We start from the raw sequence: 71,512 nt of genomic DNA on the forward strand, positions 1-71,512 counted from the left end.
TGTATCTCCAGGGTATCACCTTGAGCCTCTTCAGGCTGAACAATCCCAGTTCCTTCAGCTGCACCTCAAAGGACTTATGCTCCAGATCCTTCACAGCTTCACTGCCCTACTCTGGACATGCTCCAAGGCTTTAGTGTCTTTCTTGCAGTGAGGGGCTCAAAATTGAACACAGCACTGGAAGTGCAGCCTCACCAGTACTAAGTACAGGGGAATTATCACCTCCCTGGTCCTGCTATTTCTGATACAAGCCAAGATGCCATTGGCCTTCTTGGCACCTCAGCACCGTGCTGACTCATGTTCAGCTAGTTGTCAACTAGCACCCCCAAACACCAAAATAGGACCATTTTGTTCAGTGTCCTCCATAAAGGAGAATTGTGATGAAGTACTCACACCTACATCTTGTCACGTTCAATGCCATATCCCTCTTCTGAGAGGCTATCTGAAACCATAGAGACAGAACTAGCCAGTGGTTATCATCAAATCATTTAATTGAAGGTACACTTTGTATGTAACTTCAAGTGTTGGACATCCAACTTTTTAACTAATGCTGATTTAGAAGCACATATGTAAGAACTATAAAGCAAAGTTGCTCAACTCCTATGTATGCTGAACTACTGCATCTTAGAGCTGAACAAGAGAGCTTGATGTAGGTTAGCAAGTGGAATTATAATAATTTGAAAATATCACCCAAAAAATCCCGTTTAGTTATTTTTCGTAACAGTTCTCTGCACTGAAGTTATGTTGTCTCAATAATTGAAATAATATATTTACTCATCCATACAAGAACATCTGTATTTAAAATGAATAAGTTTTAGGAATTCACTCAATTCGACATGCCCTTATATCTTGTTTTTTTTAAAAAAACAATTGCTTATATCGCCTTGGATTTTTATCTAGCGCTTACAAAGTGAGACAAGACAATTGCTCAGAGGAATTAAATGTTAGATACTATCATCTGCCAGGTAGAATGGCATTATGAATGCTAGCACATGAAACAAAGCTTGTCCAGCTGACAGCTTGCAAGGCAGATCTGGCCTTCAGGACAATTTTCCACTATCATAAAATTATATATCTCATTTGACAACCAGCCCCAGTGTAAGTGGGATTACCGTAATTTGCTCCCAGCTGCCAGGAACCTGCATTAGATTTACAACTTGTTTATTTTTTCTAATTATGGAGGCTGTGGCATACCCCTGCTCCCATAAATCTTTATATAATACCCATGTTCAACCCAAGGACATAAAAGTAAGTAAAGAGCTGGATATAAAACTCCATGAGTTACAGAAAAAAAAAATGCACGCACAGTACTTTGAGTAAGCAACTGAAACAGTTAGGTTGTCCCATGCCAACTGTAGCTGAAAGGCAGCAAATGGGTGGAGGCACTTTACAGCATAACGCTGACACACCAATCCAGCAGCCTGGGAGAGTTTGCAGACTCATTTTCAGTTCTTGCTGAAGCTGTGTCTCCTGTTCATCATTTAGAATTTCATTTGAACGTAACGTTACTGGACAGACATACCTGAAGGCTCACTCATATACACAGCTTTTCATTCCATTTTACCATTTCAGAACACAAGTACGTGAGAGAATAAGATGAAACATACAGTGTTTTCATCCTACTGAAAGATCTTCAGCTTTTCACTCTTGCATTTTACTGTTGCCATTAGTGGGGTGAACCTCTGTTCAACAGCATTCACTCAAAAATACATGCTAAGTGAACTCCTGTCCTCCAACTTTCCTTGAAATAGTTTGTATCTACTAAGCACAGGGTGTGACATGAGCATCAGTCTTGTTACAGCATGTCCTTGGCATACCAACCACCAATTTAATACTTTGTTTAATTTAAATATAGTTTTAAAAACATTTGCATGATTGCACATGCAAGTGTGCAGAATAAGTGGATTTCTTTTGGCACAGCAAGTTTTGTTGCCCAACTTTGTGTGCCCAACTGATACCAGTAGCCCTGGGAGAGCTTTTGGAGGGACAATAGCAGAGACTGCTTGCTTACATAACTCTTACAAGATAAAAACCTTAAAGTGGAGCAAATATTTTGCCTTTCCAAGTGCAGAACCTTGAAATGACTATTAGTCTCCTACAGACATTAGCAAGGAGTCAAAATCAAACTGTTCTTTTTCCAAAACTGTGCGACTCAGCAGCAGTGTCCTGTTTAATGATGCAGATTTCTGTGATTCAGTGCCTCTTTGAGGTTTTGTTTCCTGGTCTTTGTTAATCTATTTTGTAATACACATACTTCAATACGCATTAAAAATACCACTTCCAACATCAGTGTGCTTGATCGTATTTTATTTTATCAAAATAAGTTACAAGGTCCCAAATTACTTTCCCTTTTAATGGACAGATTCCATGGGCACACTTTTACTTTGCCTTGCCATTTCACAGCTTTATATGAGTGAATACTGTACCCGTACATTTTTTTTTCCTGTATTTCTTTTAAATAAGACAATAAAAATGCAGTTACTGCAGAACAGAAATACCTGCTGTACTCCTGGCAGTACAGACCAAAGCAGGTACAGGTGGCTTTATTGTTACAAAATGAATGTACATGAAGATCCTCAGGGTCACTGTACTTTCAAGACTATTGTCTTCCTGAAGTCTTCTTGACACTTGCCAATAATAACAGCCAACTGCTCTTCTGTAAGCTGCGCAACAAAATAAAGCTTGCTGAACACAATAAAAAGAATTGCTTATGAAAGATTATTTTGAAGGTGAGTAGAACGCTGCCTCAGACAACCTGCTGTCTGTCTTGATAGGCTTGCAGCTTCTGAGACACTTCATCTAGTGGTCAGATGTTAAGGGTAATATAATAAATAGCTACCAGGTTTGGTTTATTTATAATCTTTCTCATTACTATATTTCACACAGATACACTGCTTTTTAAGTGAGCTTAATAGGTGCTTGAACTACAGATTTCAAGATGTTTTAGAGAGCTGTTAAGATCTAGTAACTTAGCAAATTTTCTGTATAGCCCCATTTTCTTATAAGGAGTTGGAGCAAGTGACGTTCAGATCTGAGGAGCAGCAGATGATAACCTCCAGTTTTTCCAGTTTGTTCAGAGAGGATGCAAAGGATACAGATGCCCAGCGAAGAAAGCAAGCATCGGTTATTTGCAATGAAGTGTATTCCCAACTTGAAACCACCACCATCTTGTTTCATATCGGTGCTTTTGAAATAAATACTCTATTACTACAGAGATTACAGTATAGGCTTACTTATCTCGGCACTCAGTTTTAACTGCTTACATTCCTGGAATGATATATCTAGGTTACTTCAAAAATAATGCCTCCTATTTATTTCCATGGATACAACTGGTACAAACAGCACAGTAACACCATTTGATAGGGCAGACTCTCAGCTAAAAATTTTTTTATAAATTTCTATTTTTCAGTGTAGTCACCACCACTAGCTATGCATTTTTGCCAGCTCTGAACAAAAGTCTGCATGCCAAGCTCACAAAAATCCACACCAGCATAAGTAACCCACTGTCACTTTCACCACTGCTGAAATGCACCACTGTGCTCACATCCACTGTTTGGACTCCTGAAACATTCAGCAAGTGTTGATAAATGTTACTGGGTGCCATTTTTTGAATATGGAGGAACTCAATGACACATCTTTGCCACGTATGCACTTCCATGTCAGTGCCATTTTGTCAGACTGCCCCTCTGCTGCCATCTGTTACACGGCAACAAAATACAATATTGTGAAGGTTGAATCTTTACAGTCATCCCACCAATGTCTGCCTCTGATGTCATGGGCCGACATCATAAGATAGGAAGCATTACTTTTGGAGCAGCCCTCATATTTTAATCTAAGGAAAATCAGATTATTCTCTTCACCTTTCCAAGGCAGATGAACTGAGTTCTAGGGACCCTAAAAGAAGAAGGATTTACACTTAAACCTATAAAAATAACACTGAATTTATTTAAGAGCTGGGAAAGTCTTGTGTCCTTGATAGTAGACTTCATTTATCTGTACAAATGTCAATATAGAAAACTTAATAGCATCCTGCTTTGATTAATCCAAAGTATCCCCCTCTTCTTTGATTCTGAATCCCTAGTTATCAGGATGACAACCACAGGTCTAGCCCTCCCCTGCATTAATTCCTATTTGAACAAGAGCACCATTCACAGAAAAACAAGCATGCAGTCTCAGAAGTTTCCAGTGCTGCAAACATACCACAACCTTTGGTAAACTGTCACTGCCATCAACCACTCTCACTTTTAAAAATTGTGCCTTCTGCTGAATCACAGCTTGTCCAACTTCTCGTCAGTAGTTCTTGTCATTCCATCTGAGGACATTTATTCCAGCATTCAGTTTTGCTACCACACCACAGAATTCACCACTTTCATTTTTCCTCCCACGTGTCTGTGAAATGTCTCATCTGGGAGCCAGACACCTTTCTCCTCTCTGCTGCAATGCAGTGAATGGAGCCATCAAACCTTGCAGCCTGGGTGCTCGCCCTGCCTCACAGCCCTCCCACTCTGTCCACTAGATCCTCCATACCTCCCAGCAGTTGAGTACTAACAAGCTAGTAGTTTTTGTCTTGTTTTTTTTTATATATAAAAGAGTTCGTATGCCAGCTTGGAAGCCACAGCTGATCAGACTGCAGCCATGCTGCCCCTGAAGGGCCTTCAGAAATGTTGGGACATACACAAGCTACTAATAGAAAAGCTCTAACGTGAGCATTTGCTGTCAGTCTCACCTTGAAGAATTACAAATAGAGCAACTTTTGATGTCCAACATAATGAATATAGTCCAGGTGATGGGGGGGTGTGCATTTTATCTGTACCTTGTTAGGAAAACCCTTCAAGGAAATGTGAAAACATAATAGTATTTGCTACACCCATGATTTTACTCCCTAACATTTGTACAGTCAAGAAAATGCTTTTGTTTGTGAGGTGTGTAACCCCCAGCTTCCACCAAAAGAGCTATCTTTAAAAGAGCAATAAAGAGCTGAACACATAAGAAAAAGGATATGTTTTGTGGACAGAGCTTCAAGGCGTGAGGTGACTGAATCCTGCAGTGCAGCTATGGCTTCACACTTACAGGCCTCTTCATTTGTTACAAGACTGCTTGTTGTGGCTCCTAAGAGAGAAAACAGCATTTAAAATACTGATGAAAATATTTATAAGCCAGGAAAAGGCACAAAGAGTTGAAGCCAGACTGTGAGTCTGCAGCCCAGGGCAAGGGGGAGGGAAAGGCAATGTAGATGGAGGTCATCTTGTAGCTAGAGGCACACATGTCCCATCTCCAGGAGCAAGGCAAGCAAGAGAGAGCTCAACTCTGACTGAGAAGGAGGCGTGCCTACCCAGATCCTCTTAAGCTCTGCAAAGCAGACCATTATTGAGTAAAACATAAATAGAGGCCCTACCCTGGGGGCAAGGACCAACCAGCCTCCTCCCATCAACTATAGTCATTAGACTAGTTCTCCCTCTCATCCAGAATATCCCCTGCCCCAAAAGTTAGGACACACTGGGAAGTGGGATGAGGATGCTCAAGTGCTACAGCCTAAAAACCTGCAATTCAGTTCCATCTTGTAAGAAGCACTTTGACCATCCATGCAGGAGGGCTACTAGAATCACATTCTATTAGCTCAGCTATATTGTAGGCTATGACTAGCTTTTTGGGTTTTGCTTCAGAACCTGGGTTGCTACCTGTCAAACCTGGAACACAATGCCATTTGGGGTGTCTGTGAACATACAGGTATAGGAATTTCATAGAATATATAGAATATTATAGAATGCATAAATGGCCAAAGTTAATCCTCCAGGGAGTTTTGCAGCCAAGCAGAAAGGCAGCTAGTGATTTTGAGTACATAAAGAATTATCAGTGTCAGACATCAATTGGCTTGGATCGGTTTATAAGATATGGATGGAATTTAGATAGCTAAGTATCTAGCGTGATACAGAATTAAAATAATTCATTTTGCCACTTTGTAAATAATACAAAATATGAGTTCAATAATGTTAAATAGTAAGCAGTAGAGGTTCAGCTAAGCCATCATCATGTTTCACTCCACAAATACACTTTTAACACTGGCAGTACGCATGCATAGGGAGCATCACCCTTCATTTCTCAAGAGATGTGAACATCAGTCCACTCAATGTCACATAAATATATATGAAGGGAAGAACAATATCCCAATCAGTCCAAATGAATTTAAAATCCAGTAGGAAAGCTCAGCACCATTGATGGAGGAACCAGTTAATATGGAGGAGAGGTAATCGGCCTCTTAGGAAAGACAAAGCAAACACTGCCATATTTTGCAGTGATTCGATTTAATCTGTTTCAAGGTCTTGCCCTCAAACTTACTGAGGACCAGGGCCTCAGCTGTCCTTAAGAATTCTTTTTTTAACATAATGTACCACAAAACATGGGTGTTCACAAACAAAAGGCTCAGATATATGATAATTTGTCCTGAAGGACAGATTCCCAGGGTGTTTTGCTGACTAACTCCCAGAAGAGCTGGAAATTGACTTCCCTAAAATTAAGCTTCCTGATTTTACTTCTTTGTATGTCTGATATTCCTTAAGTGTGCATTCCATCATGCATGATCACTACAGCCCAGGCAGCCTCCAATCCTGATGTCACCAATCACGATGAGAGCCTGCAATTGTGATTCCTCCAGTATCTGCAGGAAGAAGCCTTAATCAACAGGCTCTGCTCGATCAGACAGCCTGTAGTAGACCCCAACCACAAGGCTCCCTTTGTTGCCTTGGTCTCTGACGCTCACCCCCAGGCTTTCAGCTTGCTCATGGCCATTCTTCACATTCCATTCCTTCCTTGATGTAGAGGGCATGCCTCCTCCCTTCCTCTCCTGCCAGTCCTTTCTGAACAGCTTGTAGCCATCAACAGCCACATTCCAGTTGTGGGAATCATCCCACCAGGTTTCAGTAATGGCAACTACATTGTGTTTTTCCAATGGTACAGGGACTTCAAACTCCTCCTGTTTATTTCCCAAGCTGCATGCATTGGTGTAGAGGCAGTTCAGTTGGGCAGCTGGCCTTGTTGCCTTTTTGGTGGATAATTCCTTAATTCCTTTCAAGTTTTTACCTTTAGTCTCCCTGTTGCCTTCATTGCCATAAGATGCAGCAGGTTGAGGGCTCCTGCTAGAACCTTGTCCCTTAGCTAGTCAATCCTGCACATTGTTGAGGGCAGACTCGCTATCACCCAATTCCTGCTTCAAACAAACCTCTCAGCAATGTATTTATCAGATGGCTTTTCCTGGAGCTCTCAAAATCCCTCCCTGTCACCAAAGGGATAGAGGAAAACACCACCTGTACTCCTACACCATCCGCTAACCACCCCAGTTCCCTGAAATCTCTCAGGCTTCTCTCAGTGACTTCATCAATGCCAGCCTGAACTCTCAGTAAGGGATAGATATTATTTTATAACATTTATAACATTTTAACATGTAGAACAAAGTTCTGCTTTGTTCTTTTCAATTCTCTCCCCCATTCCAGCAGAAAGGGGGGAAAGTGAGTGAACAGCAGTTTGGGTGCTCAGCCACCTGCCACATTAAACCACAACAGCTTGCAAAGGCACTGACAGTAGATTATTCAAATGATTCTTTTTTTTTTCTCCAGATGTATAAGTGCAAAGCTAATCAATGCTAAACAAATGATTTAGCAATAAAACAATAGAAATATTGTACCTGGATGCAATTTCTCTTCTTTCTTAAATTATTTTGGTTTCTGTTTTTACCATGCCACTGATATTTCCATTTTGCAAGGAAACTGATGGCTGCTTGAATTACAGAAAATGACTGAAATACTGATTTTCAAAAGTTTGTTCTTTCAGTGTTTAATTGAAAAAAAAATTTGTAAACTGATTCATTTCCAACAGTGCAGAAAATCATTTGTCTTAGAGCCAGTGTTGAAACTGGTTTCTCCTTGATTCCACTGAACACGTATTTGTTCAGCTCCCATTTTTTTGGAAGCTCCTGCCAGCCTTATAGCCAGTGTACAAAGAAGAGTTGTTCAAAATTTGGCTGGAGGAAGGCCAGTTCAAAATATCACACCAACATGGTTGGTTTCCCATTGACTGCCAGTGAAGTTTGTGTGTTTGCATTTGAATTCTCCAGTGGCAAATACAGATCCTCTTTGGATTATGTGTTTTAACCAAATTACTTTTCCAAATGACAACAGTCCAAGAGTATCCTGAATTTCTCTGCAGAGCTTCTGTGAAGTTCAGAGTCTTCCAGCATTTGATATTCAAAATCCTGTGCAATTCTACTGCTCATGGGATGCCCAACAAATCATACAAAGCATGCTAGGGTGGTGTTCTTACACTGTACTTACGTTTTAAGTCCAGACCTACAAAAAACAACTGTTTTTGCAGGTAGTGTTTGGCTATATCTACCTCTTTTAGACTTTGCTCTTACATAGGTCTTCCTATGTAAGGTCTTCCTATTCCACTTCATGCAATGTCTAATTATTCGTGCTCTGAGCAGCTGTAGATCAGACAAGGTACCACTTCAGGTCCCTTCCAGTCCAACTTATGATTCCACATCAAATTCTGCAGAGGCCCTGCAAACAGGGTTTGCTGACTACAAAGTGATAAAGAAGGATGCAGTGTCAGGCTATGAGCGCTGCCAGGCATGAAGCACTTTATATATCCAAATGCTGAAAGAGGAGAGGGCAGAGTGACATAGAGCTGTCTTATAGCACTTCAGTGATTAGGTGGGGAGAGCATGGAGGGACAGAAGACAGCAATCTGGCCTTACTTGAGCAAGTCTTCTTGTCTGGATTCAGGACGTAGCCTTGATAGCAGTCACATGTATAGAACAGATCATCTCTCACACAGACCTGCTCACAGTCATGCCTTCCAGGTGCACACATGTCAACAGCTAAGAAAGACATTGGAGAAGAACATTAAAAGATATCCCAGCTTCAGACTGTGTATTTGGCATTAGGAATTTCCTTTTGCCACCATATCCACATTTGGACTCAAACCAGCACGTTTTTATTGCACATCAGCAGGATATTAGCCACAGTAGGGCACACAGAGTGTGTTTTTATCTGTCTGTCAGCATCACAAAGTTAATATGACTTTAGGAACTCCAGCAACACCTTTCTTTAATTGTAACAAATTGCGAAAGGAACTGAACTAGCAGTGATCCAGTTACAAAATAATGATCCACAGGAATTTTGGAGAACAAATATCTGGATTTTAAGAGAGCATCTGGCATTATTTCAGCTCTAATGAGATAAGATGCTGTTTTATGGAGTGAAAAGACCATAATCAAAAGAGTATACAAGGCTGCTCAAAAAAAGAAAGACGTGGCAACCACTGCCAGTTACAAAGTGGGTACTTTATGTGTGAGGAAGATGTCTTCTGCCAAATTTAACACATCAACTCCAAAAGAGCAAGTTGATGAGTTCCTATATTTGGATATCTCAGCAGTAAGGAGGCTCTGTAAGGCAAAAGTAACTGAAGACAGAAAGAAAGAAGGAGAGACAGCAAGAAAACAAGCAAGGGAGCAAGGAAAGAGCCCTTCCTGGATCTATGCTATTTTTATTATATCAAAAAGACTCGGAGAGTTGAGAAATCACAAGCAGCTTGCTGCAAAATGAGACTGAAGAGGGAAAAGAATGAAAAAAGCAAGTACGTTGGACAAATACCCTGAAATTTGAGTCTGCACGGGGATAATCGCTGCTATGAAAGGAGATTCAGGACTGGACTCACAAAATGGATGCCTCTCTACATTCATTTTTCCTTGCGGATGTTTACTGCCTCTTTATAATACCAGTTGAAAGTTAATCTTTAGAATTGTATTTACAAAATCTGTTCCCGAACTACGCAGGAAGAAGTAGTAAGAAGTTTGCTTCTTTGAGATGTGAGAGCTATGAATTAATCAGAGAGATTTCCCTAGGAATTTCCTGGGATTGCAAACACAGATTTGTCACAGCAACTATGGTAAGGAAAGAGACTATGACAGAAGTAGAAAAAAGAATTTTACATCAATAAATTATCATTGAGACACTTAAGGAAATGAAGAGTGAAGTTTAAACCCTAATGGAGTGAAAATGACACAGAATACATGTTCATCTGTATGTACTATGTATTTCTACATGTCCTTATGCACTACCAAGATCTATGCTCCTATTCTCCGCAAGAGACCAGCACTGAGAAAGACCATTTCTCTCCAGCCCCTGTAGCTTTAAGGCTGGAGTATTTTTTTAAGGTCCAAACACATCCATCAGGAAGAACTACAGGCTCTAGTCTGTCCTGCGCGCAGTCCTTGCTCTTCTTTATCTCATTCCTACAGCTTCATTATGCTGGTTTGCTGAAGAGTTACCTGACAGGTAGTGTGTATCACATATTCCCACCAAATATACCATCTTTCTCTGCTGTCAGGTGGATATAGCAACTCATGCTCCAAAAGTGTGAAAATATTGAGAAGTCCCCAGGGAAATACCAAATGACATCTTAATTACAGCAATTACAAGCCTCCCACAACTGTAGAAGACTCAAAAGTCTCAAATTATTACTGTAAATATGAAGAAAAAAACTGAAGTTGCACTGTGCTCTTAGGAGTTGTACAGCAACTCCTGAATTACTATCAGAAAAATAATGTAAATTAACCTGATTTAGAAGAGTACATGTTGTTAGCTGAACACAGTTTTTCCTTGAACAAGTCTTACCCGAGCAAGTCTTCTTATCTGGATTCAGAGTGAATCCCTCAAAGCAGTCACAGCTGTAGGATCCACCGTTTCTCCGACAGACTTGGGCACAATCATGCCTTCCAGGTGCACACATATCCATGGCTGCCGTGGACCATGTTTTAGAGAAGAAAGCAATTAATGCTTCCCAGACAGACAAGCATCGTAAATACTTGAACATTTATAAATATAACTTCATCAGGATTCAAACAGCTCCCTATCTACCACATTATTTTATTATGCTGCAGATAACTGAATTCAGTTCCTAATTATTTAATGTAGGAGGCAGATATCTGGGCTCCAAGATTGCTGCACCATATTTCACACAATCTGATTTTCACTTGCAATTTTGACTGCCCTGAACAGCCCTATGATGGATGAAACTAAAGCACCATACTGAGATGAGCAATAACCTGCCATGTTGCTGTTAAGAGAGAAAGAGTGATTATTCACTCTGAGGGAGGGAGGCACTTAAAACTTCTGGATCCAAAGGAACAAATCTTCAACTCTTCAACACTTTGAAAGGGTAGATAACAGCAGGACAAGGGAAAATGGTTTTAAGTTGAATAACAGAAGATTTAGGTTGGATATCAGGGGGAAGTTCTTTACTATGAGAGTGGTGAGGTGCTGGAACAGCTGCCCAGAGAGGCTGTGGATGCCCCATCCCTGGAGGTGTTCAAGGTCAGATTGGATGGGGCCCTGGGCAGCCTGGTCTAGCATTAAATGTGGAGGTTGGTGGCCCTGCATGTGGCAGGGGGGTTGGAGCTTCATGATTCTTGAAGTCCCTTCCAACCCTGGCCATTCTGTGATTCTACGATTCTGTGACAATTACAGAAAAATATTTGGGGAAAAAAGTGCTCCTAATAGGCTAACTTTTCAGGGTGAAAATTCAAGAAATAGGAAAGGAAGAAGCTGGTTTTAGTATAAGACTGGGGTTGCTATACTGTGGAGCACTACATAGCCTATGAACAGCAAGCTTTAAAAAAAATTAAAAAAATTTAAAAAACCTGAATTTTGACAGGGAGATGGAGGGGTTATGGAAAAATGGACAGGTCCTACACAGAATCATAAAGGTTGGAAGAGACTGCTAAGATCACCATGTCCAACCAACCACCCACCCCCACCATGCTCACTAACCATGGTCCTCATTGCCACATCTCCACACTTCTTGAACACCTCCAGAGATGGTGACCTGCACACCCCCGGGCAGCCTGTGACTGTGCATAACCTCCTTCTTTTGGAGAAGAAATTTTTCCTAATATCCAAGCAGGGGCACTCACTTTGGAGTGGAGACACAATGCTGGTAGACACATCTGATATAGGTTCCTCGTCTCCCAAGAGCAATGTTTAGGAAGTACCATGAAGACCATACAGTGGTAGGTAAGTGAATTACTTTTTTTAATTGAGATTTTTAAAGAAAAGTGCGATTCTATTGACTAAGAGAATCTTAGAACTAAGAGGAAGGGCTTCAAGAGTTGACATCTACAAGCAATTTTTCAGCCAGAAACAGTAAAGAAAATATGCTCATATCTTCTCGAATTTCATATACAAACGTAGCCTTTAATTCCTACCTGAGCAAGTCTTCTTATCTGGATTCAGAGTGTAGCCTTCAAAGCATTCACAGACATAGGACCCGTTGTTACTCACACAGATCTGATCGCACTCATGCCTCCCAGGTGCACACACATCCACAGCTGCAAAAAGAACATTTTTTAATAGATTTCTATTTGGAATCATCTCAGAAATGGCAAGAAGAGTACTTTTACCAAAGGAGTAATACCTGAGCAAGTTCTCTTATCCGGATTCAGAGTGTAGCCTTCATAGCAATCACAGAGGTAGGATCCGCCGTTACTCACACAGAGCTGCTCACAATCGTGGGTCCCAAGTGCACACGTATTTGCAGCTACAGAGGGCATTTTCAGAAAAACCATTTCAGTCATCTCAGGGGAAAGAAACACTCATTGACACTTTATGCCTATGAAAGTGTTTCAGGTTTTGTACTCTTTGCTGAATTTGTAGTAAGAGATCTCAGCGCTGCATCACAATCACAACAGTTAGACACATCTTTCAAAACATTTTATAGCCTTTTACAAAGAGGTTGTGGATTAGCTCCCCACAAAGACAGGCTGATCTGCAAGAGGAGTGCCATCGGGAGAGAGAGGTTTTGAGCATTTTGGAACATGGGTTTTGGAACCAAGGGGGAAGGCTACAGGTGAATTCTCACTTCGAGAGTTGACATCTAAAGTAATTTTTTTATTAGAAGTAATGATGATAACTCACAGAAAATGCACCCATGTCTCTATGAGCTTCATCTATTAAAGTAGCCTTTACACTGGGCATAGAAACTCAGCAATAAGAAAGACCTTCTGGTTACTTGCTAAACTCTGCTTAGTGGCACACAACCTGATTTATGAATTCCTGCTGCTTTCAAAAAAAAACCTCTCATGTAAAATGAAATGTTACAGCACAGTAAAATAAATTAAATTACAATAGAAAGAGCATCAAGAGTAGGAAGAACAGGAAAGTAATTCAGAGGTGCTAGGAGAACAGGCCATCAGGGATAAAAAGTGCCCATGCAATGCTACCCTGTATAGGAAGGCTACTCACTTTAAATGACTTTAAGTGATCTTTAAATGGCTGTATGTAGATTAGATGAAGAGGGGAAGAAGAGAAAGAGCAGGAGCAGGAAAAAAAAAAAAAAAAGAGGTGATGGAAAAAAGGGAAAGAAAATAACAAATGAGAATGCTTGAATCGTCTCATCTAATGTGAGTTAAAATTTAATGTGGAAGATTTAGGCGTCCCCTAATAAGGCTGATTTAAAGTGTGCCTCGACTTTCCCTCGGCAAACACCATCTCAAACTAAGCCAGTGTCTTTTCAGTTATGACCTTGGGAATAAGAGAATCCATCTCAGTGACTTATGAACAAAATCTGTGGATGATATTTTCAAACACAACTGAGAAGCTCAGATTCAAACGGTCAGATTTTTGTGGCAGGAAAGGCAAGTTTCCACTGACCTTGACACCAACTCAAAGAGAAGATTTTCCATCTTCAGGATGGTCTCATGCTGAATGATGCTCTCAGTGCATCAAGGACCTGATCCTGGCCAACTATTTCACCCCTGAACATTAGTTTTCTTGTTTTCAGTTCACCCCACAAACAATCTTGTTTGGCTTGGCCAACGCAAAGGACCTCCTAATTGTCACTGGTGAGTCCAAATTTCAGGCTGTCCAAAAACACAGTGTGTAGTTGGAAAAGACCCAATTTACCCACACTGTCTTATAAGACTGTCTTCAATTCACTTGGCTTATAAGAGCCTTTTGAAAAGTTATTCCCTTTACCCCAGTCTCGTTCATAAATCCTAAAGAGCCCGGCTAACTTCATGCAAGAAACTCAGAGTTACACTGAGAGTATAAACGAGTCAGTTCTCTTTGGTAAATCCTCCAGCTTAGCAGAAGTGTAACTGCTGTGCCTCAGCACAATAAATGGCAATTTTAAGAACAAGAAATTTTTCTTTGGTGCTATGAAAAGCCTCACTTTGGCTAGGACATAGGTGGAAATAGGTGGAAAACTAATGTTATTTTCACAGCACCCATACCTGCCCAGCCAGGGGGGAGCTTGTATCTTCTAGCTGTTAGGGAGAGGATGTGGTCACAGCAGCAACACAGCACAATGTCAAGCCAAACCTCAAGCATTTCCTATATTAATTACTGGGCAAAGTGTTCTGCCTACAGATGGTCCCATGCATTTATTTTATATTTAGAGAAAGAAGTCTATTCACTCTAAATGTATTCAAAATATACGATGGGCATTTTTAATAGGGCTCTTAAGTAATGAAGATGAACACATTCTTGTCAGCCGAGTTCCTAAAGCAATGGCTGCTATGTTAATTCTCTCACATTGCTATTTACACCTGATCTTATCCATTTCTTGTTGGAAACTTATTTTACAAGGCATTTCCTTTTAATTTTACTTGAAAAATCTACTACATGCATGCCTTTTTATTTGACAATTGGGGGGGGGGGGGGGCGCAAGGCTGTTTTTAGGCACTCCAGATACACCACAGACTTTTGTCAATGGCAGTAGCAGCCCACCCTTACAGCATTACTAGTATCTATCCCAAGCCATATATACATCCAGCCCCAAGTGCTTCTGAAGCATTTCTGTGTCAAAATCAAGAGGGAGAGGAACATGGAGACACGAAATCAGTCCTGTTCCTCACATGGTAAGGTTGCTATTCAAAACCAGAGATCATTTCTTGGCCTCAACTGAATAGAAGGGTTGGTTTGTTTGCCCAACCAATGGCAAAGGAAATATGTAAATGCGATCCATAACACTGCTCAAAAACTTCTTTCTTAGGGAGTGGAACCACAGCAGAAGCCAAAAGGAGCCAAATTACACCACCCTCTTGGCCTGACCACCTTACCACAGAAGGTCTCTCGGAACTTGGCTGTCAGCTTCTCGATCACACCATAGGTCTCCACATAAAAGACGTGTTCATCCAGCGGCTCGCTGGCCATTATCCTCAGGGACTGCATGTCAGCACGGCCCACCCCCACCGCGTAGATCTCAATGCCAGCCGAGCGGGCGTTTGCTGCCACATTTTCAACCTGGTCTTGTGGCCGTCCATCTGTCACAACAATGACCACCTTGGGGATATTGAAGTTGGCTGGCCGGGTACCCATTTCCTCAGTGAAGACTTCATCCACGGCAGCTTGGATGGCGAGGCCAGTCATGGTGCCAGCAGACAGGGGCTGAATGCGAGACACGGCCGCCTTCATGGAGGCTTTATCAAAGTAGGTCCGGAGGGGAAACTCTACCTTGACGGTGCTGGCATAATTCATGACTGCCACACGAGTTGTTCTTTCACCAACGTCCAGAGTATCGATCATTTCTGACAAAAAGATTTTCACTTTCTCAAACTCTTCAGGTCGGACGCTGCGGGAGCTGTCGATGATGAAGACGAGGTCGAGGGGACGGTTCTTGCAGGCAGTGTCTGCCAGGAGGGAAGGACAGCACTTCAATCTACCTGAGCCGGGTAGACCAGAGCTCCCAGCACAGCGACAGCTGCAGTGGCAATGTACTCATACCAAATGAATAAGGGCACCTTCATTACCAAGGCAGAGGCCTAAAGTTACAGTGAACAACACATTTGAAATTCTTAAATATTCATTTAATACAATTGAAAGCTTCTAAGCATTAAAAAAACACAGCTGAGCCCACAAAATGTCAATCTGTTATTGATACAAGCAGTTGCAGCCTATACAGAAGATTAGCAATGACATATAAATGCATTTATTTTTATAAAGCGTGAATTTTTAGAGCAATAGAAATAAAGTGGTTTAAAACATAGGACAGTCTACGTAGCAGACAGATTCTTATAGTATACTTGTTAGCAGTAGTAAAAATACAGCAGAGTAATGATTAGAAATTATTTCTTGTTTGTAATTCCCGAGGCAAAGTACACAACAAGAAGAAATTAAGAGGCAGATGATGCTGTTATAAATACTGTTGTTGCTACTTTAAAGATTCCATAGCAGAGAAAAGAGCAAAGTATTTTTACATGTAAAAATATATACACACATTTGTAGCTTCAACAGTTCCTCACTGACATAGAAATCTGGACTGAGCAGAGACACCGCAACTCAGAGCAAAGAAAGACAAGCAGCTCTGCTAGGAAAACTCAGAAAGAATCATCAGCAGCAGGAGGCAACCTCAGCTGTATGCTCTGAAACCCATCTTGAAACCCTGGCCTTGATGCAACCAGGGTTTGCCATCAGGGAATGGGTTTGTACTACTGGCTCAAGAAAAAGAGACAACCCAGAATCAAAGTATTCCTACAGAAGAGGCATAGAGGCATCTCTGTCCAACAGCTCGTTAGCCAGCAGAATGTTAAGTGTTCAAGCAGCCTGAGTACACTTAGAGTGTAATCTCACACACTTGTCCAGCTACTACCAAGCTGACTTCTATTATTTCATTATGGTTTAAAAATTGATCAATAAATCGCTGTCTTCAGAAGTCTTTTCAAAATAGAGGTGAAAATGTTTTTTTTTTCCAGTGCATGAAAAAACCTTTTCCTGTGCAAGTGAGACAGAAGGAAAAAATCAACTTGCACAGCCAGGAAACATCACTACAGTTGGATTTGCTTTGGGACAGAGAAGCAGTCAGCTGAACTGCAGATCCCATCCAGGCACATTATATATACTTCTACATGCATCCCACAGCTTGCTGTCTGCATTAGCATTCAAAAGCATGGCATTGTGACCCTCCTGAAGCTCAGAAAACGTAAGGTAATGTTAGTACATGCATGTGCCTCTGAAAATATCAAAGAAAGAGGCACACAGTGTTCATCCTACAAAGAAAAAGGCCAAATGTGAGATTTGCAGGTAAAATACTCATCTATTTCAGATGAGGGAACAAAACTTTTCAGCAGCCGACTCCTTCTGAGTCTGAAACAAGAGACGTTCTGAAAACTCAGTGGGTACAGATCAGGTTTTAGGGGGAAGGCAAGAGGAAAAGAAAAGGAAAGAGGGAAGGGGAAAAGAACAGGAAGAAGGGAAGGCGAAAAAGAAGAAGGGAAGGGGAAAGAAAAGGAAGAAGGGAAGGGGAAAAGGAATCGCATCATTGGAATGAATGGGACCCTTGGAGGTCATCTGGTCCAAGTAGTTGACACTCGTGTCTGCACGCACGGGGTCCTTGGACAGCTGCAGCTAAGATGTCCTCGGGACCCAACTTTCCAGCAGCCACTTACAGCAGCAAGCCCCAAGGGAAGCCAAGGCAGCGGAGGCCCGCAGAGGCCGCGCAGCGGCGAGCAAAGCACGCGGCGAGCGAAGCGCGCGGCGAGCGGCAGGCATCACCCCCAGGAGCGGCAGCCGGGCACAACGCAGCTGGAAGCGGGCAGCTCCGGGCGGCGGCGCGGCACAGCAGCACGGTACCTGCCGCTCCGTGCCTCCCCGGGCCGCTGCCCAGCGGCTGCCGGCGCAGGCGGTGCGGGACGCCGCGCGTCGCGGGCAGCAGCGGGAGGAGCAGCGCCAGGCAGCAGCCCAGCGTTCCGAGCGCCCGCCGCATGGTGCCGCCTGCCCGCCGCCGCGCCGCCGCGCCGCCTTTAAAGGCCGTGGCCGCTGCCCCCGCCCGCCCCGCAGCCTCGCAGGGAAGGGCTGCGGGGTGACACGGCTCTGCGCTCGGAGCGGAGGGGACGGGAGGATGAAGTCATCGTTCTCGCTGAAATGATTGGTATGGCTCCGTTTACTTTGCGCTTCGAGCTTCAAGCGAGCGTCTCCAAGGCAGCGTTTGCGAAGAATACGGGGAAAGGCTCACGGGCGACCTGCGAGGCGCACAAACCCGCCTTTGTTTTCAGTTCTAACCCCGGTTGCGCTGCCCGGTAGCCAATTTCGGGGCAAGCGGCGCAAGCCTTGGCCGAACACATGGCGTATGGCGCAGGACTGCTGCCATTCAGTGCCAACGGGCTGCTCGCTCCTGTGCACAGCCACGGGACACGTGCAGGGCTGCCAGAGCTCGTCTCCTTTGACCTATGGAAGGGGAACAGTTACCTGTGATGAGGAACAGAACCACAGCCTCTCATCCACCTCACCAGCAATAGCCTTCGGCATTAATTAGTCACTTCAGCACTTGCCACTTGCCTTTTTGACTTTGGAAGAGGCCACGATGACATCTACAGAGCCTACAGACAGCAGCACAGGAGCCACATCACCACCATTCAGAGAGCTGCAGACCCCAACCCCTACAATTCCATGCGATTTAGTTAAAGACCACTTCAGTTTTAACACATCCTTTTCAATCACCTGAAAGGAGGCTGCAGCAAGGAGAGTATAAGGCCTCTTCTGCCTGGTTACCAACAGTAGGACACTATCTCAAGTAACTCCATGGGAGGTTCAGATTGGATATTAGGAAGAATTTCTCCGTGGGTGGGGTGGTTACACATTGGAACAGGTTGCTGAATGGAGTCTGCACACCCAGAGGTATTTAAGAGATGTGGACATGGCACTAAGGGAAATGGTTTAGTAGTAGGACTGCACGTCAGGCTGATGGTTGGACTCGATGGCCTTAAAGGTCTCTTTTAACTTAGGTGATCAATTCTTTCAGCTCTCCTCCAGAAACTTGTATTTTGGTGGTTTTCACTCTTAAAGAATCCCCCTTTCTGGAGCTCAACCCACACAGCTCTCAAGAACTCAAAAACTGAGTGCACTTATGGGACACCAGTGTGCACAGGGTAACGTGAGAGGCAGGGTGCAGAAGGGCAGCACAGGACATCCATACACTATTGCAGCACAAGGTGCTCTCACGGATGGCATTTTAGGTAGAAGTTAAGCAGCCTACTGCTGAGTGGGAGCAACCGAAGGCATCTTAAACAGCAAAGCAATAGGAAGGAGGTACGTATTGCAGCTGACTGGAATAACCAACAGCCTGCCTGCCCCTTTTCCCTAGCTTAATTAGAGATCCCTTTTGTCTGCCATGGTAGGAAGCTATTTCCTTTTCAGATGTATTAAATCAGTAAAATGTATTTTATCTGTTACTGCAAAGGAGGAAGAATAGAAAGATCTCCATTTCTTCTGTTTAAAAGGAGAACATTACTGAATGTATGGCATACACCCAACAGCTTTGGACATCTTCCAGTGCAAGCACTGCTCTAATCCCACTGGGTGTCTGTCCTGCTCTTAACATCTGACCTTATCAAGCATCAAATCTGCCCAAAGGTCTGGAAGGTTTGAGTACAATTCCCTTTACTCAGCTTATATAAGTAGCAACCAGACAAACAGAAGGCAACTGAGCAGTTCAACTGCAACTAAGGCTGCGATATGAGCTTATATACTGAAGGGAATCCATGCTTTCTATACAAAAGACTTCTACTAGAGAACATGGATCAACCACTGAACAACACCATTCTAAGTCAGTGCCATATAGACACAGCTTAGTGAACCCTGCCTGCAGGGCACTGAAGTACTTCAAAATTTAAAAAAAAAAAAAAGAGGCAGACAATCCAGGCTACTGGTAAACATTTCATAAAAGATTTATTTAAGTATCATTTATCACAAAGATGAAAATACGTATAAGATTAGGAGCATGCAACCATCATCTACATGTCTATTTATTCCCTTGCATTGACAGCACATTGTAATACAAGTTCTGTGCCAACCTCGCTTCTTCCTGAAAATACTATGTTTCAGGACATAGGATAAAACAAAAAACCCACAGTAAGGTAACATATGAGAAAAGTGCAAAGTAAAAAAAAAAAATTCATGTATATACCACATTCAAACCCCTCCCCCTCCAAAAACCAAATAAAGGCAAACTGTCATCTTGCTGCACAGATTGTCTTTATGATCTACTTTACAAAAAATGAATATAAATTAAGGGCACAGTCCTGCAGACACTTATGTTTGTAGCTAACTTGAATCACAGATGGGCTCAGTTGGTATTAGGAAAAGCCACTGGTTAGTCACACACACAAGTTCCTGCAGTAAAAGGCCCTAAGGCAATAAAATGTTTAAAAGCATTAAGGAGAACAAAAATTAAAGCAAACAAAATCACTCCCAGATGAGTTTTGCTTAGTAAGTTTCTATCAAACATTTTTTAACAGTTTGCTCCTAAAGTCCTGAATATTTCTATTACTTAAGCAGTTCTGCAAGATTGAAAGACAAAACCCCCAAGGAGCTGGTACAGGTGTGAATGACCATACAGGGTGCTTCAGGCAGGTATGTAGGGAGGTGGAGGCTCCTTCTCAGGCATCTTCACTGCCATTTCATAAGTTGGCAGAACGTACTAAAGAGAAAACATTTTGAAGAGATTACTGCAGAAGGCTGAGGGTACAAAAAGCCCAGAGTGAAAATATCTACACATGCCCCACTACAATTTATTTCTCTGTTACAGGCTAATGTAGGAACCTAGTGATGCTTCCAATGAGCTAGTGACAAAGTGAAAGATGGCGCACAAGTAGTTCACTGCTGCACTGAACCTGATCCTAGGCCATTAGTTCCACCCCACTGCCTCTTGGTTTTGCAAGCAGCAGGGAAGGCTTTGATAGGTGCAATCAGAAAGCTTCCCTCAATTACAAGAAAATCCATCAGATTTCTCCTTGTAAAACCCCCCTGTTTATGTGCTGTGAGAATGCAATGCCAATCTACCTTAAACAAGTTAAAGCAGCTGATGTTAATCCTCCCATTCTTTGTTCAGAAATCTGGACAAGTCATGTAAACATGGATGCTGTGCTTTTCTATTCCAAAGTTAATTTCTGATTCCCTTCACAAAGAGGCTTTACCTGTGGAGGTGCTTCAAAAGCAGGGTACACTGCTATCTCTGGCAAATTTCTGTTGCTGATGTATTTATAGCAGTTCCATACACAGTTGATAAGATACGCCTGAAAGAGGAAAGATTTCTCTTTTTAAAGACCTCATATATATTAGCTGATTCAGAAACTAGATGCTAGATAACTTTTGTATGACAAAAAGGAGCTTATCTTAATGTTAATTGACATATAGATACAGACATGAGGGATGCTGCTTATTAACAGGTTTAGTCCTGTTTAGCCTTGCTACCACAATGACTAGGACAGGATGAACCCCACAGATCTTGGCAAGGAATTCACAATCTAGCCAATTCATCTGTGTGCCTCAGAACTGCTAGTCAAATTGATCCCTAGCTGGCTTATGCTTCTGTGTATCTCAGTCCAAACTTGCTTGCAGGAGGAGGACAGGCCAACAGCACAATCCCACTTACCCAAATTCATGTTATTATTTGTCTAACCACATGCAGAAGAGAGAACGAACACACAGCCTGAGGCACCAGGGAAAGGACAGCACAGCAGAGCAGTCTGATGTTAAGCTAACATCAGCTGCTGCAGGAAGACATACATCATGCTCTGATGACTGTACTTCATTTTTTTAATTAATATTTATACTCCTTGCAGCCTGGTTTATTAAGATTTTCAAAGTTTTATCTAAGTAACTTGCATGCAACAATTCAATATTATTTCATAAGCATATCTATAAATATTATTTCCACATATGCAAAAAAAAAAAAAAGGTATCTGGAATCCTTGTGCATTCCTGCTCCCTACTAAGGTGCAAACATGCCCCACTGCAGGCAGCACACAAACTCATGGGAGACAACAGTACACCACATGTATGATTGAAGTTGTGTTGTAACTAAACATCCTAACAGGTCAGCAATTGCACTTCAAGTTAATTCAGTACATCTGTATATATTGATAGCATGTAAACAGAGAAACTCATTAAATGGTCACAAGCTTAAAATTGTAACTTACCTTTAAAATGATAAATAAAGCAAAGAACACCAGAACAATAAACAGAAGACAGCTGGAATCCAGTGAAAGAAGATCATCTTTGTAAGGGAAATCCGGCTAGTTAAAAAAAAATAGGGGGGTAGAGAGAAATGGAGGAGATGAGCACAAACAATGCACAAATATCAGACACCCACACTTCATACCATGTCCTTCCTAAACTATCCTCTCAGAAACAATGAGAAATTTACTCTCTCCTTTGCTCCTCCCACAGAACAGAACTTTCATCCTGCTTCTGTCCAGCTAGAATGGGTCAGTGCAAAAGAGAGCTACCTCTAAGGAAGCAGTGTACTTTTAAGTCACTTTCTCTATCTTGTCCATGAAAATTCTTTCTGAGCAACTGCAGCACAGCATTCGTACAGCTCCTTTACTTGAGAGGCCTTTATTGACTGAGTACTAATAACCTCTTATCAGTCCAACCAGTTATGTTATGTTTGCAAAGCAGAAAGCAAGAAGAGTTGACTCCAAACTTAGAAGGAGCCAAAACACACCAAGGAGCTCCTGCAAATTTCAGTCTCTTCTCCCCTGACCACACTAACAAGGCTTCTCCTCAGTACTCATTTTTGTTTTGAGAAGACTTTTTAAACATCTGCTTCCACAGATCTAAACACCAGCCAGAAATAGCTTGTGATCCAAGTCAATTGCTGGTATATCCTACCCACTGCATCTTTTCACAGTTAAACATAGGCAGCATTAATGAACGTTCTGCTGCTGTTTCCTCAAAGTCTTGCTGCAAAATGAGAACAACAATACAGGATGCAAAAAAAAAAAAAAGGAACCCTCAGAACCTCAGGTTCCATCCTATGATGTCACAGATTCTGCATCCATCAGTTTTGCCCTATATCAGTTTTGACTCTTACCCTTCCCTCTCACCTCAACCAAATAAGAGTTGACGTTTTTATTCTGCAGTAACAAATGTACCACAAAACCACATTATTCAGCTTGCAAAATCTTTGTGTCAAAAGTGAATTAAGCACAGTTTAAACCAACGTCTCCCTTCACAGATACTTCTCTCCTCCCCCTAGGTTTCCATTTAGGGAGAAATTACACCATCAGTCCTTCCGCTCCTGGTAAGAGCTCATGCTCACAACCACCTTGTCATCCCCTATGGCTGCTGCAATCAAAGTTACTCTTTTTTAAGCAGCTACAAGATCACAGAATTGCTGGAGTTGGAAGGGAGCTCTCAAGGCCATCTAGTCCAACTGCCCAGCAATGAACAGGGACACCTACAGCTCCATCAGTGCTCACAGCCCTGTCCAACCTGAATGTCTCCAGGGGCATCCACTACATCTCCAGGCAACCTGTGTCAGTGCTTCACTACCCTGACTGTAAGAAAACTTCTACATCTCCCCTCCTTTAGTTTGAAATCACTTTCCTTTGTCCTACCACAACAGACCCTGCTAAAAAGTCTGTCTCCCTTCTTCCTTACAGCCCCCCTTTAGATAAGGGAAGGTAGCTATCAGGTTCCCCCATAGTCTTTTTTTCCCTCCGTGGAAAATAATTCAAGCTCTTGTAGCACTTAACAAACCAAAGTTCAACTTCAGATGAAAAATACTAATGCGAGCTGGACAAACACTTACCAACTGATCCAAATAATCCTTGATTCTTGGCAAGTAGGTTAGAGAACTGATTGCAACCAGACAACTGACCACAAAGTCAAAGAGTTGGTAACAGAAAAACGGGATCAGCCAGCCTACACGGTGCTGGAAAAGAAAAAAAACATCCGTAAGATATTCAGTTAAGCATTTAAATAGCAACTTTAAAAATACAGACTGTAGGTTTACTTACAGCAATTGCACCATACACCATCATTGCACTGATCGTGAACATGAGGAGGGAGATAGCAAAGAGAACACAGGCATTTTCTGCATTAAAAGAAAAAACAATTTAGAGTCAATCATTACTTCACATTACCACACTGACTGGTACACAATCTCTATACGCAACCATGATTTTCCTCTCAATTTTATCTACATAAACTGGAAGCTGCAGATTTGAGCTTCCAGTTCTCTACTGAAGGGAAAAGGTTTGGCTCAAGAAAACCAGCTGGCAGCTGGAAAAAAAAAAAAATCTCTGCCTTAATCAAAAGCCTTCATAAAGCTCAGACATACCAATTAAAAGCCTGACATAGTATAGTCGTAACGCAGCATAACAATGCTTATTTGCAGTATGTCAGTGCTCAAAGTATGCGGGTGATTAATTTTACTACTGGAAAGACTTCAAGTGAAGTCAGCACAACGCCGACCTTTCTGCTTGAGAGTGCTTGGGTTATATAATTTGGTCATTGGCAGCAGGAACAGCACTGCTGCTTAAGTACCAGTAAGGAAAACAGGAAATCGCTGTGTGGAAGGTATCCTATTATTTAGGAGAAAAAGCAGTTGAACAGAAGCCAAATGGTAGCAGAATTCAGGACACCCATGGAAGCTGAATGATAAAGATTCCCCCTGAGCAACATGGTTAGTGATGACAGAAGCACAGCTGCTTTCCACGAGTTAGATTATATTCACTCTCCTACAGCAAGCACAGTTTGTATTTTTAAACACAGAGAAAGAAAGCAGCTCGAGCCTATAGATGTTGTAAGCTCCTGATTTTAGCAAAGCTGAAGCCAAACTCTTGTGGTTCACATGCTTGAAAAGAAATTATCTGCAACTGATCTGAAAATTATACCATATTTGCATACCTAATTCACTACGAGATAATAACTACATACACAGATGGCATCGAGAAGGCCCTCCTGTGTTTGATATGCATTGTCTTCATCAGAAATTCAGAATAATAAACAAGTGTTAAACTCATAGTGACAAATCCTTAGAATAAAATCCACACAAAATTATTTTGATTGTGCAAGTGGATGAAGCCCCTTAGTAGCCACAAAACCTTGTTTGGTCCTTGTTCCTGTTCTCATTTAACTACTAACATACATGAGTTACGGCTACAGATGAGAAGTCAGGTCATGAACAACTTGGCTTCAAGCTGCACGTTAGGAAATACTGCTTCTCTGAAAGGGTGGTCAGGCACTGCAATGGGCTGCCCGGGGAGGTGGTGGAGTCACCAACCCTGGAGGTGTTCAAGGAATGTTTGGACGTTGTGATGAGGGACATGGTTTAATGAGAGCTATTGGTGATGGGTGGAATGGGTGATCCTGTGGGTCTTTTCCAACGTTGGTGATTCTGTGATTCTATGATAACTAACAAAGACTAAACTGGAACTCTTCAAACGCAGACTTGTGCTGTACTATTCATCTTCACTCCACACTAGACCTTGCTAAATTTCAGTATAACAGAAGATTATTTTTACACATTAAAAGTGCCACTCATATTTCTGCACACTTAAAACAAAGCCTGAATTTAGTAAGTTTGTGCACAAGATTACATGTCATACTGGAACTAAGTAACCTGGTCATAAAAGACAAGAGTTTGACAACAATTCCACTTGTAAGCATCATACAGTTCATCTGTAATAACAAGCCAAAAACTAGGTTTAATTTTGCTCTTTCTGTTCTGTGCTTTCTGTTGTTTGGTTTCTCTCAAAATTTGATGTACAGAATAAACATTTCCCTAAAGTACTTCATAGCCTGATTTTCCCACTTAAGAAATGTAATGTGCTTTTCTCTCAGTAGACCTGCAAGCCTGTAGAGCTCTTTCCTTACGTTCAGGAGGACCAAATTCCAAGAGCTTCCTAAAAATAAGCTCTATTTCTGTTTTACTGACCCAGCAAGGACAACAAGCCTTCACAGAGAAAGCGAAGTACTGACGTTCTACATGTACTGAGTGTTGAAGAAGGCCAAGAAACCTTTAGAAATCCTGCTGTTTAATGTGCTTAGGAGTAACATGAAGTAAAGATAATATTGCATCAACCTTTTTTTTACACATACAGCAGATCTGAATTACTAATAATTCAAAAGACACTAAAAAAAAAAACAAGAAAATCATTTTTAAAAGCTGCATGCCGTCATGACACACCATTGTAAGTCAAGTACATTATGACATTGCATTTTTTTTGTTTGTTTAATTGCATGGAAGAGTTATGCACCTACCAGCCATTCTCTCAGAAGCATAGTAGTTTCCAATGACTTCATACTGGATATTAACAGTTGGCACTACATTTGGATGAGTCACTTCTACAGTCAACAAGATGCCCATCAGCAAGTTCACCACCTGAAAAAGATCACAGTTACCTGGATAAGTTACTTATACTGTAACAGCTCTGATCAGTTTAACAGCACCAGTAAGTCTTTCACTTCAGTTAGAAGCAAGCTCTTTGCTTTGCCTATTGTAAAAATGCAGGAGGGGGACCACAGAACAAGTTAAGACCAAATTGCAAGCTAATTTAGTTAAAGCCATGCCCCAAAAAATGCACTGGACACTTACTAGTTTTAATGAATTCAAAACTAAGTAATTTTGCAAATGAAGAGGATGGAAGGGCTTGTAGTTATTCAAATGACACAAACAGATACCAATTGATCAAGGCAGATTTGTGAACTGGAAATAGTTAAAAGAGGCAGGAATGAAAAGGTACAATGAGGGACAAATGAGGCACGTTTGGAAGAGATTTTGCTTCCTACAACAACTTGAAAGGCAGAGGTAATTTAATGCACAAATAAGGTACTGCGTCCTACTCTTCCAAATGGTGCTAGGGTGCAGGCAGTACAAATGGATGTGCAAAGGGGAAAATCCACACTACAGCTCACATCCTCAGCTGCAGCTTGCTTCCTGCCCTTCCCCTCCATGTTACCAATTTACAGAAGCTACAGAGAATTGGCTCTCTCCTACCTAGAACATTTATTAAAATCTCCTCAGGTCTTATCAGACAGGCGAGGCAACAAATAGTGAAAGCTGAAGAAATCTTGCATAAAGGCTGAACTCCAAAATCCATAAGCATTCAGCATTTGGCTATATGCTTACCAGTACTCCTCCTTATTGTCAAAGACTGCTCCTGTTTTGGTACAAACCAGAAATGCTTTCAGTAAGACTCAAAGAGTCAGAAGCAGATTAAAGCTCTGGAAAACTGCCTTCACAGCATTTATAGGCTGGTCAGGATTTACAGGACATAGTTTCGGTTATTACTACTTGGAGAGATAGGAAACCTTTTTCTTTGACCTACTAGAAACCTTCACAGTAGTATTTCCAAGCCACAGCCATTTTCCAATCAGTATTCAGCACCAGCAGCAGGATCTTTTACAATTAGCCTCCAAAAGAGGCAAGGAGCAAGGAAAAAAAAAAAGAAAAGAAAACCCCCACGCAGTGCCTTGCAGTTTCTCTTAAGATTATTTGCCAGAGATTTCTTCTATCACTGGCATTGTTCCAAGAGCCTATGATGGTAGCAATGGTAAATCTATGCACAAACATGGAAGCATTAAGTAAGGAAAATAGTTTGACAACATTTAAAAGGAGTTTTAGCTGTTAAGGTTTAGAGATTAACACTGACGCGAAAAGAACCTTTCAGTGAAAGGTGACAGTTGTGTAAAGTACTGACATGGCATCGTGTGTTAGATGGACTTATTAGGCATTCTAGGTTCTCCTTGGTATCCTTGCTTTTATGCCTTAGAAATAGCAGCTAGTAGTAACTGGCAGAGTTTGCCCACCAGTATCTTCAGTCTCACAATACAGCGATGTTTCCCCTCACAAGAGTTTGCCCTGTAGAAGACCTACTCATCTGCCACTGGTTTGAATGCTTTGATTTTGTTTCACCATCATTTGAAGGTATAGAACATGATCTTTTCTCACCGCTCATTTCCTCCATCTCTGTTCTGCATTTCTGCTCTCAATGCATTTGCAAGCTTTTTATTTCCTTCCTCTCTGTGAATGAATCAGAGGTATCAACCTATGTTTTGGAAAACAACTTCTTTGGCTGTATTTATCCTTATAAGCTCATGTCAAGTCTGGATATCTGGTTGCCGAAACATTATTTTCTACTTCATAAACCACAAGGAGACTTGTTCAATCACAGCCCATTCACTTACTGTTTATACACCATCACCATTTTAATTCGAATAGTGATTAAGTTCAGACTAAAAGACAAAATGACTTCATTGCTGAATTTAACTGCTGCGATAGGCTATCTGCCTGCAGATAAGGGCCAAGCAGCACTTGCATTAACACGGAAGTACAGAAGAAATTTTAGCTGCCAGTCCACTCTTTAAAACTGAAAGCTTTAACACCTTGCTATTGCACTCACACAGCCCTACGACTGCCAGTGTTTCGGTTTTCTTTCTAGCCACGGTCCTAATTTAACATAAATAATTCTTAGTGACATCACTTGTTAAGAAACACGGTTCAGAGTATCAGAGCTCAGCCAGACATAGTGTGCAAGGAAAATGGATTGGCTTTTGAATGCCCCTAATTTGCTATGTGAACAGCGTCGGTTTGATCCTCCTCCCCCTCCAGCCTGGATCAGAGAGTAAAAACCAAACACCTCCGCCAATTAATATGGCAGGACTTCCACTGCTCCACTGTTGCTCTACTTGAATCATATCACAGCACTGAGCAATTTGTCATGTACAACATATGGATTTATATTAAGTTACAAACAACTCCAAATAAGGTATCCTTTCAAGCCATTTTAGCTGCAGCCATTCCTCTTCCACACAAGCCTGATAACAGCAAAACCACAAAGGCTCGTTTCAGCTCCACAGTCAACGCAAACAACAGCATGAGCACGACTTGGATTGCAAGGCATCTTCCAAGTTTTAACAGAACTCACTCACCACAAATAAAATTAGTAGCTGGCAATGTAATAAATGACTTTCTACTTCAACCAGGTAACAAACTGAGGTTGCACAAAGACATCTCCAGGGGTCCCTTCCAACCTCAACCATTCTGTGATTCCACACACAGAAACATCAGCTCCCTGTACACTCAGAACTCAAGAGACTGAACTGTAATGAGCATTAGCTTTTTAATTACTGAGCTCTTATCTCCACTATATATATTTAATGGCTAATCAAGCACTGCTTTGCATCTCTGGAGGCCTAAACATGAAACGTAGGTTTCCCCCACCACTCTGAGTGCCTAGAAGACTTAGAAACAATTCCTACTTGCAATCTGCTTACGTGAGCAGGGAGATAAAGTGAAGCTGCCTTGCACAACTACACTTCCCCAGCTTTCTCTTAGTTTCCCAGTACTTTAACATATCCTCGAAGAAACAAAATGAGGTAGTTTTTTGGCAGAGCTTTTCTGTGTATCTGTGGGTTCTTTTATACATTTCAGTCCTGCTTTTTTTTTTTTCCTTCCTGATCTACTGAGAAAAGCATATTTTCAACAGGGTATTCCAGAGCTTCCAGCACTATTATAATCCTTTACATTTGGAAGTTGTGCTCGGAGAAGAACCATCTCCAGAGATGCTCCTGTTATCCAGTAGCAGTCGCATCATTTCGATTCCATCGCTGAAGTTTTCTGCCAGAATGAAACAGCCGCTCCCTCCCAAACAATGCTGTTACTTTCAAGCTGTTTATTGAACTCTGATCCGATTTTGCCAATGCAGCGTTCGTGTTTCCGGCCTCTGGAAAGCACTGTGCCTAATAAGAAAGTTTACAGGAAGAAAAAAAAACTTCAAAGCCACATGTTTGTAATTATGAAGCTGGGAATAGGAGGTTTTCTTTCCTTCCTACGCAGGACAGCGGGGAGCATTATAGAATAAATCAAGCTAAACTAGTCCTGAAAATTAAGTATGGTCCTCTAGAAACAGTCTGAACTCAGTTTTTGACAAAAACAGCTCATCTGTTTATCAGAAGCAGCAGCAAGCAGACTGCAGTGTGCTTAGAGCAGGCGGGTGTGTGACACGGCACCAAGAGCAGACATTTGAGAAGATAACGCCGCTGCTCTCCATGCACTGACAGAAGCACACCTTAAGGACAGTAACATGTAACTGTTTTAATGAGGAGGCGAGTTCATTTGATACCAGACTTTAAAGTATTCGTATAAGCAAAAAATCAGAAAAAATTCCTGAAGTGTTACATAAGAACAACACATATGTATTAAAACTCTTATCTTACTAAAACATCTGGAGGAGATTGCTACAGGACTCCATTTTATGGGTGGTATCAAATTCCTCCAGGGGTGCACAGCACGAGAGCAGCGTATCCACTAAATACAGGCTGGTCAAGGCCTCAGCCACACCAACCTGCAGCTGGACTGCATATTCTACCTGCCTCCTAAGAAACAGAACATTAAAGTTACCCCTATCCATCCCACCGTAACTTACAAGCAGATCATTAAATTGATTTAGAAACATTTATCACAAGCTAGTGTCTGCAAGATTGAAATTAATGATTAATATAAATAAATTGCTTACTAATTAAAATGTCTGAACAACCTGACGTGCCTTAACCCACTTATGTATTTGGTTTTTTTAAGGAAAAGTTTGTCAACAGAAAGATCAGTTTTATTTTCACTGTCTGAATTGTTGTTAGATGTCAGCACAGCTAAATAATAAATATATTTTGATTTAAAGCATCAGGCAAGGCAAACCACCTAGGAATTCACATTAAGACCCTATTTCAACTCAGACCACTAACAGGTAGCAGACAGCTAACAGTTTCTCAGAGGAAACCAAAAGAAACGTTTTCAAAGGATTTGGTAGGTTTATAGTAAAACACAGCAATCAAGCCCCTCAGTGGCACCCAGCTATCCACAATTCAACTCTTCTTTTTCCTCTAATAGCCTGCAGTCACACGAGACCACAAGACACTTTGCCAGTCACCACGCCACAGGCTTTCCCAAATCTATAAGTACTATGGTATTTCTGTAGATTTAGAGAGGAGGAAAAGGTGTTGCATCCATGAGCCAAGAAAAAGCAGCTCAGAAACACAGGAAAAAACTGAGTGCTACCAGGTCTGGCGAAACAGAAAGCAGAACCACGTCCCTCTGAGATCCAGGGTTTCTCAATAGTTCTGCTACCAGGAAGCAAAAGCGTGGAATGCAGTCAGGTACATTTGATTCATAAGAACATGAGCAACAACTTCTTACTAGTAAAGGTTTACATTTCTACTTGACACAGCAGATTGATCAACTTCCAGAAGTTTCGCAGTGTTCCACAACAAGTTACATGTTCAACACTACAAAGGACTCTGCTATTTTGTATGAACTTTCTATGAATTTTAGAGTCAAATCAGTGCCAGATCATCTTCCCTATTAATAGATATTAATAAAATATCCCTTTTTCTAGAGTTTTGCTGCATTTTCTCACACCCTGCTCCACTTTCTCCGATCATTCTATCATTTACCAGAACACTACTGCTGAAAGGGAAAAAAAGAACAAAAAAACAGGCATCTCTCAGTACTCATAAGGGACCATGAACTCGCTAAACTTCAATCCCCACCTATTTCTGCTTCTGTAAGATCAGTTTCTGTGCATGCCACAGCACAAGAACTCACTGTTTTTCCATTTTTACCATCAGGAGAAGGGTAAAGGAGCATATAGTGTAGTCACAGATCCAGGAGAATAGAAAAGCTGTGATGCAACCTGTTTACATCATCCTCGCATTTTTACTGCCCACGGGGGTAAGAGGAAGGAAAGATGAAGAAAGAAACTGAATAAAAGGGAACTTGTTTCCTCCACGCTTTAACTTGTGGGTTCTGTTCTCACGTTTTTGTTTTTTGTTTTATTTTCTTCCCCACTTTAGTTCAAAACAGTTTTTAATGCTTCAGCCTCACCACTGCAGCTGTGCTGAGAGCTGAGGGCAAAGGGCAGACGAAGCTGCTCAACATTCACACAGCACCTGCCTCTCAAAGGCTACGCACCGCTTGAAGGCACATCTCTTATCGCTTTATTCCCCACATACCCCGAATTCCACCTTCCTACAGCTCCTCCCTGCCAAGGACACGCTCAGCACTGACCGGAAAGCCGCTTCTGAGTCCCCAAACTAAGGAAGGGAAGAGAAGCGCTAACAGCTCAGCTGCCACGGCCTTCAGCTCTCACTGCACTTCGTTTTCCTCACCGCAGTGAGGGACGTCGAACGCTAGGCAACACGGGGAGGGCTGAATCGCCTCGGGAAGCCCGTGCTGCTTCTCCCACACGACACGCACACAAGGGACGACCAGCGGCCACGCCGCGAGCCCGCACGGCACCGCCACCCCCGCGCAGGGCGCACGCGCGCTGCCCACCCTTCGCCCACCGCCGGGCAACGGCCGGAGCCCCCACGCATGCGCGCTGCGCGCAACCGGAACCGCCGCCACCGCCCCCTCGGCCGCCCCCCGCGCCAGCCGCTCACCATGTACCAGGTCCCTAAAATGATGGTGCCGGTCCGCACGTGGCAGCAGCCACAACAGCGAGTACTGTAAAAACGGTCGCGGCTCCGCTTGAACGTCATGTTGGCAGCTGCTCCGCCGGACGCCCTCCTCCGGACTCGCCGCTCGCTCTCTCCCAGCACTTCCCCTCAGCTGAGGGCCGTAAAACCCCTGCTCTGGCGTCACCGCCGCACCGGCCAATCGCGTGTCGACAGCGGGGGCGCGGAGGGGCGTGCCCTGCGGGAGGGCCTACGCGTTGCCGCGGCAACGGCGGATTGGCGGCGCCGCGGACCAATCGCAGCGCTCCGAGTGCAACGCCCTGCCCTTCACCTGCGCGGCGGCGGGGCGGGGCTCACCTGAGGCGAGGCGCGGTAGGGGCCGTCCGACGTCCGCCATTTTGGGGAGGAGCCGCCCGCCCGCCCGCCCTCACCTCAGCGCTGAGGCGGCCTGATATGGCGGATTGCGCTGCGTTGTTTGGGGCTGAGGTTCGGGGTGCTTCCTCCTGAGGGCCGGTCGTAAAACATCACGAAGAAAATTCTGCAGACAATCCTTTGTTATGAAAGGAAAGTGAAGTCACTTCAGTGGACCTCGGAGCACCCAAATCCCACAGATTGCACTGAAATTTAGCTAGCGCTGTTGCAATTCACTTAAACCCTTTGGCTGTTCTTCTAGAGAAAATCCTCGTTAAGTAATTAATGTACATTACATGGTGGGAGGACACGTGAGCAGAGTGTGAACAGAAAAGGTGAGCTTGAGTTCACACATGCTTTAATTCTGCATGAGTCCCACGTCCCTGTTCCTGAGTGGTGACAACACTGCTAGTCCCACTGAAAGCTGCAGGTGCTGCTAAGTGTTAATTAGAAGTAATGTATATAGATCCTGAGTGCTGCCTTCATATGTGTGAAAGATAAGGAGCCCTCCTGTTCCCATAGAGGGGAGCACCAGTAACCTTCCCCCGACCCGAGCACAGTCGTGGGTTTGCAGACGTGCTGTGTTGATACAGAAACGTGCTCGGTTTATTTTAACCTTGCTGCAGCTGCAAGTATTTCCTTCTTGGCTGTATACAACTGTTTGGAGACACTCATAGAACATAAATATTTGCTGTGTGTATATACACCAAGAGGTATGTTATCTGTCAGTATGGTTGTTCGGTCTGAACAATGAGAAGGTAACAAGGGTGACTAGTTCTCCCGTTGATACGTTCCAGATCCTACAATTAACACATTTTATTGTTTGAGCTACTTAGTCTATTTTTAAGCATGAACTGTTGCTGAGTTGTTTGAAATGATTTACTTAAAGGCTTAAAACTGACCTTTTTTATTTTAAATCCCCCATGTTCCATAATTGACGTTTTTCTTCCTTAGGGCATTTTTCATTTTTGAATAAACATGTTGTAAGTGCTGTTAAGACTGCTCTCTAATGATCCTGTTATAAACTATTGTTTGTTTCTTTAGTGCTCCTAATGTTCCCTGTGCACAGATGCTTAATTATCAACAGACTGATTTAATGTAACAAAACCGGACTGATTTTAATCAATATACATGTAAGTATGTAAATAAATATAAAAAGAATGTGCATTTTGTTGGAATCAGTCACCTAAAAAAATCTGTTTTCTCACAGATGGCATGTTGGGAAGCCTGAGCCAACTGTTTCTGCAGCATTCACAACTGAACTGCTTCCATCGTTCCTGCAGAGCAAAGAGGCTCTCCCTCCTGTAGGTCTCTCCATGTGCAAGAGAGGAATTCAGAGGACTAGAGTGGGTCAGAAGAGTTTCCTGCTTGAGTTAGGTCATCCACTTGGAAGCACCTAGATCCCGCTCACAATTTAAAGAAATGTGGTTTGTGAGGGCAAGTTCTTGAAGATCTTCCACAGCTGGAAACTTTGCTTTTGCTAGTCTTGCTGGCAGCTCTCATGTCAGGCTCAGATCTTCAGGGCTATTTTCACGAGATGAAAGAAATCTTAATTAAGTGTTCATATCTTTGTCAGCCAGACTCGGAATGAGAACTGATGCATTTCCCATGAGCTTTACCACTTGTTATACCCTGCAGACAACAAAGATACTGAGAAGAATAATGTGAATGTAATTTAACATCAGAAAGCAGTTTTCCACAACTGGATAGGTTGATGTGCAACTGTTGAGTGGGGAAAAAAAAATCTCTCTCTACTTTCTCTCATTTAAAAAAAAAAAAATAAAAGAGCATTTAGAGAATGATTGCAGTGTTTCCTGTAAAATGGAGAAGAGAGGATAGTTTAATAACTTCAGCGCTATACCCTGCAAAAGACACCAGTTCCTCCATGCCTCAGGCGGCCCAGATGACCTCAGGGAAGACACTTCCTTCTCTTTGAGCATTAATTCTCTTCTTTTGCTAGTTCAGAGAAGATTCGTGAGGCTAAATGTAGTAATAATTCTGAAGGACTCAGCTCAGCTTGCAGTCATGACAGCCAGAGCAAAATATCGAGAGAGATAGAATGAACTGTTCTTCCCAAATAGCAAAAAGACCTTGGTGCTCTGGGACCAAATTGTCCACTTCTTACAACAGTAAGAGTAGAAGGCCCTAGACATACCAGCTAGTGATAAGCAGCTGCAAAAGGATTCCAGTCCCCTTACAAAGCACAGCACTTAACTCCTTCCATCCATACATGCTGAGAGGGAAGGAGTTTTGAGATCATGGTGTTCCTCATTACCCAGGCTGGTTAAGTGTTTCAAAATCTACGTCTAGACAGAACATTTTAATTCTGTCTTGAGAGTGCATGTCAATGTTTTACTAAACATAAAGTATTATTTTTGAATAATCATATTCATATAGTTCTGTTTGAATATAATCACAGTCAAAAATAACATAATAGCCAGCAGAATAGCTAGGATCATGTAAATAAGATAGATACCAGGTTGCATTGTCCTTCCTGCTCCTCCATGATTCGTTTTCTTCCAAAAAAAAAAAAAAAAGAGTCCAGTGCCTGTAAGATGCCAAAACAGTACAGCATGAAGACTGTTTTATGCAGATTTTTGAGATTCCATTTTGTTCCATTTTTTGTTCCATTCTCAATCTGTTCATAGCTAAAATATGTGTAGAGTTATACTGTAGCCATTATTTCTTGACTGCGTGCACTGAGTTATTATTAGGTTGCATATGAAAAATGAGGTGCTGTTCTCCTTCAGCATTTTCTGTGCATGTTTGAATAAGGGAAAACCTGCACACTATAGTCTGATAATCTTACGTAGCCTCCATGGGCATGGTTCATACCGCTTTGTAACGAAAACACTGTGCTGTTTGGAGTTGAGGAAATTGAAGAACAGTGAGATGAAGTGATGTCACCAATACCACAAAGGCTGGTGAAAGTGATAGGATCAATTCTCCTGTCCTGTGGATGTGAAAATACCTGGGCTGAGAGCACAGATTGGCTTTTTGCTTCCACAAGATGATAAGAGGGTATTGGAGTAAAAGCAAAGCGTTAACATGTGGAAAACAAACAAACAAACAAACAAAAAAACCTATTAGGTGGGAGAAAAACTTTCCTGTTTGTGACTCACACAGTGAAATCCTAGATATCCTGAACTACCAAATTTTACCACTCCTCCAAGGTGGATTCTGCTAGAAGAAAACAGACAAATCCAAACATTCAGTGATTTCTATAAGAGAGAAGAATGTATCACAATGAGTTTTGTGGTTACTGGATTTTACTTTATTGAATTTAACAACATGAATTTGGATCTCTAAAGTAATGTTCCAATCATCTCTACTTTTTGTTTCAGTTGATTGCTGTTAACAATATGAATTATCTGTTACTACAGATACATTCCAAACCTTTTAACTTGTAACAGATGGTTCAGAAAGTCAGGGCTAGAAAAGCAGCTAAAATATGACAGCATGATGTAAAACTTTTATTAACACAAGACTCTTTCTGGGTTACTTGTACTCTCAGGCTTTCTTAACATTAATAACTGAAAAAAGTTCCCATGTTCATTTGTGGAATCAAAGTTTGCTAACCCAGAAGAGCTATAGTTCATTTAAATCAGCCTTCATACAGCTGAGGAGAAATAAAAATGTCTGAAAATAACCTACAGCATTTTCCTCAATCTAGACTGGTACTTGCAAGTTCAGATATCTCAGTGGTTTCACATGTCAAGAAATGAGCACTGGCTCTGTCTACAAAGGGGCATGCCCTTTACTTACTGGCAGTCCCCTTCTCCCAGCCCTGTGCCCAGACGTGTCTCTCTGAGTGCTGGAGGGATGGAGATGCCTGGGAATCTGAATGCTGTCTGCTCATGAAAGGAGGAAGCGTTACCTCGTGATTTGTAGTTTTTTTTAACATTGTCTCTCTGAATTGGTTTGCAGTTTAGGACTCTGGGAAAGAGTTCCTGAAGGAGTAGAGTGGCAGGCAGCTGATGCACTCAGAAGTGCCCAGTTAAGCTCTTTGTGTCTCTGTGGCTTACAGTGCTTGGAACCACTGCCAAAGGACAGTAGTGCACATGTGCAGAAATCAAAGTTTGACATAAATTTATGAAGTTTCTAGTAGTTTTTTAATGGGACAATCCAAGGGTCAGTTACTGTTACAGTCACATTTTCCTGAGGAGACACAGGGAGTTTATTTCAGAGCTCAATGGCACTGCAGTGACCTTCAGCAGGGGAGGACGCTTCCAACACAGATAGGAACATCTGCAGAGCAGAATGTCAGGAGTGGCACATGCTGAAAAGTTCCATTTACCTTGAAAAGACCTCTGAGTCCAAGTCAGTACTATCACAGAAGGACAAGACTTCCCTTATCTGCTCTTTGTATACTGTAACTTTAAAAGCCCTCTCTCCTCACTAAGAGGTTTTTTTTTTTTTTTTGTATTATACAGCAGGCTTTTGTTGTTAGCATAGCAAATAAATTCTCTTCTGCCAAGGAATTAACATGTCTACCTGATACTCAGCTCATGCAGATGTGTCAGCTGTGCTTCTGATATGCAGATTGGGTGGTGGGCAGAACCTTGATAATTATAGATAACTACAATTATCAATTACAGACAATTATGGCACAGCAGTTGCCCCACTTAACCCTGACTGTGTTACGCCATGGTTTGATTGTGAAGCAAAGCTTTAGAATCTGTGTCTGCAGCCTGCCTGTGAGTAAACACAGCTTTGTAGGTCAGAAGTTCATCACATCAACCACAGCTTCATGCTTGAGATACCATTTCATGGCCTCATCATTAGGGATATAGCCAACCTCTCATCTTCAAAAGGCTTCCCACAAGAAAGAGTATCATTGCAAAAATAGAGCAGACTGAGTTTAAGGGAAAGTTGAAACTTAAAGCAGCGTATTTCATCATTTGCAGCTGCTGCCATAACAGTTAATTGTATGCTCCTAACCAGATTGTAGATGTTCTCCCTGCCACACATCACCACTTCCCACGCTGTGGCTGCCCCGGAGGCCAGATTGCTGGTTGCTGGGCCAGCTGCAGGTGCAGGGAGAGCACCTGGCTGTTAATGCAGCTTGTGCCACTCAAGCAACAGATAAATCACTCAGGGAACAGGCAAAGGGAGCCAGCTGGTTCTGGCTTGTGAACCAGGGCACCATTGTAGTCCAACCAGCAATTAGACTACACTAGGTTAATGAAGGGCCAAAGAGGCTACTCTAGATTCATATCTCTGGGAGAGAAGTTATCTGGAGGATATAAAAACACCCAACTACAGTACAATCAATGCTAGAACTTGTTAGAGGGATGTTGAAGATCAGACAGAGCCTACAAGGAGGAGAGTATCAACCTCATTTGTCTAATGCCCCAAGAGCCAGAAGCAGCATGAGAGGCAGATGATTTGAGCAAGATGACAATGCTCGCAGGAGAGAAGGCAGGAGATGTCTAAAAGCATAAAACCAGCAGTAGCCTAAGCATACAGTGATGAAAGGAAAGGGAATTTTGTAAGGTACTCTAAGGTCTGCTTTTCAAAGGCACTGGCCATCTGCAAAGGCCATTTGTTACACTGAGCAATGGTTTCACAGCCCTTGAGGATGAGGAAGTGAAAGAATGGAAGTTAACAGCAGCTGCTGAGAGTGTTTTGTGCTCTGTTTTGTTTAAAATTTGTCTCTCTTACTGAGGAACCAAGCTCTAGCACACTTTCTTCAAAACTCTGGGCCAGCCCTGGGAGCCCCTGAAGCAGCAGTGCTGGAAGTTGTGGCACAGAAATGCTGCAGCCACATTAACCCAACATAATACTTCCTACTACTTGCAGCAATCACACTGATATGGCAGATAGATTGCAAAAACAGTCTGTTCCCACCAAATTTATCCAGAATTCACCTTTGCAAGTATTTAGGAAAGCTTATGATCAACAATACCTAGTTGTATTTTCTTTGCTGTGCCACTGTCTATGTTAGAATGTAGTATTAAATAGTGTTCTGATAGAAACTACTGAGCACTTCTTCATTACAGCAGTGGTTTGCCATCTGTGAAACAGCGGAGCCAGAAGAAAAATAGAGCTCTGCCAATACCTCTGCTGTCAGTAAGAGCGGTACCAATAAAAAACAAGGCAATATAATTTGCTGCTTCTTGTCATCAGAATTGCAGTCATCTCGTCAGCATTACAGGGCTTGACTGTTCTTTTATTCCATCAAGAGAAGAAAGTTAGACATATTCCTAAACATTAGCAGGGTTAAGATGAAGTGTATCTTTTAAGAAACATTTACTATACCTGCTTAGAAGCTTGAAAATGAAATTCTTTTAGCAAAAGAGCACTTGCTCTTATACACATAAAACCTAATTAAGTAAAATTGCCCCCGAGCGCTGGCCTTCGGGCAAAAGTTTTGATTTTTTTATTATAAAAACAACAAACACTAGAAATACTTGAAATACTACAGCATGTTGAAAAGAAAACACAGTTACAGTGGTATCAAAGAGAAAAAAAAAAGTCTGGAATCTACCAATATTGTATTGTCTTTTTTTTTTTTTTTTTTTCTGATGACACAAGTTATCCTCAATGCTAAACAAAGACCTTGGGCAACATCCTGGCTTCACTTAGGTCAACAAATGTTTTGCATTGGCTTCAGAGTTAGAATTTCACTCATTATCTACGCACTCATTAACACATCTTCTAAATCCTTGAACTTGCTATTCTTGTTCCTCTGGCGAGGCCGTGCATTTTCTTGTTCCAAAACACTTTCTTTCAACATAAAAGCCATTTGGTTTCTTCATGCATAAATTGCCTGTATTTGCCCTGCACTAACACACAAACATCAAGATGGGTAGAGTTTAGGCAGTGAGCTGCTAAGTGGCATCAGCTAAGATGATCCCTCTACTGTCTGAAACAATCCCCTACTGCAGAACTTCAGGGCACACTGCACAGCTGGCTGCCCCCCAGACAGCCACAGCAGAAGAGAACTGTCCTTCCACTTGTACTAGTTGAATTCCAAACACAAACACATTGCTGTGATTAATTGCTTCTTGAAGGAAACAGCTGCTTCGATATCTAAGCAGCAGATAAAGACTATGGGGTAAAAATTTGGAGCTGTGGGTAAAGCTCAGGCAAGCCAGCATCAGGGACAGGATGGCTGAGATGGCAGAAGCAGAGAGCTCTCTGGCTCAGCAGGCAACCAGGAGGGCTGTTGCAGTTTGAAGTCATTAACATCACACGATGGTCCCATATCAAATGAGGGTCATCAGCCCAGTGCCTGTGAATAAGCTTAGTTTAACATGCTTTACTATCTGTTACCTTCCCACACAATCTCCAAAGCACAGAATAGAATGCTGAAGGAGATTTGGCAATCACTGCCTCTCCTTCGAGGCAACACTTCTAAGATGGGTCATGCTGAGGCCCAGTCTTGGGACAGTCTGGCAGCTACTGCTAACGCTGTAGCTCCTCTAGAGATGAAGGGCTTCAGCTTTTAGTGGTGTCAGCTTGCAGTGACTTACAAATCACCATACTTGCTTTTAGCATGCTCCCTCCTCCATACTATAAACCAGCCATGTCCAACCCGCAGTCCCTTTTGGGGCAACTGCTGTAGATGCTGCCCATGTAAATCAAAAGGTTGGACACCCATGCTAGAAACACTCTGGCAATGGTAAGTACACACACTGCAGTAAATATTAAAATGACATTTAATAAAATTTCATTCTCAAATTAAGTTTATCTTAGAATACTTCAATAACAAAATGATAAAAACTTCCAAACATCAAGTTATAAAAATGATTTCAGAAAGTAACTTTAGTCTACTGTCAGTACAAGTGCAGCATGCTTTGGACATACAGGCTTTACATTTCAGCTCACCACGAAAATTTGGAAGATGAAAGGGTTATCGTGTCTTTCCAAATAACTTCAAAGCTCCTTGAGAGATTTTGCCTTGTGGAGCAAGTGAACCTGATATGGGGTGAAAAGCAGGAATACATCAAAGGCAAAAGTCTGACTGTAGCGACCAAAAAGGATTTGTAAAATGGAGAAGGGTTGATAACATTCCTTGGTATTCTCCCTTTGTCTCTGAACAATGTTTTCTTCTGCACATAACTAGTCTGTCAATAGGTACATCTGCAAAAATAGCAGAGGACACCAGGCTGGATCCTCCATGGAGCTGAGGTGGTAATCACGGTCAGTTATGACCCGACCGTTTCTACAATGGCAAATAAAAGTGTGACAGTGAAAAACTGAAAGGACTTAATGCTACCAGTAGAAACCCATTCAATGGTTTCTAATAAAGGGCAGCAATTTGTTATTAACACCCATTCTGTTTCAACACCACGGTGTGCTTGTTCTCTCCTTTCACATGCTCACACTCTCTCCTGCTCGCTGTTCCTGTTCTCCTCCTCTCACTAGGAAGTCTTCTAGGTCTCCTTTTTACTTTGTGCTCAGAGCGACGTTGCAGAGTTCTTACAGCTCATCAGCATGCCTGCCCCCATTTGGTTGCCACTCTGACAGTTACACAGGTTCCTCAAGTCTCTTTCCTCACTGTCATTCTTTCTGACTATTTTGTGATTCTTAGATGCATTCTACAATAGCCACCTACTTACAAGGATAGTCCAAAGCCATTGGAAAGGCTGTGAATGGCTGCGTTGAGCTCTGACACATTTCCTTCTGTATCACATCTGAAAGTGTTTTGCAAAAATTACTCCCACAAGATTCAATGTAGTTTTGCTCATTAACTTTAACAGGAGCAGGAGAAGGTGTTTGTCACAGAAAAACCTGTAAGTATTACAGAGCCTCTGGAAGAAGTAACACAGCTAAAGGAGGAACACTTAGCATACTCAATCAAAATGCATTTATGAACACTTTTTAGGTTACACATTGATCTGAAATCAAAATTCATGAGCTGTACAAAACTGATAACTCACTGCTCTTGGGTCAATTATTAGGAATGTCTTAGGACTTTGTGAAGGAAGCACAGACTGCATCACTGCCATAAACTTGGGTCTTCTGTTCTTGTTTCCAAATCTTGCTGAGGCTTAATTGAAACAATGTGCTTCACTAAGCATGTAAGTTAAACAAAGCATATGCAAGTACAAAATACAAGTGTGAATGTCAGGGAATTAGGGTATTTAAAGAAACTGCAGAACAAATTAGGTTTGAGATGATTGGATTATTCTGGCATGTCATCTATCTACCCCTGTATATTTTTTAGAAGGGATTATAGTGTTGAAACTGCCTTTCACGACCATCTTTTTTCTATTTTCCCCAGAGAGTAGAAGAATACCAAGGTGAGAGCACTGTAACTGTACAGTGAGACTTAAGAATAAGAGTTATGAACAATTTAATATCTGTCATTTATTTTATTATTTGATGTACATCTCCAAAAGATGAGCTTGCACAGCTGCAGACAGCTGCATTTGGTGCATGCACGCAAATCAAACTCCTTCTGTCTCATCATAAGCGTGCCAACAGGAACAGTGCTGTCCTAAGGAATCTGAACAGTACTGCTAAGATATTCATTAAGAAGCTAGAGCAACTAATTGGACGTGCAAGATAGAGAGTAGCCTGGCAGCACTCGGTTGACTCTTTGGCTTGTCCTAATGACCATAAGAAGGACTGTGGGCAGTGAGTTTTTCCCTTAAAATGGGGGCATCAATTCAAGGAGCAAAATCATCTCAAAGATCGGGAGAGACCACAGTGGGTGTGAGGGAAGAGAAATGAGAGTAAGATAAGAGTCCAGAGCAACGTATTCAGTGATAAATGAATGAAAAACAATTAGGACACTTTGGGGAGTGTTTTGCACGTCTCATTTCATTGAGCATCAAGGACATCACAGCTAAATGGTCCAAAATCCACTTAACACTGTTCTTTTGTACTTCCCGTCCCAAATGAGCTAATATTTTCTACAGCCTTCCTTTGTTGCACTGTGAGCCATTTCTCTCTCAATAAGCTTTTTGCTGGTATAAAATTGGCCTCGTTTTATCTTCACTGGCTTTTGGGAATTACCTTTGCAGATTGTTAAAAATACCTCTAGGTGACCTTTCAACAGAGATAAAACTCAGCCCAGTTGTACAGTAAACTTGGAATACATTTGTCTGAGAAAGCATTTTTCTTCCATGATTAAGGCCATCTGCTCCTGCTGGCAATGCAAAATCAAATTGCTTTTAGGGAATTCCATATTGCAAAAGCCCAGTGGTCACTGTGCTCACCCTTCTTTTTTTCTCCCTGGCAGAGCAGGGAGAAAGAGAAGAGGAAACTAGACAATGGAGAGAAGACAGACCTGCCCTGGTCACATCAACCTAATGAAGAAGACACTCCCCTTCAGTTTCCCTCTTGGAAAACCAAATGCTAGTCTAGGAATACAGAAGACTCAGAAGCATCAGTCCAGTTCCACCTCTTGCTTCCTTCACTTCAATTTTCTTCTTACGCTGCGTTTTGCTTTTGAGTCCAGATGCACAGAAATTAATGACTTCTTTCCCCCTTGGCAAATCCTGAAAGCATCAGAGATTTTGTAAGAGGAGGCCTGGGACAGCTGATTCACTGGCTACATGTTTGGTTGGTTGTTTTTTTTCAGGAAAGCTGATTACCTTATGGAGTGTGTGCTGACAGTATTCGAGTATTTCTCTGGGTAAGAGACGCACCTTGGCTTAAAATAGCTGTTTGCAAAGGGCTCTGCACACTCTCCCCACTGTAGCCAAAGTGTGCTGTCTCCCTGGATTTCTAGCAAACAGTAAAACAGGAAGCTTGGTGCTTTCCTCTCACCACTCAAATTACAACTGTATTACTGTCAGCAAATCACCTCACTTAAATAACTATGTTTAAGCCACCTGGCATGGTGTGAACGCTGGTGTTGGGTGGGGATTCTAAACCTCTTAAGACAGGTGTTAGGGAAGTTTGCTTTGGGGCAGGGCTGGACACCGCAGCCTGGCTGAGGCTGGCTCTGGAGGCTGCAGGTCTTTCCTGATCACCAATACGCTGCCTCACCTTCTCTTTCTCTTCTCTCATGTTTGATGCTGCTCATCTCCTGCCCAGTTTCCCCACTATTCTGTGGGAGCCTTCCAGACAGAATCCAGGTCAATCTCTGAAGGATTGTCTATTAAGGCAAACATATGCATGACTTACATAAAAATCCATATTACTTCCCAGACCCATGCGAGTAACAAACACTGGAACAAACGTAACACCTTCCCCGCCTTCAGATGGGGTGGTTGGGTGTACATGTATGCACATTAATTTAAAATGTATTTTTAAAAAAGAATACACCAACTGCTAATTGACAATAAGTGATAGCGCTCTTCAGGACAGGCATAAAGTTAAAGAAGGGCAGAAAAACACATATAGCAACTGCCACCCTTTCAGCCTGTGTATTAATAACACAAGCTTTACCAAACTGATAGTAGAACGGCTTGTCAGATATTTTCTTTTAGTTTCAAGGAGAAGGATTCATCCAGAAACACCAGCAGAGACTGCAGGCTCAGTTATACATTTTTAGTAGCAGGACTGCTTCTCAGCCCACCTCCTCTTCCACTCACTGCAATTCTCAGGCCAATTACATATATGGAAGAATCATATCAGTGAAATATTTGAGCATTTGTTAATACTCTTGTTGGTGTTTTCTTTCCTATAAAAAGTTGTACTGAATGCATTCTTGACTTCAGCTTCCTTGTCTAATTCTTTTTTTCTTGGATATAAGCCAGAAAGGCACCGTCATGGCACAGACTTCCAAAACTTTCTAACATGCAACTCTGAGCATAGCTATCTAAATAGATAATACCTATCTTGCTTTGATTCTGATTATTTCATGGGGGCTGGGCAGAAAACTTGAAAAACTTTTAGGTTTCTGTATCTGCAGGCATCTGCTGCTTTGCAAATTTGGCCTCAAGCCCTCAGCTGCCTGTCCACAAAGGACTGGCAAATGATCCTCACAGGAAAGCAAAGCAGAGCAGTCTATTTATTTATTTATTTATTGCCCATACTGAATGAGGTGCAAAAAAGCAGATAAATCAGCATAAGATGTTGAAAGGACCATTTGATTGTTTTCTAATGGGTCATATCTAAAAATCTTATCCTAACAGGGAGAAAGACTTTGAGAACACAACATATAATAACTCTTAGCTGATCACATCTCTTAAAATAAAAAGAAATATAAAAAAAATCCCAGGCTGGATGGAAAAACTTCTAGTTGCAGCAGAGCCAAAACCAAAAGCATGCTGGGGATGATAGAGGACAACCGTTTCCAAAATGTTGCTCTGTCCAGCTTGCTGCCAGATTTATAAACAAGATTATAAACATTGCTTGAGCTTTTCAGTTCAAAATCTATCTCCTATGCGTAGACAGTATTTTATTCCTCCTTCAAAAGGGACAGAAACAAGTATTTTCTGATTTGTTTCCCAACAAAATTCCAGTATTGTAGGCAAATGAAGGCATCCGCATTAGACGGATGCACAATATACATGACTGAGATTTGTGTGTGAAGAACAGTTTCTCTAAGCTGTACTATGGGATACTACCACCAAAAAGCTCCTTTTCTCCAGGTTGCATGAGCTTTGGGCTCAAGTTCTGGAGGACTAAGAAGCAGTGGTTGAAGGCAATACCAGAATACTCCGTATCTCCAGTCCCAGCAGCAGAAGGGGGATGAGGATACCCCCTCTGCAGCCTGTGCTGTGCACCTCTGCCTTTTCCTCATGGAAAACTGTCACTTTCCATTAAGTTTGTGCCACCAAGAAGGACATTAAATTTTTTTTGATCCAGAATTGTAGGTTTGGATTCCATGATGTCAGGAGTTCTCTTTGACATGCTCTACCCCAGTATGGTCAGCAGAAACCTAAGTGACAGCAGCCTTCATATGGCAGAACAGAATCCTTAGTGGACTGTGTATTGTCTACACAGTCCTTCTGTGGCTGGTGTAGAAAATCCTTTCACAAAGGGCAGGTACCTGTGTAATGAGCATGGTCCTAGCCTGAATCCTTGCTGGGTCCTTTCTTGTAGACCGTGTGGAATCCCTTCACTGGAAATGGATAGGCAATTTCCAGTGGAAAGTTTTCATTTACATAATACAAGTAGAAATTACTGCTGTCAACAGCTAGGGGTAGAGTTCTTCATCGGCACCTTACTCTGATATAATTCATAAGATGCAAAAGTACAAAGTAAATCTCAGACTGAAGACTTCTTTTAATCCAAAGCATTATTCCCTTGAAACCAAGGAATTCAAATTCAGTCTAACCCCAGGACAGAAGGAAGGAAAGGGAGTCATGAGACAGAATCTTTCTGAAGGTCCCAGGGAAAACATGCCTCGGCAAAGAAGATGGATTTGCTGGGACAATACAAAGTCATAGGTAAAAAGACTATGCCCTTGCTAATGAGATGGACATTCTGAATTTATGAAGCAATATATGGATTCTCAGAAACTGCCCTGACAGATCAGCAGCTGTGCAGGCTGTCACCAAAGCACAAGGCCACTGCTCTTGGTAGCAGAAGCACACAGTAAAATTAGTATTTACTTGCCTGGGAATCAGACAGCACACTGCTAAAACAGCCCTGCCAGCAGCACTGTGCAAATGACACATGTTGTAACAGCATCACCAGCCATAGCGTGTATGTGTTTTGAGAGACAGCTCAAATACACAAATACAGAGCTCAAAGCACAAATAGATAAATAATATGTCACCAGAGGGGCAGAGGGAGACTGGTGGTAGAGAGGCACAAGGGCAGTACTGGGAAATATATGCAAGCAGTAAAGCCAGAAAGGTATGAGTGGAAGAGGCAAGGCAGGCAGGCAGGATGTCTGGTGGAATCAGGACAACCCTGCAGATCAAGATGGAAAGATGTCTGGCAAAACCAGAACAACTCTGGGGCCTGGAAGTAAAGTGAACTATGCCAGGACTACAGGAGTTTCACCCCCCTCTTCCTCCTTCACACACAAGGATGAAAAACATAAAAACTTAAATGATTGGCAGGGCAAAAAGAGGAAGAAATAAGCTTCCATTTCAGGGCCTCGTTCCCTCGTGGAAAAGCCCATCAGTCTGGGCACCTCGACCTCTGTGGGCAGCAGGGGCTGCTGCTATCAGTGTTAACCAGGTGGCTTTAGCTCCAAGATCCTAAATACCCCAACTAAAGGTAAGATTGGTAAGGACTAATTGTTTGAGTATGTGGAGACAATGACTGATTACAGAATGGTAATTAGAGAAACACTGAGCATGGAAGGGGTCTGTGGAGATCACCTGGTCATAGCCAGGTCAGCTAGGCATGTTGCTTGAGGCCACATCCAGATGGATTTTGAATGCCTCCAAGGATGGAGGCTCCACAACCTCTCTGGGCAATCATTCTGCTGCCTGACCGCTCTCGCTATAAAAAAACATTTATTGTACTTTTACATGGAATTTCCCATCCTTCCCTTTGTGACTGCCACTTCTTATCTCACGGAGTGCCAACGAGAAGAGCCAGCCTCTATTTTCTGTACTCCCCCATCAGGTGTCTAATGAACCTTGCTGGACCCCACAAATGTCCTTGCCTGCCTGGTAGTGGGGAGTTCAGACTGAACACTCTAAACGGGACAGCGATTAAGAATTAACCATTGGCAATGTACTCTATGCATGAACACCAAGCTAGTAACATGTTTTGAAACCAGCTTGATTTATCAGTCTTTTATACACTCCCACATCACAGTGTACCTGCTAACTATCCCTACCCCTCCCTCTTCTCCTCTTTCCCTGCTTTGAATTGCAGCCCTCTCGGCACAATGCTTGGAACTGCAGCCACAGGTAAGCCTGAGAGCCCTGAGAGTGAGGCTACCACTCCCACCAGCACTTCCCAGCATGGCACAGTGCTGAGGGGGAGCTGGGCAAGGCCCAGCCCTTCATGGCCCTGCCACCGAACAAAGAGACTCATTAAATGTACTGATCTAGGTTTGATAACACGACCCCAGATCACATTCAGGTTATGAATGACATTTTTTTAGTTCACAGGCCGGCAGGAACGAACAGGCCTTGTCTGACTGTCAAAGAGCTCATTTTGCTGGCAGTGCAGTCCTTGATGCCAACCATTACCTCATCTAAATTCAGGGAATACACGTTCACGACACTCCCCTCTGCATCGGTATCAAGGCTGATGATTCAAAGGGAAAAAACTCCTGCTTCTTAGGAGAAGGCTGTAAAGGAGGCAGAAAGCCTTCCAGTCCTGCTTCCAATCAACGTGCATCTGCTTAAATGTTTGTAGGAGCAAGCTGCTGAGTGTGCTCTTGTATGTCCTTCTCCCTGAGAGACGTGGCATTGCTCTGCTGAAAAAGAAAGCTCAGCTCAGCTCTGCATGCCAAGCCCAGGGCATGCTGAGGCTGATGTGTGCCAAATGCCACGCACGGACGTGCTGCTAAAGGTCTGCCAGTGTCACTTCCCCATTGAGCCCAGGCTCAGGATTTACATGGGGCCTGGAGCTTCCCAGCAGCTTCAAAGGCTGAACACTGCACTCAGGGAAGGGAATGTTTGGCTGTTTCTTTTTTTGGTTTTTTAATTTTTATTTTAAAGCAAACAGTGTTACTTATAAAACTTTCTGATGGCCGGACTGATGCATCTGCTGCAGAACCTGAGTTTTCTGCAGCAGAGAAACAAGAAGACTGCAGTTTTGTTTATTTTCTGCATTCAGCCATTCTGGGTCTACTCAGCTTGGCAGCCGCCATTCCTGCAAGAGCAGGGTAAGATGCCTCAACAGCAGGGGTATAAATAGATATTGCACTTAACCCTGATCAAAAGGTCAAGAGAAAAGGCCACCTAATACACATACTGTTCATGCCAAATCATTCCAGCACTCAGGACCTACTCCAGCCTTTCCAACAGATTTTTAAAGTCAAGAAAAAGGTTGCTCATCATAAAAGGACTGAAATCCTGACTGCCACCATCCACTGGTAGTTTGTCCTGTCCTTCTAGGTGCCCCATTTGAGCTCCAGGTGGGAGCACAATGCAGGTACCCCACTGGCCTGGATGGAAGCTGCTCAGCTCCACCTTCTCAGCGGGACCATACAGTGAGGAGAGACGTAACACTTCAGTTATGAGAACCAAACCTAATTTTGAATTTGTTTTGAAAATTTAGCTATCTGAGATGATTGCTAACATGTGTTTTGGATTTTTGCTTGAAACACAGGGCTCATATTGTTGCCTCTGGCTCAGTACATCCCCGAACCACTCTCTGCTGGGTGTGGAGAGGGACACAGGGTGATTGCTCTACGCTTGACCTGGTCCTGAGTTTATCTGCCAGCAGCTGTTTTGTGCAACTGTAAGAAAGAGGACATGAGTCTATGGGAGCTCTCACACAGTCCCACTGCAGTTGGTCTTGCTGCCCAGAAGCTCTAATTACCTTTTGCGCAGCAATATGTGTACACCAAACATAATGTACCTACTTCACTCCTTTTGTGTCACCATCTAAGTAAATACATAAATAAAGTGCACTATTCTCAAGGGTGCCACACAGGGTGCCTGTTGCTCTGAGCTCACAGCAGTTCTGGGCACCCACCCAAAACCAGACCAAACCTGAGTTTCACCCTTACCTCTGCCAGCCTTATGTAAACAAACCACTGAGGAAAGTGGATCCTGATTTTTTGCAGACCTAGAAGGGCATCAATATTAGGACACCACTCTTGAATAGAAAATAAGCAACCAGACCTACCCTGTCCCTATCATACGTCATCTGCTAGGAAGAAAGTCAAGCTGGCACTCCAGCAGCATCTTGAAGGAATGTCCTTGGATGATTTACTCTCCATGTACTTTTCATGTTTTCTATACAGAAAAAGCATGTTTAAAATAATAATAATAAAAAGACCACCAACAACAGAAAATAAGCCCTAAACTAAAAGATAATCACACTGCTACATTCATATTATTAAAACCAACTAATCATGCTTTTATCTGCATGTTATGTCGTGATGCCTAGATGTTTTGTAATTTAAGCCACGCATTAATCTATGCTGCTTATCACAGTGGATTTATTAACAAAAGCTGGATGAAGACAGTACACACATTAGCTATTTAAAACAGCCCACACTAATACTGTTCAAGGATGTAGACTCCAACAAATCTCTGTCGAGCATGCAAAAAGGGAGTTACAGTTCCAGCCACATCAAGTGAAGCTCCAGCTCCCACTGACTTCAATGAGAAAGCTTCTGCTCACTCTGACAGGAATTCAGCTACCGCCTTAATTGCCAAATGAATTACTCAGAGAAAGCACAGTAAGAGACAGTTAGTGGAGGAAATAGAGTTAAAAGTTCTTTGGAAAATTATTTTCAGCAACTGAAGTAACCGGTGGGATTCACATGCTTCCCTGAATGACTCCTTTAGCCTCATTCTAACGGCTGTACCTAACAGACTAGCATTTTCTTCATTTTCTTCATACACAATTGATCTTTTTAAACATCTCTGAGACATTTCTACCTTGTTTTCACCCTTGTTTATGCAGTTTTTGCTTAACTTTCTTTTGCTGCATAAATGTAGATGTTAATAAATATTTCTGTTGAGTACGTGTTATGTTAGGAACTGCTTCATTCTGCTGATGCAGTGTTGGAAAATAGATGATCAAATAGGACAAGTATTATATGGACTGTAATGTTTGGCTTTAAAATTGAATTTCCTTGTTATGGCTTACTCCACACAAACTAAGTTTTGTGTACGGATGCCCATCTACGTGTATCTGTGCTTGCATTTAGCATCTCAAAGCCAATTAGGATCTGATTCTTCACTTCTCAACCAGACCTCCAGATGAATGGGAGTTTCATACTGGCTGAGAGCATACGAAGGAATCTTTTGGAAATAGCCATTAAAGTATACAGAAAAGACCACAGCATCCACTCTCTGGGCACTCAGCAGCCTCACAACAGAAGCACTCAGAGCTGGGCAGTGAGAGGCAGAGAGGCAAAGGGAAACCCAGCCTTGGCCCAAGACTTACATAAAGCCAAGGGAGTTCTTCCTTCTCTAGGCCATGCATAGTCTGAAGCTGAAAATCCTTCACTGTACAGGAGAGAAAAATTCTGTCTAAGCAACTTCTAACAAGGCCCCCCCATCCCCAGCATTTTCTCCCCTCCTTGGGTCTAAAATTCTCTGAATTTACTGGTCATCAAAACATACAGGAAACCTTCCTTGTGAGTAAATCTAACGAAGAAGGAATTTGCTAGAGGGGGCAATATTTTTTTATTTATTCCAAGATGAGGCAACAGCTTTGAAAGCTTGGAAAGCATTCAGTAAAATGTTCGGATGTTATTCCCCAAAACACTGGTGTGCTGGACTGCAGATGTGAGCAAGCTTTAAAAAGGAGAGTGACTAATGAAACATTGCTTTGAGGGAAAAGACCCATATACGACCAGTATGAACGCTTTAAACCAAGCATCTAGGACAGCAGAAGAAAAAAACAGAAAGAAACAATGAAAAAGTATAAAGAGAGACCACACACCTAACTCCTTTGACAGCTCTGGTAATGTTCCAGAGGTCACAGGACACAATTTTACTTCTGCAGTATCCCATGTCTTGCATTTTAAAAAAGCAAACCAACAGTAACCCAAAATGTGATGTCACGTTGACAGTTGGCAACCGCAGTTTCAGCCTGACACTCCCAATCCTTTTACAGCCTTTCCATGTTCTCATCATCCCAAGCCTGCAGCTACTTTTATTGCTGGAGGAGAATCAAGCAAAGGAGAAATGATCTCCTAGGGACAGAATCCAGCCAAGTTGCTATTTGCACCTTCTCAGCCTTTCCAATTGCATGTCATACCAACACAGCATTTCTCTGGACTTAGTTCCTCACTCATCTGGACTGATTTGCCCTTCATGAACAACAGAATGTTATCATACATCATGATGCTGTTATATATCAGCTTGGAGTTTGGCCTTTTGAAGGCAGGAGAGTGAAAAATGGTATTAATGTCCATCCCAAACCAACCCTATATTCTGCAAAAGAAAGGACTCCAGCAAAGAAAGCAACTAATGTAAGGGCAACCTAAGACCACTTTCTGAATCATCAGAGTCCTGGACTACTGCTACTGAAGGTGAGACATTGTGGCCTTATAAACCAATCAACCCAGCCATTAAGCTTGATCAGTCAGTGAGATCCTAATGAAAATCAGCCGCTTTTGGAAATTAACAAAAAAACAATATTAACTACTTTAATTTTTAAGTCATAACTCCTTGCTCCTAAAAAAAGAGAGAATCTAAAAAGTATAAGCATCCAATTTCCACCTAGCTATTAATTGTTAGCATCACTCTAGAATCTGCAGTACCATCCACAGCGGAAATACAATGTGAGACATGGCTTTCCCATAAAAACTAAACCATGATAAGGCATCAAAAATGAGTAAGAAAACTGATATCAGTGTCTCCTGATCTTTAATATAATGGCCTGGCAATCCATCTTTTCACTTTTTATGGTGTCTGAATTTCTAAAGACACAGTTTCCCATCTCCAGCATACAGAGAATGTCCCAGTAGCACAACCAGAGACTCACAGTAGCTCTATATGATTGTGTTTGGCTACCAACATGGGGTGAATCAGCTGGAGAGCTGGGCAAACTGTTGGTACGACACAGTGCCAACATGAGAAGACTACTTCCACTTGCCAAATACCCAAGATAATTTAGGAATATCTTACTTCATACTTCTTTGAAACACATGGATATACCCCAAAGCCTAACTCAGACTTTGCAAAGGTACCAAATGCTAAATACCTGTGAGTAGAAAGTACACCCACTATATAGTGTGCAAAACAAAAGAAATTCCTGTGTTATACACTTCTCTTTTCGTGTTTCTGTCATGCTAGAAAATGAAGGACTATCAGGGTTCAAATGTGGACAACACCATCACATGTGCAGTGTAGATGACAACAAGAAGGACTGCCTGAAGCAATGTGTGCTTCAGGACCCCAAAAATCACAAAATCAACCCTAACTCATGAAATCAAGCAGGGGGTTGGAACTGGATAATCTTGAAGGTCCCTTCCAACACAAGCCATTCTATGACTCTGCAGTTCTAAATTTTCCCTCTGCAATGCTCCCTCCCAGTCTGCTTGAATGTAGATACTCACCTACATTAGAGAAATCTTCTACTGACCAGGAGGGCATAGATTCCTCTTTTGGTAGCTTCTGAAGCCTTTGGTGTGGTCCCACACTCTGCCCTGCTGATGAGATCCCTTTTATCCCAGCCAAAGGTTGGCTCAGCCACAAGGCACAAGCTGCCTTGTGATGCCCTGCTGGCATCTTCTAGGGAAACTAAACTTCATCACAAGGTTTTATTACTAGTTTTAATTACTACAGAGATTTTATACAGGGGAAACAAAGCCTGATCCAAATGCATCAGATGTAATGTCCAGATTCCAATTGAAATTATTTACAGAAACAGTGGCAGCAAAGCATGCTGCTGGGAAGGAATGCTGACGCAACAAACCTGAAGGCCATGTCAGAAGGAAGGCACCACGCAGCTGGGCACTGAGCCCTGCAGGAGGTGATGCAGCAGCACAGAGGCCTTGAGCATTGCTTCCTGACTGCACGAGTGACTTAAGGCCTTCAGGGACCAGCTGGGACCTGGAGCAATAAATGGCAGAAAGAGGACAGTGAAATATCCAAGGAAAAAGAAAGTAAATCTTCTGCATGTAAGTAATTCAAGGCTGCTGTCGAAATTGGTGCTAGGCATACACATATTATAAATTATGGCATTTATCTCTGACATCTTTTGTTCCAGAGGACTCCCGAAGCACTTTACTACTCCAGCTTTCAGAATAGCAGAGGCTTTTCCTGAGGCTCTGGTGCGCAGGGGACCAGCGTTGACATAAGCCCTGCTTTCATATAGCTTGCTGCTGCTGCTGCTGCTGCTGCTGCTTGTTCTCTCTGGAAACAACACTCAGCAGGATTAGGGCTTCTTCCTGGAAGTGGGAAGAGCATATTTCACTGCTCTGTAAATATAATTGCTAAGAAGGACTAGCATGAACAGCTGACTTAGCCCATAGCACAAAGCAGCCTTCTGGACTTCATGGGTTCTGATGTTTCAGCTGCAACTTGGTCCTCTGAGCTCCCTCTCCCCAGACCAGCAAAGCACATACACCTGTGTGGGCTTTGGGTTAATGGGCACGTTCTTCTGAACAGGCAGTCAGCCCCAGTGGTGCCAGCAGGCCAACTTCCATGAATAAATGTAAGCCCATGTGCTCTGCTGGAGGGCACATCAAGACCTCAGTGCCTTAAGCCCTTAGACATCAACATGTAGATATTTAACTGTTATTTTCTACAATCCAAGTGACAGAGAAATGTCCATATATTTTTAGATCAAAATTTTCTGTTTACTTGTTCTGATTTTCTATTTCAGCGGAGCATCTGAGAGTACTTTAAGATAATGTCTTACTGCAGACTTTGCACAAATATCCATATTTATTCAGCTGTGTGTCTCAATTCCAAACATTTTAGCTTCTAAATTACTCTAATAAGTTTAACTCCATAGGTTTCTCTGTTATGCTGTTATGCTGATAGCTTTAATGCAGATAATTAAATTATCAAGACATTTCCAAGTATATTAGTTCAGTGTTCAGCTTTAATACAGCAGTTATAATAACATAATTAGTAGAAATGTATGTAAGTGTAGATGCATTGGGATTTGAAATTGAGGAAAAGCGTGGTGTGAGTACAAAACATTGCATTATTTTATCTCATTGGATTAACAACATATTTCCCCTCTTATAGCTGTTTACTCTGGGCGGGCTTGAATTAAAGAACTTGTTTGGAACTGGGCAAATAATGAAGGTTTCTATACATTCATTGTTAGAAAACATCTTTTGTCAAGTCATGCAGAAGTAACTAATCCCATCACACTACACCTTCAGCAGATGCCCGATCTAATGGATATTTGTTTTCAAAGTCCTGTGGGTAAGAACATGTGCTGTAATGAAACCCTGGAGCACAGCACAAAGTTCCCCAACCTGCCCTTTTCATGAGCAGCCTAAATGGGTGCAAAGATGTTGCTGTCTGATGGTAAACAGAGAAAATGGGAAGACTCTGGCAAGTTAACAGGAGTATGAAGCCCAGTTAGATCAGATGTGCAAACTCTCCATAGCTTGTAAATCTATCTGTTTGTTTCAGCCTTTCCTTCCTCAAGTGTCTCTTTTGTCCGCTTTCTGATCTTGCTCTGCCAGACTCCTACAACACAGAGCAAAGGTCACGGTGATTCATCTTAAGTTAACCAGAAACTTTCTTTGCTGCCTGTATTGCTGACAAGGCAGAGGCTCACAGGCTGTTTCCCATGAAGGCTGTAAATTGCCTTGGGGAGATGTGACAACAGAGCATCAGCTGCCTCGTACATCTAACAGTGGAAAGAAGTTCATGACAATCTTAACCATCAAACATGGCTTCAGTTTCCTGACCTTCCCTAGCCCTGAACACACCCTCAGTCCTGGTGTGCAATGTGAAGCCCCTGCCACGCAGCTGATTTCCACAAGCACTCATTCACACTGATCAGGCCGTGCCCTGCCTTCATCCATGCACTCCGAGACCCACAAGGGATCACTAGAAATGGTTAATAAAGGAAAAACACCATCCCCTCACAAACATCTTCTTTCTCTAAACATCCAAGAACATGTGAAACACTTCAGCTGGTTCATCTGTCCAAAAAACTAAACAGCCATTTGAAGAAAGCCTCTGCTGTTCCCATTGCTCTCACATGCCCTTGCAGGCACACTGGAGCTCACAAGGATGACTCCATTCAGCACTGATGGCTCGTCTTGCTCCCCCCACCACTCTAATCACATTATAATCTTATAAGCCCGGTAAAGCTTAGATGTGATCGTTTACAATATGACCCCTAGTGGGGGGAGAGAGACAGGAGAAAATTAGGTGCAGTGTATTTTCTGGTGAAATTATAGTTACCTGGCCCTTGCTTGCCTCTGCCAGATTTCTTTACAGCTTTACTTGTAACCAAAGATCTTGGCTCTGATAGTAGATGTGCTAGAGACTGGCTTTATGGGCCTTTACCGGCCTCAGTCATGGGCCCAACAAAACGCTCCAGTGTGGATCAATATTGCAGCAGCCAAAGAAACAGAGCAGGAAGACAGGACCCTGCTTTGAGTGGACCTCTGGCCACACCAGGTATGCTTCCTCATCCACAGGTTTGCCAGCACTGTGAATGCAGAATGGGTCTGAGAAGTATGGCAGGAAAGCACATAGCCCTTATCTCTGTAGTTACATGTAGTTACGAGCAGATGACACAAGTCTTGTTCAAAATGCCTATTTTTCCCTGTAACACAGAACACTAAAATGGTGGAGAACACTTTCCTTTTCAAGTATTTCATCCCATGTTTTTCTGGCAGTATCAATCAGGTAACAGAACAACCAGAACTTTTGTTACCTTTCTACTCTTGCAGTTTGTCTTTCTCCACACAAGGCAAATCTTTCAACACCTCCTTGTCTGAGCACTTGGTTTTCTTCTTCTTCCTAGGCCTCAGCATCCAGGAGATGCACAAAGAAAGATCTAACAGGCATTTGTTACATCTCAGCAGGAGGAGAAAGGAATTCAGGGCAATAGTTTTGACATGGAGACCACAGAGTGCTGAGAGAGCAGGAGGCTGCTGAACTCTGTAAGTGGGTGTAAGAGCCTTCCTGGGCACATTTTATTCCAAACTCGCAAGTGATGAACGTAACAGCTCTTGGTCTACAAAAATAGACTTATTTGCCAAGATAGGAAGCCCACCTTACAATTCAGGCACCAACTCCGTCAGATTTGCATTTATCATTCCTAAGACTGTAGAGGAGGGAAACTTATAATGTTCATCCCCTTTCCAATTAGCAAATCTGAAAGCAACAGTTAAGACCCTGCTTATGTTTAACAAATAAAAGCCACTCATACAACAGGCCACTTTTAATGAAAGTATCTGTAGTTTACATGGATCTAGACGGACACAGCAATGCCTCAAGCTATTTTCATACAGTAACAAGCACTATGGCATGAGCGTGCCACAGCATTACTCAGCCTCGTGTTCCTCATTCTTCCCTTGACTTCTTCATTAACAGGCACAATAAGTTATTTTAATAAAGAAATATCAAATAAGGAGCAATCTCCAACAGGTTTCTCTTGAAAGATGCTTCATAACCTCTAAAGCTTTTCCTCCCTGGTGTTGACCAACACTACAAGCTGCCCATTGACTGGAATGTAGAAGACCATAAGTGAAAAATGCATTATGGAATATATGTGAGTGTGTGTGTAATATGTAAACACATATACACATAAAATTATTTTAATATATATGATACGTTGAAAGACATAGCAAAATAACACCCAGTACAAATCTGAGCTAGAATTGATGGCCTTGTTCCAGTTTGAGCTAACTTATTCCAAATTAATTAGTGTTAGCTAAGCCTTTATGAATGTAAATCTAGAAACACCACATAGATTTATTCCAAAGCAGACATATTTGTGATTTATCCTAAGATTTGTCTAGGATCAAAGTTGGTTTTCAAATAGAGCAAGCCTGTCTCACAAAAGCAGCTGAGACAGGAGAAGGCTTATTTTAATTCTCCGTAATTAACAGGAGTTCAGTGTACTTCACTCCTCTACTTGGTGCAGGTTGCAGATTTCAGAGCTTAGTTTCACAAGTCTCAGAACGGTCTGATCTGAACAGTGCATCAAAGTGCACTGTAGGCACCCACCCACACACTGGCAAAGCATCTGGAGGTGCTCACATGCATCTTGCCTCTAACAGGGAGGGAGTCAGGTTCTCGTGTAGGATAAGAAACAAAAAAAAGTAAAACCAGGGGAATTTTGCTGAAAAAAATGTATTTAAATATGGAAGATCTCGAGCTTACACTATTTTTACCTTCTGAGCATATGCATCTGTTCAGTGAAATGTGTGAAAATCCAAATAGATTGTGTCTTTGTGTAATGTAAAATGTTGGAGTTGATAGGAGTTTCTGATGTAAAAACCTACTGCATGATACAGGACTTCAAGAAAACAGTGTTACAGGATGAGTACAGAAAGAGACAACTGAGGGAAGCACAATATTCCTTTCCAAACTCAACAAAACTTAGTTGATTTCCCAAAATACTCACCATTTTGTAAAGACTTTACCAATGAGCTCCCACGTAAAGCTACTTTTAGCAAGACTGCCATCATCAGCAACAGAAATGACAGTGCCAGACCATGAGGCAGGAAGGAGGAGGCTTTTATGCCATTTTTCAGACAAACACAGACTGTAAGAGACATCCCACCTCCTATTAGTGTCTCTTTACATCAAGATGCCTCTGCAAGTTTGATGCACACAGAGAGATGAGGAGGTGTCAGGATGAAGGAAACGCACCATGGACTCCCACGGACTGCCATAAGCCAGAACAGCCTGGGGCTAGGAAAACTCCAGAGGGGAAATTTGGAGTGCAACAGACAATTAGGGAAGACACAACCTATACTCTATACCTACACTTGCTCTGACAGCATAGTCTCAGCTAGGGCAGGATCATGTTCCTGGATTTTTTCCCCATAGAAATGAGAGCAAGCCAGAAGCTGGAAAAAATACAGCACTTTCTTTTAATGTTTGGCCAATCTGACTGCTATATACTTTTACCAGACAAGCACAACATTTCCTACTTAAATGATATTTCATCTGCTAGGCAAAGATCCTATTTCCTTTCCATCAATGACTGAGATGTTAAAAATATGCTGCTGACAGTATTTACTATGTCCCAAGGGTCCTCACGTTGACTGCTCCTCAGCCCTAAATACCCACCTGGAACTCCAGAACCTCATTGCATCCTTCCTAATAGACTGCTGAGTGCAAGATAAATACCAAATCTGACCACTGACCCTTGATCACCAAATAGCTCTGTGAAGGTCTTCTTCCAAACCTGAAATACCTGTTGCTTTTCCACCATCCTTTGGTAACAACAGCAACTCCCTTCCTTTCATCACCATCAATTCTACCGAGTTCAGCTTCCTTTTAGTGGAGAAGCATTATTCTAGCCTGAGCTTCATGTTAAATCCTGCCTTTATCCAGCCCTGTTTGCAGACTGTAGAGCTGAGGGGCCCCACCTCACCCTTCCCTATTCTTTCCCCTGGAAGCCCTCAGGACACTGAATTAGTCAAGCCTCTTTATCGGCTGTTCAGCCATTCTGAAAAGAAACAAAAAAAAGAAAAAGAAAAAGGAGGAACTTCCATGATTTATTTCACTTAACCTAGTGGACTCATTAAGGGGAAATGAGTTTTGTCAGGGTAATGTTTTCCTTATGAAAAATGTAGTTTTGTGCAGGGAGAACACATCTACACCCGATGAATTTACGAACTGGATCCTGTCCCCAGCGTGATTCCAAATACATTAAATATATGCAGAGAAAAAAAATCAGGACTTTTAGTGGTATCAGACTTAGCATATTATTTTGTACTCACATTCTGTGGAACAATAGAAAGATTATTTTTAGTTCAGGGCCATTTGGTTTGCAACCCAATGGAACAGGATTTCCCCCACACACACCCTGGTTTTTTTCCATCTGATGTAACCTACGGTTATATTTCTGATGATCGCTCTGAAACCGTTGTGCTTTTGTGCCAGTGTTTAATTTCTTTTGCACCATTCTACATAAAGTAACAAAAAAAGAAGGTGCAGCGATAGGGCTGAATGTTAAAAACTATCATGAAAATATAACCCGTGTGTTCAAAGCCATAAAGACAGCACCCTGAAACGCCTACCTTTCAGAAGAGCAGTCCCTCGTACAACAAGTGTCATATCAAATAAGGAGCTCTGCTTTCTGCTCTGGCTGCCACCAGCTGGCTGCAGGTTTAATTAACAATGCCATGAGTGTATCCGCAGCTCCAGGCACAGCCCTGCATCCCACCTCACACTGCCTGCTTCCTTAGCAGAAGGACACCAACACTGGGCAAACCCAGCCCAGGAAACCCATGGGGAGCTGGCATGTGTCTCACACACTGGGGATCAGCTAATTCGCTTAAGAACGTGAATAAAGATGCAGAAAAAGGTGGGCTTTCCCTTTCAGAAAAGTGGAACAAAACGGGTTGGATACTGGAAATAAAAGAAAGCAAAACTACCTTGCCTGCCAGGGGCTGTGTGAACAGAAAAACATTTCCAGCTTTAAGAAGTAATTCAATTAAATTGTTTCCTAGTGCTTGTTCCCAGTGTAAAAAATGGAATTTTTTTTTCACCTTGAGTTACACCATAAGGTAAAGGCAATATCAACATGTACTGAATTAAAAATAATTAAAAACAAATAAATTTAAAAGCAACAAACAGAAAACCACTTTCTGAAGAACCTCCCTGCAACCTGTTACTGCTGACCAAGATCTGAGTTGCAGCAACCATCCAATCAGTACAAGCTGGGGAATGAAATGATAGAGCACAGCCCTGCTGAAAATGACCCGGAGGTGCTGGAGGATGGGACATGAGCCACCAGTGTGCCCTCGCAGCCCAGAAAGCCAACTGTATCCCGGGCTCCATCAAAAGAAGCCTGGCCAGCAGGGTGAGGGAGGTGATCCTGCCATTCTGCTCTGCACTGTGAGACCTCACCTGGAGTACTGCATCCAGATGTGGAGTCCTCAGTACAGGAGAGACACAGACCTGCTGGAGCGTGTCCAGAGGAGGGCCATAGAAATGATCCCAGGGATGGAACACCGCTCCTGCAAGGACAGGCTGAGAGAGCTGGGGCTATCAGGCTCCAGGGGTACCTGATAGCAGCCTTTCAATGTCTAAAGGGGGGCTGTAAGAAAGAAGGGAACAGACTCTTTAGCGGGGTTTGTTGTGATAGGACAAGGGGAAATGGTTTCAGACTAAAAGAGGGGAGATTTAGACTGAATATAAGCAAACTGTGTTTTTTGTTTGTTTGTTTGTTTGTTTTGTTTTTGTTTGTTTTTGTTTTGTTTTTGTTTTTGCTTTTTTTTAAGTAAAGGCAGTGAAGAATTGGCACAGGTTGCCCAGAAAAGTAGTGGATGCCCCATCTCTGGAGACACTCAAGGTCAGGCTGCACAGGGCTCTGAGCTCTGATGGAGCTGTAGGTGTTGCTGTTCTTTGGAGGGGAGCTGAACTATATGACCTTGAGAGCTTCCTTCCGACTCAAATGATTCTATGATTCTAAAATATCCCTGTGCTCTTCACTTTCTCAGCAAACCTTCACGAAAACCAAGTAGGAAGGCTCCATGTCCCTCAGTATCCTCTGGAAGATGCAGTTTTCAGCCCACACCAGCCACTCTGATCAGGGTGCTCACCATACTCCTTTCTGGCCACCATTTGCTCTGGGAAAATATGTACAGAAGCATAGGGTGGATCCTGGGATAAGCAAACTGGAGCAGCCAGCAGCTTGGATGGCAAACCTGATGGGAATTAAGACAGTACCAAGATTCATTAACTCTAAATCAGATTTTCATAAATGGAAGTAGATATTTTGGCCAGCCTGGCTGTGCTGTGCAGTCCTGTCCCAGTGACAGCATAGGAGACATTTCCCAAACCCTTGGGAACCAGGTGAATGAGAAGGGACAAGCCTATGTTTGTGAGGTGAGAATGAATGGGTTTAGCGCAGAGCAAAAGGCTGCTAGAGAAACAAGAAGCTGCAAAGCAAATTGTTCATTCGGCCTTAATAATGAGATAAAGGACAACACAGTGGCACTTTCCACCACGGTGACAACAGGAAGCCTCAGAAACGTACAGTGTTCGTTAAGAAAGGAAACAGGGAGGCTCTTCATGCACAACAAGACATAAAGGCACTTCTTTGGGCCATGCCCAGTCACAGCAGTACATGCACAAATTTGCAAAGGGAAGGGGAAAAAGAGCTTGGAAGTATGAATCGTCTTATTACTAATAAGCAGTAATACAAAGTTTTCCCTAACATAATCACTTCAAACAAATGTTGTCCCAGTAGGAAAGAAAGGAGTCTGTTAGAAGGGAACGTTATATGGGAAATGCACACAATGAATACACTAAATTTTATGGAAAACACTAGAAAAAGTGAAGTTTTTCAATTGTGTGAGAGAGGCTGATAGAAGGATGGAAGAAGTGGTGCTCCATCAGATAGATTCTTCAGGAACCTTGGGGAAATGATCTAGGCCACCAGCACAGCAACCTTGTTCCTCTGCACATATTCCCAGGGACGAAGTTGCCTGTAGGACCCCCTAAGCACTCATAGGTGCAAATACAGACAAAAGATAAGCAGCACGAGCCAGAACTGGGGCTGTGTCCTTCCAAAGATAAATCCAAGAGAAAAATTTAAGAAGACTGAGATAATGATGATGTGTCATGCTAGATACTGTCCTGCTGTCTAGGACACACCAGAGGCCACAAGCACTGTCCACAGGCATGAGGAGCTGACACATACCCAGCTCAGCTACTCTTAGCATAAGTTATGAGGGAAAGACACAAGAGCTTTCCCAGCATGAATAGATTAAAAACACTGCTGCAAGGAGGGATGAAGAAATCAGCTTCCTGAGGTTAGCTATTCTAATTAATTAGAACAACACTGCAACAAGGGATCAAGACTCCAGATTGAGGTGGCAATTACCAAATCTCAGCACCTTCCAGGATAGTTACAAAATCAATTCTCGTCCAAGACAGCTATATGAAAATAAATGTGCAATCTTGTTCCATTGCAATGAAGAGTTCCACCTAATCTGAGAAGGTAGGAGAAAAGACCTGCCTGCACATCTCTGGAGCTGAAGTCTTTAGTTCTGGTGCTGTTAAGCCACTCCGACAAAGGGCAAAAAGTGTCTCCAGTTCACAATGACATTTCTATAAATGTCCTTCTTTTGGGATGTATCAGGCAATATGTATTTTTATATGTCACCTAAAGAAGATGACTGCACTACATCTTTGCAAAAACTCTTCTTTTGGACTGACCTATTTGAAGAATAACCCAAAAAACCTCTGAAGAGACAGAGTCCCCAAAATCCAATGGCCATCCCATTCAATTGGATGTCTTCTGGCAAACTGTGTTAACAATTTCCTCGAAGACTCTTACTTGGGAAAAAATCTGTTTGAAAAGGTTTAAAGCCTGGAGCATTATTTCTAGAAGTTTTTTGTGTGTGACAAACACACAAAGTGGCTGAGTATGTCACTTGGTATGCATGATGACTAATGAGATCACATTCAAAATTTGCTTGTATGACTGTGTTAAGACCATGCTCACATTTGAACAAATGTTGCTCAACAGACTTACTTCACATGAGCTATGAAAGAAGTCCAGACTCGTCTTGAAGTGCACCGCTTGCTTTGAGACTTGCAATCATTCCATTGCAAACACTATATGCGAAGTTGATGAGTAGAGCAATGAAACAAAGCTCCCTGCCACCAGCACTGATACTGAGAGAGACTGACACAGTTACATACCTTTGTATGCTGGTGACTGGGCCTTGGGAAGGTGTGGGGGTGATTGTGAGAGCTGGGGGCCACAGGCTGGGAAGAAGCCCTGCGGAGAGTGGAGCTGTAGCCTCCAGCAAAGGCACCCTGTTCTGATGCTAGCCTCATTGACTCTGGGATGTCAGGAGATCAGCCCTATATTGGAGGGATTCACAGCTTTGTATGTAGAGCAGAGCTGCCCTGAAGAGGCAGTCTCACAGCCCACCCACAGGGCAGCGGCTGGGAATCACTGGCAGACATGCATTCCCAAACTGAAAAAATAATTAACCACCTAGTTTCTTTTAATTAAGACCTTGACTTATCCACCACTCCAGGATATGCGGATGCTTGGCTGCTGGGATGCATCAACACACCTGAGCACTGGAGGCGATTCCTCTTTGGCTTCATACTTCAACATGCAGCAGAGCGGGGCTCCCACCCTGCTGTACTTGTGCTCCCCACCTCATGCCATTGGCCACGTCTCAGTATTTTGTCACTGATAATCTCACAGATACTGTCTTGGTAGGAATTTTCAGACACAAATTTCAGCATCATAAAAGTGTTCTGCAGTTCTGGCATTCTCGCATCAGCCGAGTGCCAAAGTAGCACACAGTGTTTTACACTTACGTAAGGAGATAAAGTTTTTGCCTCGAGGATATGGTGTTCCTAAAGCAGAGATAACATGCTGGGAAATGACAGGGAGCCATGGAGGAGAGGGGTGGGGAGAAGAAAACAAAAGAGAAAAATAGAGAAGGGGAAGGGCAAAGTACTGTCATGGGAGGACAAACTGGATTTTTCATTTTAGCATGTGAGATGTTTTCCCCAGGTTATCTGCCTTAAGGATCTTTTAACTTATTTTTCTTGATCATCCTCTTCTCATCCTCCACCTCCTTAGGAGCATATTTTACCTCCTCTGCACTCACACCACAACTGGTGAGTCTCACGAGTGAGATTAGGCTGCTGAAGCCTGGCCCTTAAAGTGTAGGACTCAGCTCAATGCAGCAAAAGATGAGGTTAGTGATAGAAACTGCAGGTGACTGTCAATAAATTTGTCCCTTCAGTTTGCCTCCTCCTCTTCTAGTTTAGTTTCTGTTATTCAGACCTGCGAGGTACAGCATCTCCGACTAGGAAATGCCTGTTTGAATCATTGTCTTCTGCTTGAATTAACAGCCCAGCATCTGTCCTGTGGCTGTCCATCCCTTCTGCCCACCACTGCTCTCAGTGGCTCTGCAAAATGTTAATTCATTCTGAAGTCAAATTATGTAGTATCAATGATTATAAAACTATGTAAAACAATGATTATAAAACTATTAATAAATTGTTACTGAAATTCCTCTTCATCCCTTAACGCAGACAGGTCCATCCATCTGGGACTGTTTATTCTGAGAAGAGAGGCTCAAGGGAGACCTTGTAGCTCTCTACAACTCCCTGTAAAGAAGCTGTAGACAACTGATGGTTGGCCTCTTCTCCCAGGTATCAGTTACAGGATGGGAGGTGATGGCCTTAAGTTGCACCAGGGGAAGTCCAGGTTGGATATTAGGAAACATTTCTTCCAAGAAAAACTGGTGAGGCATGGAACGGGTTGCCCAGGGAGGTGGTAAAGTCACCATTCCTAGAGGTGTTCAAGAACCATGGAGATGTGGCACTGAGGGATGTGGTTAGTGGGCATGGTTGGGATGGGTTGATGGTTGGACTAGATGTGATCTTTCCAACCTTAATGGTTCTATGATTCTATGATTAGGATTTGGTTTTGATTTAATTGTTCTTGCTAATTCAAGGACATGTGTGCTGTCAGGTGCAGATTCTGCTTTCACTGATGAAGGACAAAAAAAAAAAATAGTCAATTAAGATACAACCATAATACAATTAACAGTTAAAATTTCTAAGATAAGGTAATAAAACCTTACAAACCAGTGTTACAATGGGAAGCATGGCACATCTGAAGTCATGAAGAATGTGTGCCCCAGGTGCACACCCACTGCACACAGCAATCACACAGTGGTGTCCTGTTAACACTGTCTGGGCTGGTTAAGTGCAGTAATGGCAAATATTGTATATCTTTTGATATATTGGCTAAACAAAGTCCTGTGAACAGCGAAAAATATGCAGACTCTTGTAACTGATTGTCACCATTGCAAACCTGTGCAAGAAGGCAGTGGGGAAGGCTCATCAGTGATCCTTCCATTGAATTGTCAATGCTTCAAAGAAGAAAGACTAAATATTTTCATACTCTGTGCCTAATTCCTGTTGGTTTGGATAGGCTTAGATTTTAGAGCCATAATAAGAAGGCGTAACGAGTATTCAAAAAAAAACCACTGATTATCAATAAGATGATGTGCTAAGAAGCTTTATGGGGGAGAATAAGTCTTCAGGAGGGAAGGAGGAACACTGAATACATAATAAAGAGCTATGAGGGTATGTATAGTGCAACTTGAAGCACTACTGTTGGGATTGGAAGGTCCCATTTAAATGTGGATCCATAGATAATCCATCCTTTGTTTGCCTCTCACCCTGCTGAGCTCAAGAACGTTGTTCAGTACTGACTAATCTCATGGTCTGAAGCTTTCAAGATGTCTGTGTTTCTATTCTGAGCCCTGGTACTGTTTTCTTAGAAGAACGTCACAGAATCATAGAGTTGGAAGGGACCTCTGGAGATCATTGAGTCCAATCTCCCTGCTAAGGTAGGTTCCCTATAGTAGGTCCAGGCTTGAATGTCTCCAGAGAAGGAGACTCTACAAACTGCCTGGGCAACCTGTTCCAGTGCTCTGTCACCCTCGGAGAAGTTTTTTTCCCATGTTCAGATGGAATTTTCTCTGTTGCAGTTTTTGCCTGTTTCCCCTTGTCTTTTCTCTTTGGGCACCACCAAAAAGAGCCTGGCCCCATCCTGTTGACACTCACCCTTTAGATAATTACAAATGTTGATGAATCCCCCATAAGTTTTCTCCAGGCTGAACAGTACCAGGTCTCTTGGCCTTTCCTCACAAGGGAGATGCTCCAGGTCCTAAATCATCTGTGAGGCCCTCTGCTGGACTCTCTCTAGAAGTTCCCTGTCTTTCTGGAACAGAGGAGCTCAGTACTGGTCACAGTACTCCAGATGTGGTCTCACCAGAGCAGAGGGGGAGGATCACCTCCCTTGACCTGCTGGCCACACGTCTTTTTAATGCACTTCAGGATCTGTCTAAAATGATACTGTGTCTCTCCAAATCTGAACCTGGAAAGCATAACATCTATTTTTTCCCCCATAAAATAAAGGCAATTGATTTATTGTGGATGGACTGTGATGGCATTCATCTTCAAATATAAAAGATCATCATAATAAATTTTTATTCTAATACTAATACAGGCATAGTTGGCAACATACCACTTAGAGAATTGGTCTATGAAAATAGCACAGATTATCATGAAGCCATGTTATAAGGATAGCCTGAAATTTTATTGCAAGCCTGAGAAGATTATTTTCTATTTAGGCATGATATATAGTAATGGCAAAAATCTGATGTGAAGTTGTTCTCCACGCTCACAAAGGCAGTACAACAATCAGGAAGTGGAACCACCTATATGTTGCAAATCCATTTACACTTCCCATACACTGACAAAATAATGTGGTCCTCATTGCCTGGGAAGGAATTAAATTACTTTAATAACATCTCACAGAAATTATAAGATCCTGGTCTAATGTGTTTGCAATAGACTTAAGGATTCACCCGTTGCAGCTAAGGAGAATGCCCTAAGCTTGATGCTGAACATCTGCAGCCTTGCTCGTGTTTAATCAAGAGCACCAGATGAGACAGAAAAATGAGTGATTTCAAACAAGTCAGAGATGCTCAGAGGAAGCTATTAAACTGACTCAGCAGAAACACCTTCTGAGGGGCAGCAAGAAGACCTTTGCAGTATTTAATACATTTTTATCAGCTTCCCTGAACTGACAGTTTAGAAGGCTACAGCTGTGAAGAGACAGGCCAGCTTTATCTGTAACAGCTGTTCTGAAAGCCTTGAGTACAGGAAGAGAATGAGCCTTCCCCTCACTGTTAGAAACAGCCAGCAGTGACTGGGTTGTTCAGAACAGACTGTTCTCATAAAGCTGTCCTCCTCATCCTCCCTGCTCTGAAGCTGGGGGAATGTTCAGTAACTGCCCAATGGGTTTTGCACTTGTCTGAGGCGACCTGGAGCAGTTCTCCTTTCCACAGCCAGTTCCTGAGCTCTGTACCAGTTGTTTCTGAGGGATGCTGAGATGAGGCTGAGTTCGAAGCTCAGGTCTGTGTTATAGGCATTTGCAGGTAATGTGGTGCAGAGTGAGGGTGTGTCCCTGAGCTGCAACTCCACCCTCTCTGTCTGCTGCACTGAAGCTCATTTTCAGGTGGAGATGATCTTCCAGCCTTATTTACAGGTTCAAAGAGGCACCAAACTGCAAGGTTTATCAATAGACAACGGGTGAATTGATAACATTTTTGTGTTTTCCAGCACGTTCACACAGTTCCCATTTTTCTCCCATACGAAGCCATGGTGCACAAGAAGCTTCTCATGGACACATGCAAAGCTGAGGACCTGCCAAACTTGCATAGCTTATTGATGAGGAAAATGAGGCATGTGCTGGCTGCACGCCTGGCCAAAGTGCAACAGTGACCAGTAATGAGAAGTAATGCCCACATTACCCAGCTGCTGCCTTTGGCATGGCTGCCCACGCAGGTAGGTACTGCCTATTAAATAAGATGATTAATTCCTTGGCAAGTTGGTATCTAGCCTAGCAGGCTGGTATTTCCTTTGACATCTGTGTCTGCTCTGAGGTTTGCAGCTTTTTAGATTTTTATTAGTGATCTAATAGGCTTTCAGTCTCTTGTTTCATCTGGTTTTCATTAATGATAGGTCTTTAGAATACCATTCCTAGCTGATTCCCCCAGTAAATATGTTTAACACTCACATGGTTTCCTCTAGATGCTGCTGTCAGTTGGTGAGTGATCCACCTTTGCTGGCTGTTAAAGTCTTTGAGTTGGAAGAGAATAATAACATTACTTGGCTTTTCAGAATAGGGAGAAGAAATTGAGTCAAATAAACATGCAACAGTAATGCAGTCAAAGCAGAACCACAACCTGGGTTCCTTTACAAAAATAAAAAATAAAATTGCATAAACTTCAATTTCCCTTTCATTTTCTTAAGAAACATACTGAAAACATCTATTCAGCCATACAAGTGAAATTGAAACAAAGAAATAGAAACGCCAGGCGGAAAGAAGGCATTTTCCCAGCTTAGGCGTTAATTAAGACCAGTCAAAGAAAGCTGCTTCAAAAGGGAAAAAGAAGCCAGCAGTAAGATCGGCTGCAACTGCTTTTCATAGGATACAGCAATGACATGTGTGGTGGACAAAATCATAGCAGGCATTAATGCAACAACATTAGTTCAAAGGGTACAGTGAAAAAGTTGGAGGCAAAACTGAACTTACTGCATAATAGAACTGTTTCACTAGCAGATTTGTCAGCAACAATATGGGACAAAGAAACTTGTTTAGCAGAACATGATCATCTTGAGAACTGTAATCACCGCTGGTTTAAAGATAAAATCAAGGGCCTCGAGAGCAAAGCAGAAGCAGACATAGAAATATGCATGGTTAACTCTCCTGAAGGTGAGAAGTTTGCATCCCTGTGAAGCAGTACATAAAGAAGCTGCTGCACACCACAGGTCACTCGTGCCCCCTTGTTTTCCCTGGCTGAAGGCCTGCAGGGGTGTGCAGCAGCATTGGTGCATCCCATCAGCAGAAGAGATCTGGGACCTGGGCAGTAGAATTTATCTCCCTCCCCTCTACAGAAACAAGAACAAAATAAGCTGAGTGCAATCTACCGCATGCCTTTGTAAATATTTTATACAATTTAAAAAATGGGTTTGTCTAGCAGCAGAAGACAGGGCTGTTATTACATTCTTGACATGCATTTTTGGTCTCGCTGCTCTTCAGGCTGTCTCTGATCCAGCTGTCTGAGAAACCAGCTGGTAATTTTCTGTTTCTTTGATGGGCAAGTCAAGTTCTCTCTTCAGGAATTTCCTAAATCCCTTAATCTCAGATAAGCAGCACGTATACATTTCTTCAAGACAATGGTGACTACAGGGAAGTTTCCTAAAACCAAGATAAATATCAGTCCTTGCTTTATTCCAAACTGTCACGCGATGCAGTGAACAAGAGTAAATGAGTGATAATTTACTGCTATGAAATGCAGCACTTGGAGAGCTGTGACTGGCACACTGAACAGAAGAAGCCATTGCCCTTAGGAAGGCTTTAGAGTCAAAAATGTATGAGTAACACAAAGAGCTCACAGTTTGGTGTTTAGATGATGAGACCAGCATGCTGCTAGTTTCAGTTCGTACATGTTTGCAAGGTTCCTGAAGTAGATGACACACACAAACCAGCAGGAGTTGCTGCAGGCCAGCAGGTCAGTGCCCTGTGCTCAGTGCCCACCTCTGCACAGGAGAATTAATGTTTCTGCAGTGCTTTGTGCAGTCAGTTTTAACGTGTCACAGCACTGTCAAGAACTTGTTTCTGTTTTCACAATTAACAGAGGATCTGGAGCGCTTAAAAGGTAAATCTTTCTGAGGACACTGAAGGGATTTGTGCTTGTTGCATAGATTTCAGGTTGTCTGTCTCATTGTATCTGTACAGCAGGTACAGGCACTAGATTTAAAACTGCTTCTGTACTGACTGTTAGCAGTAATGAAGCATTGGGTGAAAAAAATTATTATAGATGCATTTGACTTCTTGTATTATTTGTATACCTCCTAAGGATAGAAGTGGCTTTCAGGGGCTGTCTACATGGTGCTTTGTAGGTACATGCCTATTTGTTCTACCTGCAGCTGGTTGCCCAGACCTGGCTTGTGTTCAGTGTTTTCACCATTAAAGGCAGAGAAATCATGAGTTTGCCTGCAAAAATCCCAGAGCAAACTACCTGAAGTTGCACTGTCACCAGTGTAGGCAGCAAGCAGCACTCAGGATTCCCAGCATCATTACACAAACATTCATGGTTTTTCTACTCAAAAGCTCTGGTTTCACAAATAACCCACGTGCTCTGTGTGCTGACAGGTGGTGTAGCTCAGACTGTCTGTGAGGTAAAACCCCAGGCCAGGGCTGAAGAGGGAGCTGGAGCCCATGGCCAGGGCTGGAAGCCATATACCATCATGAAGAAAACAGTGGATACAACTCCTTCTTCACAGCAGTTTTTCCCCCTCATATACCCATGGGTTTTATGTGTGGGGTTGCTGTTTTATGTGAAGTGATTCTGTCTGTGCTTGGTGGGATAGCAGAGACTGCTCCAGTGGGAAGGCTATAGGAGCTGGGGCGAAGCACTGACTGTGGGGAGTTAGGCCAAAGACTTATGGGGATGGTGCCCATAGGCCTACAGGCTACAAAGACAAGTTTTCTGGGCTTTGCTGTCCCTGTGAGTCTCAGTGTTACCGTTTGCAACTCTCAATATCTAAATCCTCATATTAGCTATTACCACATTCTGTGTCCGAGTAAGATACAAGACGTTTATTCTCCTAACATTGTCAGTAGGTAAATATGTTAGTGGTGTGAGGCACTCTCATGTAATTACAGGAGGAACCAAGGGTAGAATTAAAAGGTTTCAGGTTAGTTGTGTCTCTCAAAGTGTGATTTTGGCTTCATAAAGAGCTCACCTGTATGCCAAACACCTGACTCCCCAGACTAGATGCACCACTCCTGCTCTGCCTGCTGGGAAGACGTCCCTTTCTCAAAATGTTAAGACTGAGAAGCTACACTTGTGAGGAAGCTGGCAGCCCAAATGCGCAGTGCTTTTCAATTTTCCCAATGAAGTGGTAGATGAAGTTGTGTTCATGCTGTCAGGTAGGAGAGTTGAGTGTAGTTTCAGCAGTGAATACTTCTCTTGTTCAGTCTAATCTTTCGTAGCTCTGTAGTCTCAGCAGCTTATAAAGAATGGGAACTGAAGTACAGTGTTAGTGCTGGGAGTTCATTCCTTGTTCTCGATCCTCTCATTCTCACACACAAGCAGCCCCTTTAAGACACTGATCTACAAATGACGTGAGCCTGCAACGAGCTCCAAGAGCAGCAACCGGTACTATATTTCAATCACCAGCATCTCATTTTTAGGCTTATTTATCACACTGCTGATCAAAGCACCACTGCCAAGTTAGCACTTAGGGGAGGGCACTTGGATGTGGTGGTGGTGGCACCACCTAAGCTCCAACTCATGTTACATTCATCCGAGCACGGTGTTTATCCCAAGAACTATTTCCTATTTTATTCTTTATTTTATTTTTGAGAAAACTGATGGCATTTTAAACTTTGTTAGTGCTTTTGTTTTGTTTTTAGTTATTGAGAGTTCAGCCTGCCCTGACAGTCAAGTTCTGGTGTGTGCTGACTGTGTTCTGAGCCCTGACAAAAACTGCCAGTCCCAAGTGGAGAACATTCAGTTCATGTCCCTGCTGCATGATCCGTCGCCATGATAAATCTTGTTCCAAATGCAGATTTAGGATCTGTGTAGCTGTCTGTGCTTGGTGGGATAGCAGAGACTGCTCCAGTGGGAAGGCTATAGGAGCTGGGGCAAAGCTGACTGTGGGGACTTATGGGGATGGTGCATG

At 42.5% G+C, this 71,512-nt stretch overlaps 2 protein-coding genes and 1 long non-coding RNA gene across 8 annotated transcripts; 1 reads left to right on the top strand and 2 right to left on the bottom strand.

The window, feature by feature from the left end:
* Nucleotides 1-927: 927 nt before the first annotated feature.
* Nucleotides 928-19,634, bottom strand: MATN3 (matrilin 3). Of its 3 annotated transcripts, none has more exons than XM_090136417.1 (8): nt 17,435-17,589; nt 15,110-15,679; nt 12,466-12,588; nt 12,257-12,379; nt 10,668-10,790; nt 8,747-8,869; nt 4,999-5,106; nt 933-2,799 (listed from the first exon to the last, which is right to left on the bottom strand). In XM_090136417.1, exons 1-8 carry the CDS (start codon nt 17,535-17,537, stop codon nt 2,744-2,746), a joined length of 1,329 nt encoding a protein of 442 aa, XP_089992543.1. In that variant the 5' UTR covers nt 17,538-17,589; the 3' UTR covers nt 933-2,743. The 3 variants fall into 3 exon arrangements, with proteins under 3 accessions (XP_089992544.1, XP_089992543.1, XP_031466881.1); XM_031611021.2 differs by lacking the exon at nt 17,435-17,589 and adding an exon at nt 17,619-19,634 and having other exon boundaries at nt 934-2,799; XM_090136418.1 differs by lacking the exons at nt 8,747-8,869; nt 17,435-17,589 and adding an exon at nt 17,619-19,634 and having other exon boundaries at nt 928-2,799.
* Nucleotides 19,635-19,687: 53 nt separating this feature from the next.
* On the bottom strand, nt 19,688-32,416 carry LAPTM4A (lysosomal protein transmembrane 4 alpha). Of its 4 annotated transcripts, none has more exons than XM_031610755.2 (7): nt 32,211-32,416; nt 26,037-26,157; nt 23,789-23,865; nt 23,581-23,703; nt 21,965-22,060; nt 20,960-21,058; nt 19,688-20,463 (listed from the first exon to the last, which is right to left on the bottom strand). In XM_031610755.2, the coding sequence occupies exons 1-7, from the start codon at nt 32,307-32,309 to the stop codon at nt 20,389-20,391; spliced, it is 690 nt and encodes a 229-aa protein (XP_031466615.1). In that variant the 5' UTR covers nt 32,310-32,416; the 3' UTR covers nt 19,688-20,388. The 4 variants fall into 4 exon arrangements, with proteins under 4 accessions (XP_031466615.1, XP_031466617.1, XP_031466616.1 ...); XM_031610757.2 differs by lacking the exon at nt 32,211-32,416 and adding an exon at nt 31,938-32,082; XM_031610756.2 differs by lacking the exon at nt 32,211-32,416 and adding an exon at nt 31,837-32,076.
* Nucleotides 32,417-32,515: 99 nt separating this feature from the next.
* LOC116240401 (uncharacterized) lies at nt 32,516-35,281 on the top strand. The gene is made up of 3 exons (XR_004169298.2): nt 32,516-32,971; nt 33,681-33,769; nt 33,847-35,281. It is a non-coding gene; the product is annotated as an uncharacterized LOC116240401 (long non-coding RNA).
* The last annotated feature ends 36,231 nt before the right edge of the window (nt 35,282-71,512 follow it).

This window comes from Phasianus colchicus, chromosome 2 (assembly GCF_987193195.1).
Source record: "Phasianus colchicus chromosome 2, bPhaCol1.hap1.1, whole genome shotgun sequence".
In the NCBI taxonomy this organism is placed as follows: Eukaryota; Metazoa; Chordata; class Aves; order Galliformes; family Phasianidae; genus Phasianus; species Phasianus colchicus.

What these genes read in the sequence shown, in the direction of transcription:
- LAPTM4A (XM_031610755.2), bottom strand. Translation starts at nt 32,309, where the DNA reads ATGACGTTCAAGCGGAGCCGCGACCGTTTTTACAGTACTCGCTGTTGT. An exon ending in TGCTTCTGAGAGAATGGCTG is followed by an intron (nt 23,866 to 26,036) that starts GTAGGTGCATAA and finishes CTTTTAATGCAG; the next exon opens with AAAATGCCTGTGTTCTCTTT. An exon ending in TGGTGTATGGTGCAATTGCT is followed by an intron (nt 23,704 to 23,788) that starts GTAAGTAAACCT and finishes TTTCTTTTCCAG; the next exon opens with CACCGTGTAGGCTGGCTGAT.
- MATN3 (XM_031611021.2), bottom strand. Translation starts at nt 17,751, where the DNA reads ATGCGGCGGGCGCTCGGAACGCTGGGCTGCTGCCTGGCGCTGCTCCTC. An exon ending in GGATAAGAGAACTTGCTCAG is followed by an intron (nt 12,380 to 12,465) that starts GTATTACTCCTT and finishes TTCTTTTTGCAG; the next exon opens with CTGTGGATGTGTGTGCACCT. An exon ending in AGATAAGAAGACTTGCTCAG is followed by an intron (nt 10,791 to 12,256) that starts GTAGGAATTAAA and finishes GGTCCACGGCAG; the next exon opens with CCATGGATATGTGTGCACCT.